The sequence below is a fragment of the Aethalodelphis obliquidens genome, unplaced genomic scaffold (assembly GCF_003676395.1).
Source record: "Aethalodelphis obliquidens isolate GAN/ISIS:26980383/991018 unplaced genomic scaffold, ASM367639v1 scaffold7, whole genome shotgun sequence".
In the NCBI taxonomy this organism is placed as follows: domain Eukaryota; kingdom Metazoa; phylum Chordata; class Mammalia; order Artiodactyla; family Delphinidae; genus Aethalodelphis; species Aethalodelphis obliquidens.
The window spans coordinates 1585348-1646565 of record NW_020837951.1 but is presented as its reverse complement, the minus strand read 5'-3'; the positions used below and the strand labels follow the sequence as shown (position 1 = coordinate 1646565).

Here is a 61218-nt window from a genome sequence, read left to right as displayed (position 1 = left end):
AAAAAAAAAAAAAAAAAAAAAAAAAAAAAAAAAAAAAAAAAGAAGCTTGTCTGCAATGGAGGTTAGTATTTCAGTTTAAAAATTAAAAAGCAAAAATGCCATCACAGCACTGAGTTCTGTCTTCATTTTAACGTACTTGAGGTCAAAGGTGCAGTTTTGTTGGGGCTTCCCTGGCGGTCCAGTGGTTAAGGCTCAGTGCTTCCATTGCAGGGACATGGGTTCGATCCCTGGTCGGGGAACTAGGGTCCCACAAGCCGTGCATTGCTGCCAAAAAAAAAAAAAAAGGTGCACTTTTGCTTGTTTCCTGACCCCCAAAACCAGGGTGGACCCCCAAGTTCATTCCCGGGCACTTGGACTTTCTTCGTGGTGACACAAACTTCTCTTATTGTTGCTGCTTCGCTGTCTTTTTCTTGGGGGGGGGGGGGGGGGGGCATGCTCGCAGTTGGGGGCAAGTCCGACCCACTTGGCCCTGCTGCCTGCCCAGCCCTTGAACGATCTGGGCAAAAGCAGCGTGCCATCCGTCAGCCCGGTGCACGTGCCACTTCTGAGTGTACGTTTTACTTCAATAAGAGGGAAAAAAAGGAACGGAATTTCAAATATCCTTCATTGTTAAATTTAAATATCCTTCATTGATATTCTCGGCACAAAGCTGAAACATGAAACAAAAATGAGAAAATTAACGACGCCTAGAGCCCAGATGGTCTGCGGAGCGGCCGGGGAGCCCTGCGTGAAGGGCAGCAGTGGACTGGGCCATGGAGCGCAGGGCTGGTCCAGGCTGGTGTTCAGGCTGCTGGTTCCAAAGTGGCAGAATTTGGACTTCGGAGCTGCTGTCGAGGACATCCTGTCTCATCAGGCATCTCATCTAGCCCATCCGCCTAGAATCCTCCGGGGCAGCAGCAGCCAGTGTGCCTGGTCCTATCGTCTAAACGTGATTTTGGTGCAATGAGAGCTGACTGACAGGGAGGAAAACTGCAGATCAAGTCACTTGTCCAGCTGTAGTTGGTCCTCACAGCCGGCTGGGACACTCGGGCCTGAGGAAATGCTGCCCCCTGAGCCAGGCGCTGTCGCAGGGGCAGCCAGGGCCATCAGAGGCCCCTCCGGCCATCTGTGGAAGAATGTCAGATGTAATTAAATATCGAAACCACATTCCCACTCCGATGCCGAGGTGTGGTGACAGGTGCAAGGAGGTCTGGCCGGTGCAGGCAGGATGCATCTGGGTCATCCTCAGCTGGACACAGAGGGGCCTCCCAGGGGGAACCCCCTGTTGGCCCATATGAGAGACACCACCTGCACCGGGGCCCCTCTGACAGAGAGACCTGAGCCCCCCAACGCCTCCTCCCTGGACCGGAGGGCTCCGCGGGTGGTGCCGGGTGTGTGTGTGGACCGTGTTCAGGGCTTCCTGGGCGGCCGGGGACCAGAGGTGCCAGGAGAGGTCGGGAGGAGAGGACGGGGTGCTCCCTATGAGATCGGGTTCCCCTGGATCTCAGGAGACCCCATGAGGACTGACACACACCCCGCATCACACGGATACAGTGAGGACAGGGTCCCGAGCCTGGATGTGGCCCCAGCAGCGCTCCAGGGGGAGGAGACCGGGCATCAGCTGGGAAGGGGGCCAGAGCCTGGGGGGCAGAGACCCCCCCCCGGAGCTCCCAAACCAGGACGCTGAGGGCAGGGTAGCTTGGAGGCGGCCCGCCCCTTCCTCACCATCAACGCCCAAAAAACCCCCCTACCCCCCGCCATCCCCACCCCGGTTAATGAAAATGGGACAGATCCAGTAATCACACTCTGAGCTATTTTCCCGAAGGAGCTGAGGACTTCTGTCCACACAAAACGCACACACGGATGTTCACGGCAGTTTTATTCATAATGGACAAGACCTGGAAGCAACCAAGACGCCCTTCAGTAGGTGAATGGGTGAACGGTGGGCCGTCCAGACGGTGGAATATTATTCAGCACTGAAAAGAAATGAGCCATCAGGCCATGAAAAGACACGCGGGAACCTTAAATGCATGTCACTAAGAAGCCAATCTGAAGAGGCTACGCTCTGTGTGATTTCCAACTACATGACATTCTGGAAAAGGCTGAACTACAGAGACAGTAAAAACATCAGTGGTTGCCAGGGACAGGGAGGGAGCGGGGGATGAACAGGTGCAGCACAGAGGGTGTTTAGAGCAGTGAAGGCATTCTGCATGATATTATAATGGTGGGTACACGTCATTACACATGTGTCCAAACCCATAGGACGTGCACCGCTGAGAGTGAACCCTAACGTAATCTGTGGGCTTTAGTTGATAATCGTGTGTCACAGGGGTTCAACTGTAACACACGCGCTGCACTGCGGCGGCCAGATGTTAGTAAGAGGGCAAACTGGTTGAGGGGAGGACTCTCTGTACTCTGTCCTCAATGTTCTGTGAACCCGAAACTGCTCTAAAAAATAAAGTCTATTAACTAAAAGAACAAAGCAAAACCGGGGCCCAGCTATGCAGCCCCAGCTTCAAGACCAGCCCCCAGCCCTGGCCAAGCCTTCAGGGGCTCCGCCACTCCCAAGAGAACCCCCCAGGCTGGAGGACCCCCGAGGCCGGGCCCTGTCAAGCCAGCTGTATCCACTCCCCACTCCTCCAGCCCCAGGGACTCAGTCCTGTCCTCCCCTCTGCTGGCCTGGAGCATGCTGTTCCCTGCCTGGACACCCTTCCGTGCATTCCTCTCGCCCCAGCCGACGGCCGAGGTCCCCACGACCACCTGCCCCAGTGCTTTACTTCCGGACCTTCCGTCTAGCGCTTGTGAGAACCTCTGGGCAGGCCTGGCAGGACGGCCTGCTCACCTTGGCTAGTGGGCAGCTGGGCACAAACCAGCATGCAGGGGGACCCCCGACGGCAGCAGGAGAGTGGGCGCAGACCCGGCGTGGGGAGGCCCGGCGATGCGGCTCCCATCCCCGTGGTTGCCGGACCCGAGGATTCCCCAGCTAACCAAGCACTAGGAGAATCCTGGGGACACTCCAGTGACACATGTGGCTCCAAATGGGTGCAAAGGGGCCAACCGGTCCTAACCCGGACCCGGCCACCCAGCAAACCCCACACGCTCCAGCACTCGGCCTGAGACGCCCGGCCTCCCAACACTTGTTTCATCACCACTCCCCCAGGGAGAAGCGCTAATTCAATTGAAACTTAAGTAATTAAATTAATTAATGAAAATTTAATTGTCCCCTTGCGAGAGAGGCAGGGAGAGTCTGTCGGGAGGGCCGGGCTGTGAAGGACCACAAAGCACGGCAAAGTGTTGCCCCCCCTCCTCCCACGGGAGAAGCCATCCGCTCGCTTGTCCTCCAGGACATCCCCGGGATCAGCCCGTCCACCCCGACTCTGCTCTCTGCTCTCTCCTTGTCCGCCTCTGGCTCCCGGGGACAGGTGAGCCCAGGACACAGCGCAGTCTCCACACGGTGCCCCGAGCTCCTCTGAGACCACCACGGGCCGCCCACAGCCTGTGCCGTCCTCACGCTGCAGAGCCTTCCCGTCCCGCACCAGCCCCGGGCTGCCGGCAACTGGGCCACGAGGCCAGTGGACGCTGCTTCCTCACCGGTCAGCAGATCGTGGGCTGCGGAGCCTCCACGCCGGCCCTGGGTCCCAGCCCTCGTGGTGGGACGGGAAGGGGCAGCAGGGACGCCTCGGAGGGGATCAAGTCTCTGTCACCCCAAGCCTGACGCTGGGGTCCCCGGTCCTGAGGCCCACAGTCAGGGCCAGCACTTCCTGCAATGCTCACCTCTGACCACGCCCTCTCCCTACGACCCCCGAAGCGGTGGGGGGGGGTGTCACACTCAGCTGCCCTCTTGATACCAAGAGACTTGGGCAGAACTGCCTGCCACGTGTCCTGAGGGACCATCTGAACTTTGGAGGCGTGACGCTCCTGAGACGGACGGTTCCCCAGGCGCACGGGGACGGTACCTGCTGACCGGAGCGGACGCTCACCTCTTCTTAGGGGCCACATGGGACCTAAACTAGCCCCTCAGTCCCCGACAGGGTAAGCAGGAGGGCCACTCTAGGGGACGGTCTGACAGCCACTGGGCCCCAAGCCCCCCTCTCTTGCTGCCACTGGGGGAGGACGGCAGGTGGCGTCGAGGAGGCCACGGGAAGCAGACCTGGCTCTGAGCAGGGCGCCAACGGGCAGCCCCGAGTTCCTGGTCCGGGCAAAGGGCAGAAAGTCTGGGGCGCAGCCTCTGCTGGGGGCTGCCCGGCTTCTGCCCAGCGTGGGCAGCACACACCTCCTCGCCAGGGCAGCTCCCAGCGGGCCCTCCACCAACCAGAGACATGGGTTCCCTCCGGGGACGTCTGCAGGGCAGTGGTCCCCTCTCTGTGTGGTGCGAGGAGACACCTGCCAGAGAAGGAGCCTCGCCCTGTCCGGGGGGCACTGAGGGGGCCGGGGTTTTGGAGCGGAGGCTCCTCCCAGCCCGGCTGCCCCAGGAAGAAGACTGGAGTGTCTGAGGCCATCGCACACTCCCCGGGACAAAGAGAGGAGGGCGGTGTCACTGTCACTGTCGGCATCCTTCAGACACCTGGGAGAGAGGTGCACTTCAGGGGCCCTTCCCCTGCCCTGGGGCGAGCCCGGGACCTCCAAACGGAGCTGGCAGGAGACCGGACGCAGCACAGAGCAGGCCACTCGGCAGACAGCCTCGCCTGAGGGAGTGAGGACGGGGCCTCAGCTGCGGGTGCCGGGTCCTGGGCGCCAGACAGAAAGAGGGACAGGCCAGCGGCAGGTGGGCCTCCCCCCACCCAGGCGTCCGCTGTGTGACTGAGGCTTTCCTGGGGGCACCGACCCCGTGAGTCCCCTTCCCCATCCACTGCCCCTTCTCTCTGCCAAGCATCACCAAGAGGACAGGGCACCGATTCCCTCCGCCCCTCCCTCAAGAGGTTTCGGGGTACAGACAGCAGCACCCCCTTTTATGGTGGTAAAATGCACATCACATAACATTCACCATCGTAACCATGTCTAAGCGCACAGCGCAGGGGCAGCCGCCACCACCTCCGTCTCCAGGACCTTCTCATCTCCCCAAACTCTGTCCCCACTAGGCACTCACTCCCCTTCCCCTCCCCCAGCCCCTGAGCCCCACCATCTACTTCCGTCTCTATGGCTGTGACTCCTCTAGGGACCTCACATACGTGGATCCTACAGGATTCGTCCTTTTGTGACTGGCCAGCTTCACTCAGCATAATGTCCTCAAGGTCCACCCACGTTGCAGCCTGTGTTGGGATTTCCTTCCTTTTTAAGGCTCGCTTGGGTCCCAGGTCCACCCCCGCAGATGGGCCGGGAGTGGGAGCTTATAAACGCCAGGGTGGGCGGGGCAGGAGGGCGGGAGGAGAGCCAGGCAGGCTGGCCAGAGACGGCGGGGCAGAGGCAGGCCTGGGCCCTTTGCCCACAGACAGCCGGCTGCCCACACAGGGTCCCTGTGGGTGGGCGCTGATCCGTTCAGCCCGCTCTGGGTGGACACACTTGCTCCCCCACTAGGCCCTGCCCCTCCTTGCGCTGGTGAGGTTGGCGGTCCTCCCTCTCTCCTTCCAGCTCCAGGTGATAGGGCCTGCAAGTCTGCTGGACGCCCCTGTTCCCCACCCCCTCCCTCCCTCCTTCGTCCACGGACCCCAGCAACCCAGTTCCTGCAGATGCCCTTCCCCTCAGCCTCCTGTCCCCGCAGCTCTATCCATGTCCTGGGCCCACGTCCCGCTGCGCAGTGCAGCCCGGATGGAAGCGCCCGTTCGCCTGTCTGTCCGGCCCTGGAGCCCCTGGGTGCCCCACCTGAGCCCTGCAGGATGCCTGTGGGCGTGGACGGGGGTGGGCAGTGAGGACGCCACCGGCCTCCGTTGGGACAGAGCCCCAGGGGACCCTGGTTCAGCCTGCGTCCCTGTGGCTGTACCTCCTCCATGACTCCGGGATGGCCGAGCGGGAAGGACCAGGCCCTTTAGAGAGGAAGGCCAAAGCTTGACCACCTCATCACAAGAAGGCAAGTCAACACGTCACCGTTTCTTCTAATAAGGTTCTAATATTTGGCGGGTGCGTTTTGCTCTGAGGTGAGCTTTTTAAATACCCGCATTAGGTCGTCAGAGATTGAACACATATATCACTCAGCAGGCGCCCCCACCCCCCCAGGCCAACTGGGGGAAGCGGGTCCCAAACGCCTGACTTGCTGAGGAACCCTGGGTCTGGTGTCACATTCTGCAGGTGCCCCGGGGACAGAGGGCTGGTCACCCGACCCCCCTCCTCCACCCCTCCTCCACATAGATGCTGCACGCCGATTCCACCATAGCCCCGAGGCAGGTCCCAGGAGCTGAGGTGGGGTCCCCGGGGTCGGGGGTGAGCTCCCACACCCCAGAAGCCCCTTCTGGCCCAGGCTCTTTACTCTACCCACGACAAACGCCCCTCAGCCTCGTGACTTCCACGTCTAAACATGCAGAGACAAAACCACGACACGCCCGCCTGACGGTATTAAAACATCGCTCTTAGAAATGTATCACCAGCTAGAAACTATTCTTCTAGGAGGAAACATGCAGATTGGGTTTAATAAACCATTCTGATTCTAACAGCATTACGGGCCCAGGGGGGAAATTGGAAAACCACAGACAAATACGAAGAAAGAGCGAGGGTAGCACCCACGGCCCGCCCCTGGGAGACTCCGGCGCGCCGGGTACCTTCTTTCCAGACTTTCTGCTCTGCCGTTTCCCACCGCGGTTGGAAGAGGCAGCTTGGGGTCCGGCCTCCTCACTGTGAGCCTGTCCCGCGTCCTTTCAGGGGCAGCGCCCGGCCCTGACCGCCTGGACGTCCTCACTGCTCCCCGAGCCTCTGCTGCAGACATGGCCGTTGCCGGCTGTCCCCAAGGAGAGGCTCCCGGACGCTGCACCCACGGCCCCTCCCTGGGCTCCGCTCTGGACTTTTTCCCCTTTGTCATTTGTTCATGAACTTCCTGAGAAATGGAATTTATTAGTTTGATGACACTGATTAGTCAGTAAAGGAGGTAAAAAATACAGGTGGAATGGGCTTAAAAATCATAAAAGTTGTAACTGGAAAGAAAGTTGGAAGCAATCTAGGCTTTTTTTGTCTTTTTTTTAAATTTGGGGATGAAACTCACATACATAAAATGAACTGCTTTCAGGCGCGCAGTTCAGCGGCATCTCACTCACCCACGGTTCCGGCAGCCACCACCTCTCTCTAGGGCCAGCACATCTGTGTCGCCCCCCAAGGAGACCCCTCCCGTCAGCGGTCACCCCCACCCCCTCCCCAGCCCCCAAAAACCACTGACCCGCTTGCCAGCTGTGGACCTGCCTGTTCTGGACGTTTCGTGTAAGTGGACTCACAGGCTGTGCGGCCCTTTGTACCTGGCTTCTTCCATCTGCCATCCAAGGTCCATCCGCCTGCAGCCCGTCCGGAGAAACCGTGGGCCTTGGGAGCTGCGGGACCACGGTTTCCCCTGCCCCAAGGGTGGCCCAAGGGTGGGTCACACTCGAGGCGTCCCCTGCAGCCTGGCAGGGTCAGCGCAGCAGCTCGGGCACTGGACATCGCCGCCCAGAACAGGGCCCCCGCTCCCCAGACACGATGCCGGCAGAGAGGCTGCCCCTTGGGTCACCTCCAGAGGCCGCCGCATCCCTGACAACCCGCAGAAGCCACGGGTCGGGGTTCGGAAGCTGCTGGGCTTCCAGCGCTGCCCCCACCAGGCGCGCGGAGAAAGGATGAGCAGATCCCAGCCCGGAGACCACGGGCGTGAACTCGGCGCGGAGGCCCTGTAGACACATCTTGAAATAATCACGCTGAGAGCAGCCGATTCTCGGATTCTGGGCAGGCAGCCCGCACCTCGCTGCGCCCGCCCGCGTGACAGGATGCAGCTGGGGGGTGGGGGCCCTGCCTGGAGCGGGGAGGGGCTCTCACAGGGGCACCGGGAGCCGCGATGAGCGCGTGAATACCTCCTGGAGGAGGTAAGGGTTTCGCGTCAAACACGCGAGTTGACCGTGTGTCAGGCATCCCCCGGGGGCTGTTCTCCTGAAGGCTGGCTGGGCACCTACACCTATACTCGGCGGCGGCAAGATGTGCAGAAGAAGAGATAGAGCAAGCAGGGTGCCTGGACCCCAGAGAGAGGGCGTCTGCCGTCAGCAACGACGGGCAGCGCTGCTGGTCGGGGCTGGGGTGCCAGGGCCCTTTCCTGGGGTCTCGGGGCTGAAGGGGGTCGCTCTCCAGGAAGAGGATGTGGCCGAGAACAGCCGCCCCCGGGGCCTCTGCAGGCACATCCAGCCCGCCACCTTCTTGGCTGGAAGGCCCACCTGGGGGGAGAAAGCCCAGCCTGGCTTTCAACAGCCCAGGGCAGGAGGACACAGCCCCCAGCCTCACGCCGCGTTAAGGGGGTGGACGGAAGCGCCTGTCCCTGTGGTTACAGGGGTCCCCTGCAGAGAAGTTGCTGCGTGACCCAGACATTCAGGTCTACCCAGAACATGTGCTCGTGACCTCATTTGGAAAAAGCGTCTTTGCAGATGGGACTGAGGGTCTCGAGACAGGATCACTGGGCATCGGAACGGGGCCAAGAGCCGGGGCCCAGGTTCGGTTCAGCTGAGCATCCCTGAGGGGCTGGGTCTACGCAGAGACACGTGGGCAGGACGCCAGCCCAAGTGGGCACTGTGGGGTCAGTGCCTGCTGTGGGGCACAGGCAGGCCACACGATCAAGGGCCACCCTTGGGGGTGAGCGACAGAACCCTTGCCCCCCATCACCAAGTAATAGCCTCTGACAGGTTTCTGTGCTCTTTGGAAGAAGCTAAAGATTTCGGAGAGTCCCAGCCTACGATTTCACGTGTTGAGGCGTCTCTGCTCCGCCCTCCAACCTGTCCAGTCCCCAGTCCCACTGCGCCTGCCCTGGAGCCCTCAGGCCCTGCCCAGACCTGCTGGCCCGGGCTGGCTGCGGCCCCTCCCTGGGCTGTAAACAGGGGCTGAGCACCCACGCCACCCTGTGTCTGCTGGCTAGGCCTCCGAGCCCATCCCCAGGGCGGGAGGGCTGCCTGGGCAGAGAGCAGCCTGAGGGGCACGCGGGTGGGGGGGTGGCCTGCAGAATCAGTCTCTCCCGTGGGGGGCCCCGGCCTTCTCTGAAAGCTGCCGCTTCCATCCTGGGACCAATCTGAGGAGCCTCGGTGCGAGAGCCGCCACTTGGAGAACGAGGTGCAGCGGCGTCACGACGCGGGGTGCGAGTGCTGCCGGGAGCAGCTCAGAAGGCTCAGAGCTGGGGGCGGAAGGGAGGGCACCTCCTCTCCTTCACAGGAGGCGGGACGGGCTCTCACGAGCAAGGACCGCAGGCCCCTCTCCTTGGGCAGCCTTGTGGGTCCGGGTGGGCGAGGGTGGGAGGGAAGCCGGCGGGGCCCATGCTCACCCCAGCCCTGCCCCCAGGGCGCAGCCAGCAGTGCAGGCGGCTCCAGGTCCCCAGCCCCCATCCCGGGCTCCCGGGGCAGCAGATGGCAGGCCAGCCTCAAGGCCAGGCCCAAAGTTCCGTCCTGAAGGCCGGCGAGTGCGCGCTGGGCTGCAGCGACTGCCCCGCAAACAGCCTCCGGGTGCAGCTCCCTCAGCCTCTCAGCGTGCTGGCCGCCAGGGGTCAGGACAGGCCGGCCCTGCTCCAGAGCCGGGGTCCTGGCGGGAAGAGCAGCTGGGGTGCAGATGCTGGGGCCGGAATCACGCCCAGCGTGGTGGGGGACTCTGGCCGTCCCCTAAGTGCCCCGCATGGTCCCGGTGCGTGGCCTGGGCATTCTCACGGCCTGCCTTCCGCGGGGCAGTGGGGCTCCTTCCGTGGCCCTCAGGACAAGAGCAAGTCCTGGCAAGAGGGTGGCCCCTGTGACCGGCCTGGGGGGCCGGCGGTCACCTTGCTGACCCCACACCTCACACATGAGCCTCAGGTGGGTGTCAGAGACCCTGCTCCACAGGAGGCGGTCCCACAAATCTGTGGCCATGGGTCCCCCAGGATCCGGAGGGTTGGAGTCACAGTTTGAAGGGAGGAGGGGCTGACTCCAGGCCTCAGAGCCTGGGGGCAGAGCTGGCCGGGACCCCCACTCTTCCTGGCCCAGCCTGCCCTTGCTGGCTCCAGCGTCCCCGCCCTGAAGTGACTCATGGGCTTTCTGAGACCCTGAAACAGACCCCACAGGGCTCTTCTCTGGAAGGAGACCAAGCGGAGAAAAGCAGCTCTGTCCTGGCCTGTCTAGGGGGCATCCGATGCCCAGCTTCCTGTCCACTCACCAGGGGCTCTGCCCACTTGGCCTGCCCCGTCTCAGCCCCCAGCTTCCTTCCCAGTGACACCAAATCCCCGGCCCAGGGCCCCTGGTCGCACGTGTGACCTCAGCAGGGCTGGCACCGCCCACACCTAGGGTGCAGAGCTGCTCGGAGGCCCTGGATCACCGGGGGCTGGGGTGGGGCGTGGGGGAGCCCACAGGTTGGGAACATGCCTGGCACTCAGCCCTGACGCTCCCCCTGGACAGCACACACACACATATGTGCACATGGCCTGGGCGAGTCCACTTCGGAGCTCACTTCGGCCAGACTAGGGAGAAAGAAGCTTCTGGTGACACAGAGCCATGCTCTGGACAGGTCGGTTTTGTCAAGCGTCGTCATCGGGAAGGAGGTGCCCGGGCTGGGGTGTGGCAGCCGGCAGCGGGCAGGGCTGAGCACACAGGCTCCTGCCCAGCACGCTGCTCTCGATTCTGAGACCGGCCCCAGGCTGGACTCTTCAGTGGGACAGGGCAGTCACTGTGCAGTGCGGGTGAGGAAGCAGAGGTCATAGAGGCGACACCACGTCACCCAGCCGGTAGAGCTGCGGTCCCAGTACAGCAGCCGGGCCGCACGCCTCTCCGCCCGCCCTCGCCTGCGGGAGCACCTGCTTGCCTACACGTGGCGAGAGATGGGATGCGGCCAGGCGACGGGGCCTGGGTTGTGCTGCCCAGGGTCCCTGGGTGAAGCAGGAAGATGCTGGATTCCAGTTCTCAGCGGGAGAGCCATCGGTGGGTGCGCTGAGCCCAGCGCCATCCTACCTCCCCCCAGGTGCAAGCAGCCGCCACACCGAACCCAGCCCCCGACCCCAGGAAAGCCTGGGATGGGTGGGGCACCCCGGTCACCCCACAGCCTGGGAGGCACCCTCTGAATAGTGAGGAGGCCTGGGCCGCTCAGGATCACCTACGGGGGTCCTGCTTGCAAACACGGTTTCTTTCAAACCTGCAACCTCCCAGACACCGGCTGCTGGGGCTACGAAGCTACGAGTCCTTCCCCCAGCCCAGGCCCTGCCCAAGAAGACACACTGACGCATGCGCAGGTTGTCAGGGGGCCCGCGCAGTGTGGCGGGGAGACGGAGCAGCCAGCACAGGGCGCCGCAGGGCGCAGGGTCCAGGAGCAGAGCCCACAGCTGGGGCCTGAGGCCCAGCGGCCTCCACACCCACCGGGCTGGACTGCAGCCCGGCAACAGGCCAACTCCAGGGCTCCCCCAGTCTACGCACGGCCTCCACGGGCTGCCTGGCCAGACGTCCCATCAAACGTTTCCTGAGTGCCACCAGGGCCCGCTGGTCCTAGAATGGGGACACGAGAGGCCAGCCCTGCTGGACACTCCCCACGCACTTGCTGAGAGTGAGCCGGGCCCCTTCTGCCCTCAGACTGCTGTGGCCAGGAGCCATGCTGCAGGGGCGGGGCCACCTCTCCACATGCCACAGGACAGGCTCGAGTGCCCCTGAGGGGCGGGTGCAGGAGCAGAACTGCGGCACGGGGCCTGCCGCCCGCCGCCTCTCGGGCTCTGGGTTGGAGGAGGACTTTCTCTGTGGAGGGTTGAGTCAGGGGACCGACAGGGCGAGGGACAGTCCTTGCAGAGCAGAAGCCGTTTATTCCCCGCTGCAGCTCCTCCCACGACTCCCCAGCCCGTTCAAACCATGCAGGTGAAAACCGGACCTACCTCGCGAGGACAGGCCTGGGGGGCGGGGGAGCCTGGCGAGCGAGGAGGGGTGTGGCCTGGGGTGTGGCCCGCAGGGGGCGAGGCCTTGATGGGCGTGGCCAGGAGGGGCGCGGCAGAACGCAGGCCTACGGAGGAAGAGCCCACTGGGAGTGGCAAACTGATTCTCTCCCACGAAGGGCCCGCAAGTGCGCTGAGCTTCCCACGTCACCAAAGCAGGGTGGGAGTGTTCAGCCGCTCAACAAGCTCGGGGCATCCAGGTCACAGGGACGGCAGCAGACAGCGCCAGCCGGGGCCTGGGCACGGGGAGCAGTCCCCGCAGGAACGCTCTCCAAGGACTCACCTGTCCGGAGCCCGGACGGTTCCCTGACTCAGCCCTCCACAGAGAAAGTCCTCGGCCCACCCAGAGCCCGAGAGGGGGCGGGCGGCAGGCCCCGTGCCCTGGTCCTGGAGCGGCAGGTGGCCTCAGGCCGGGCGGGGCCGCGGTTGTGCGCTCTGAGCGGCGCTGCACAGGACGGCGTCTGCAGGCTGACCACTGGGGAGGTGTCCACGAGCCGCCTTGCCTTCTCCCCGCTCCTAACACCAAGCACCCAGCGTTTGGATTGGGAACGACACTGGGTCCCCACGTCGGCCACGCGGCCGCGAAAGCACTGCCACCGGGTTGATGTAAGCCTGATGCTCTAAGGAACCGTCAGGGGAGCGCGTCACTAGTAACTGTCAAGCTTCATGACCTGGAAAACTGGAGCATGCACCTGACGTCCCCGCAGAGCAGTCACAGCCACCTCCGCCCGGCAAGGCTGTGCCGCGTGGGGCGAACGGAAGGGACCCTTCGGGAGGCGCGTTAGGCGTGCAGGACGTTGAAGGTGAACCCACTACCCTCGTCCGCTCCTGTTTCTTCTATCACTGGACCCTCCACACACCTGGCCCTGCCCTCGGGTCGCAAACCCTGAGCAGCTTCCTTGACCTGCGCGGCTTTTTCCTTGGGCCGCCGGGCACCACGCAGCTGAGGCCTCGCATGACGTCATCTGGGCCTGGAAACTAATTCTGCTTCAAACTCATTGTTTGTGTGGACGGAAATAATCGATAAACAATCTGTAACAGGAATGGAAAGGAGTTTTACTCAAGTCGAGCTGAGGACCATAGCCTGGGAGACAGATTCAAGAAGCACGTGAATTGCGTCCTCCGGACTATAAGAGGGGGGAGGCCCGTAAAGGGAAACCCCGCAGAATCGCATCAGGTGTTTGTCACGTTAGGGCTGGAGCGGGCAGAAAGGAAGGGCGCTCGGGTCGGCTGGGGTTCGGAATGCACAGTGACCAGGGGAGACCTTGAGACCGTGAGGGCGCAGGTGGCGGCGACTAGCAAACGGTTTTGAGGACAGCTGGTGATGGCCCTGGGTCTCACACAGGTCAGAAAATTCAAGTTCTCGGGGCTTCCCTGGTGGCACAGTAGTTAAGACTCCACGCTCCCAATGCAGGGGGCCCAGGTTCGATCCCCAGTCAGGGAACTAGATCCCACATGCATGCCACAACTAAGAGTTCGCATGCCGCGACTAAGGAGCCTGCCTGCCGCAACTAAGACCTGGTGCAACCAAATAAATGAATAAATACATACATATTTTTTTAAAAAAATGAAAGAAAGAAAATTCAAGTTCTCAAGACTTCCCCGGTGGTCCAGTGGTTGAGAATCCTCCTTCCAAGGCAGGAGACTCGGGTAGCATCCCTGATTGGGGAACTAAGATCCCACATGCCGCAGGGCAACTAAGGCTGCACACTGCAACTACTGAGCCCACGCGCTCTAGAGCCAGTGCGCTACAACTAGACAGAAGCCCACGGGCCGCAACTACTGAGCCTGTGCGCCACAGTGAAGATCCTGCGTGCCACAACAAGACCCAACACAGCCAAATGGATAAGTAAATGTTTTTTAGAAAAGAAAGAAAATTCAAGTTCTCGGTGAAGCAGGGACTGTCTGAAACCACATCCACAACGGCCCCCAGCTCCATCCTCGAAGCCTGAACCACAGAGACTCCATTTTGATTGTCAAATGCATCCTTTTCTTCAATGCTTAAAGCAGAAGCGCGTGTTTGAGAGGCCATCAGTTCAAGCCAAATCACGTATGAGCCAAAATGGCCTCCCCACACCTCAACGTGTGACCACTTCGTCAGTCACACACACTCTTTAATTCTAGGAATTTTCTAGGAATGCCACTGCTGCGTAAACCACGGGGAAAATGTACTTTGCAGCGTTGGTGACTTTGTCAAGCCCCGAGGCCCCTCCTGAGTCAGTCACCAGGGGCAAATCCTCCCCAGTATTTGAGTCAGAATTCCACGTTTGTCTTGGCCTGAATGTGTTAACCACCAAGAGCAGAGGGACTGCTCTGTAAGGAATGGACAACTTCATCTTCTCCTTCTGCAACAGCCGTACCTGAGGATCTCATGTTCCTGTTATGGCATTAAAGTGACTTTTTAAACTAGGCATGTAATTAGGTTACAGTTTCTGGGAATTTCACCACAGACAGTAAAGGAGGCATTCAAGGGTATTTGCTATAAAGGGAGTGTGAGTCCTAAGGGCTGCAAAGCCCGGTCGCCCCACCATCACCACGCCCCCAGGCTCCCGCCCGCCCCTGGCCACCCGTGGGCAGTACCCCACCCCCCAACCGGGACACAAGCCTCCAACCCCAGGCTCCCTGGACTGCATGCAGGCCTCGGCTGCAGAGGCCTCCCCTTGGGCATCTTTCCCACACCGCAGGGGCCACCTGAGACCCACGTGAGGCGCACAGGAAGAAAAGGTCTTCCAGGAACCATGGTGAAGGGTATCAGACCGCAGGGCCATGGGCTGGCTCATCACAGGTGTCCCCCCTGCAGGCGGGTGCGGTGGGCCCAGGGCGGCCGCAGCGAGCGGCCCCACACGGGGAAGGAAACGTCGTAGGAGGAAGAGCCCAGGCGGGCTGCCAGCCGCCCGGCAGACGCCTAGCTACCACGGTCCCCTCCCTGCAACCTGGAAGAAGCAACGTGGAACTGTGTCTGCAGGAGGCTGGCCGTCCAGGGGAGTCAAAGGGACAGGATTTCTTTGACCAAAATGAGTGGCCAGTGCACGGGCGTCTGAGAAGGGGGATCTGACCTGCGCACTGATCTTTTCTAACCAAGGGACCCCCTTAAACATCTGCCAGGAAAGAAGGTGCCCTCGGTGAGTCTGAGGCCCATCCGCACCCACACATGTCCGCACTGGCGCGCACCAGGCCAGCCCCCCGGATGGCGCGGCTGGTCAGTTTCTCATTTAAAAACACAGATAATGTTTAAAAAAAACGGCGGCCAGAGACAGGCAGGGCAAGTCCCTGTGGCGCTCAGCTTCCACCGTCGGAGACTCGGGAACGCAGGCCGGCTAGGTGACCGCACGGTCCCTCGACTCCAAGTAAGACATGCGAGTCCGCCAAGAACGCGTCAGCGGGGCGGCAAGCATCCCGGGTGAGGAGGCGCGTGTGCTCTGTGTCGAGAGTGCGAACGCCACCAGGACGCACGCAGCTTCCTCTGTGGCACTGAAATAAGCCCGAGACACAAAATTGGAAAAGGGGAATTTATTTATTAAAGAAAAGTCGTCTGCGAGTTCTTCTACTTAAGTTAGTACCCTTGACGTTAACACTTTGGATTGAAACATGCCATCTTTCAAATAACAAGTGGACTCTACAAGCAGCGCCTACAGGTCAATTCAAGTAGCGTTTCAAGAGCCCAGAGGGACACTGGAGGGAGGTGACCCCTTCCCGGGGTGACGACCTTGTCTGTAAACACTGTCAGAGGTTAGAGGCACGGCCGAGCGCGCTGCCGCCACAGAGGTTTTTCAGCAGGAAGATCCAAGCACGAGTGTGGCCTGGGTGCCCAACACCCAGGGTGGGGCCCCCTCCGGCCCGCCCTTCTCCCCTCCCCAGCCCAGGGGCACCCCGGGGTCTGCCCGCTCTTCCCAGCCCTCGGCTGGGAAGTAAGAGGCCGCCTTCCTGGGCCCGGCGGCTGGAGCACGCAGCCTACGTGCGGTTCAGGGTCTGGAAGATGCGGGAGATCTGCAGCATGACTGGGCCCGTCTCGGGGTCGTTCATCCACTGGGTGCTGTTCAGCGGGCTCTCGAGCATGTCTTCAAATGCTGCGGGGACACGACGGGGCTGCCTGAGGGACCGCACCCCACAGACCCGGACATGGGGCTGCCGGAACTAAAGGGGACGTCCTCTATAGCCAGGGGCCCAGAAACCCCTTCTAGCCGCCATCCGACAGTGTCTGGTCTGCTGGTTGAGGGAGCTGACACAGGGCACTGCTGCTGGCAGGGCGGGGCGGCATGCCCGCGCGCTCACGGGCACAGTGACTCTGGAAAGCGGTTTGGCATCAGCTACCGGGAATCTTAAAATAGTGACAGCCTGTGACTCAGTAACTCCACTTCCAGTCCTACCCTGACAAAACAGTCAGACGCAGAAAAGACTTACGTAAGGATACTGTTGCCGATTTAATAATACCTGATTGGAAAAATCAGAACGTTCAATGTTAAGGAATGACAAAAAAAAAAACAACCAGCACATTAAAAATGAGCAGTTCTTTGTAATGAAAGCTTTGAATTTCTAAGCACTTCCATAAAATGTCCGCCCACAAACAGAGGCGCCCCCAGCAGACAGCTCTGCAGCCCAGACACTCGCCGGCCGGCTTGACGGAGACTCACCAGCGACCGCAGGGCGGACGGTGGCCCTCACGTCTGGGAAGCACGGCTCTATGCCAGACCTTGTCACGTCGGCCCACGTCGAACCATGTCAGTGAAAGTGGTCCCAAGTTTATGGGCTTCACGGGAAGCATCTATTCAAGGTGCTCACAGCTGCTCAGGGCCACAGGGCCTCACCGCAGGGCTCAGCATGAAAGTCTGATTTCATTACATTTATGACCCGACGCCCACCCACCCCCACCAAGCCCTCCTGATTAAAATCCTCTGCAAACCAGTTAAAAATATCAGAAAGAGAATCCAGAAAGATGACGTGACATCTGAGAGAACGAAATATAGGAGGTTTAGCAAAAATAATTCCAGAAGGAGGAGAGAGCTGCACAAAACGATGAAAAAGGCATTAAGTATGAAAATCCAGAGATGAAGATGTATCCGAGGAAGGACTTTCTTCTGCACGTCTCGTGCATTAAAAATGAAAAGGATGCTCCTAACGTATAAAGAGCCGTTAACAAAGCCCTAAGGTCAACAGGCAGCTGAAACAGGACGGATGGACGGTGCAGAGGGGACAGGTGAACGAACACCAACGGCCGGAGGAAAAACAAAGGAACAGGCGGAGCCTCTGGGTCCCTGTGCGAGGGGTGGGGGTGAGCGCGGGCACCTCAGCCGGACACAGGCCCCGTCAGCTGTCAAGACGTCACCAAGAGCTTAACCGTCTGTATTCTTTGACCGGGTCATCTGACTTAGAGCTACCTGTCCTTAGGGAATGGGAGCTGCACCCAAAGAGTAGGTGGAGTAGGTTCAAAAGCAACAAAACGAGAAACCATCTAAATGACTAGAAGCAGGGGAACAGCATTTGTTAATAACGCGGCAGATCACAGAACGAAACACCTGTGCCGCTAAAACCTCGTTTTTAAAGGAGTAAAAAGTGCACCAAGAGAAAAGGCATCAAACGGGATGAGAAAATAAGCACGATAAAGGTGCCCCGCAGCGTGGCTGCACCTGTCCCAGACCCCGCGGGACCCCCAGAAGGAAACCCGCCGATGAGGGAGGGGGGACTTCCACTTCTTCACGCTTTTCTGCGCTTCTCCAAATGTTCTATAATGACTATTGTACTTCATCTAAAGAGATAAAGGTCATTAAAAATCCTACCGGAAATGTCTTGAGAGAAGCGTGCAGCTGCAGGGGTGCCCACAGGCCGGTGACCTCACAGGCAGGTCATTCTCTCCAGGCCGGGACTTGGCGACTGCAGGAGGCCTGGGGCCTGAGGGGGAGGACCCAGGGCAGTGTGTGTCCTGTCCAGGTCACCGACTCAGAGCCTGCAGACTGGGTGGCACTCACTCCGTGTGGTTTGTTTTAGAAATGGGAGAAACACTCAATTTAGCAGATGTAAAGCCACACGGTCATCTCAATAGGCACGGAGAACGCATCCAGTGAAACTGACCACCTCTCCATGATCGAGAACGCTTAGCATCTAAACTGGACGGAAAGGGGAACTTCCTTAATCTGACCAATTATATCTTCAGAAATTAAAAAAAAAAAGCCTACAGAAATCACACACTCAGTGGTCAGGTACTAAAAGAATCACTTTAGAAAAGGCTTTGGACAGACCCCAGGCAGCATGTGTGAATCTCCCGAGGTGGCCGAGGAGCCGGAGGGCGGGAAGATATGCTCTCGGTGTGGAAAGGACTGCCGCGCGCCTGGTACCAAGAACGAAAATAAACTCACGATAAGACACATCACTGAAGTACAGAATTTGGGTACAAAGAGAAAAATTCCCTACTTTATGCCACACACACCTCCAGGTAGATCACAGACTTCAATAAGAAACTTTAAAACTACTAGAAAAAGATAAAGGTGAAGGTCTTCCTAACCTTGGGATCAGCGGGCTTTCTTTAAAGATTGACATCATCAATGAAACCGACACGTTCAGCTGCATTAAAATACAGGACAGCTGTTCATCAAAGTGATAAAGAAGCCAGAAACCGATGAATGATCTTTGAGATCTAAACGTCTGTTAAAGGATCAGTGCATGGCAGGCGTGAAGAAGTTTCTGAGTGATAAGAAGACGACCCAACAGGGAAAGCAGCCGCACGTCAGGCAGAAGGCCTCTCCCAGCGGAGGCCCTAGAAGAGGCTGGAACTTCTGGAAGGCGCTGGGCCTTAGAGACCAGGGAAATAGCCAAGCACGCAGAAGCGCCTGTGCCTCCTGGACGGCTGCTCTGGGAGGGTGGCGGCAGGGGCTGAGCTGCTGCGGACGGGGACGGGGGTGGGGGGGTGGGGGGGTGCCCTTTCTGGACAGCAGGCTCAACACACACACACGCCTGGGCCCCGCCAGCCCGGCCCGGGGCACAAGGCCTGCGGAAACCGTCCTGCAACGGGAGCGGCCACGGGAGCGCGCAGAGCAGCCCGCAGGCCAGGAAGCCACGCGGGCACCGCCGGGCAGCAGCGCAGCGCAGGTAGCCACGGTACTGATGTCACCCACGCAATGAAGTACTTTACGGCCCTGCGGAAGGTTGGTCCCAGCAGCTGGCCCAGAACACAAGAGGCGGCAACTGAATGGTCTGAGCACACAGACACCCGCGGCAACGCGGCCGAGGAAGCAGAGGAGTGGCAAACGCTCGCGTGGTCACCGCAGCAGGGGGCGGCGGGCGCCCCAGGGACCCTAGGCTAAAGTTGAGTGGCAGGAACACGGTTATTAGTTTTATTATTACTCTTCAAAGTTACAAAAATTATGTACACTTTTGAATGTGTATTATATCTCACAGTCAAAACAAATGCCAAAGAAACCCTTACAAAGAGTAAGAGCTACAATCAACCAGCAGCCCCTCACACACGGCCCTATAACCTGCTGGGCGCTGGCTACACTCTCCCAAACTAGATAATCCACTTTAACTGGTTTTTCACACCTTGAATGGAGTCACCGCACAAGAGGCTGTCACACCACGAGCACGACCTGATTTCCGGGCCCTACAGTGACTCAGGCTGCAGCCGCCCGGGACCCTGCAGGGGCAGCTGCTGGGGCGTGGTGGCTGTGGTATCGTCCGGCAACATCTGTGTGGCAGGCAGGTCCCGCCCTTGCACAAGCAGAAAGAAGGCACACACCTAGTAAGATTTTAGGGTTGGTCAGGCCCAGCTGCACCACGGGGTTATCCAGGATGGCCTGAAACAGAGGGCTGTCGGGGTCGATGCCCTTGTCCAGCTCCTCAGGAGAGGGCCTGCGGTCTCCCAGCAGCCACTCGCACTGCGAACACAAGAGCAACAGCTGTTAGCGCCCTCCGGACCCCATCAACCCAAACACTGCAGCCAGGGCTCCTGGTCAGCTCCCAGGGCTGCCCTGACCGGCAGGGGCCTTGACAGAAAAGCCAGCCCAGCCCGGACTCAGCTGCTACACACGCCAGGACGGGCCGCACACAGGAAGCACCAGCCTGGCTTTGCTGGCAGATCCTGGCACCGCAGCAACGTAACGGCTGCAGCTTCTCCAGGCCCTGAACCGGGCGCCAGCTTCACCCGCCCGAGCGTTGGGAGAAGAGGTTGACACACACTGCACACCTGGGCTCTGTCGCGGGAAGCGGCCCCGGGCGTGAGCGAGCGCCTCTCGGCTCATCAGTGAGTGAGGAACGGCTAAAGCACAGGCCCACCTCGCCTCCCTGGTTCCTGTGGGCCAGGCTGGCTCTATTCCCGCAAGTGCACCAAGCTGTCGCCCCAGCCCCTCCCCAGGCAGCTCTCCATCGGCCGCGGGCCGTGTGCACAGGGTGTCACATAGTCACCCACAGGACATGTACGTTTTTCTGAAAGGCAAAGCCCAGAATTTTCTCAATATTTAAAAACTTGCATACTGTTTGAACCATCTACCCATTGTTTCACTTCAGAAGCAAAGTAACGGACCTCACGGGAAGGTAACCCAACACACAGCGCTCAGGACACACGTGGCGTCCCTGGGGCGCGGCCTGGTACTCACGGCGGCGTTCTGCTGGTTGTTGTTCACTCTGAGGGCGTCTATCACTTCCTTTTCATCGAATCCCATCTCCATCAGGGAAACGACGGCCTAGAGGAGAAGCCACAGGCCTCAGTGCCGTGCTCACGGGGGCCCCGGCAGCAAGGCTGTGGGGCTGAGCCGCGTCTCACGAGCAGCACCTTGGCAGGGGATGTCTTAAAGCAACGCCGTGGGGTTTTCTCTCTCAAAACGCCGTTTCCCTACAGCTCTACTGAAACACTTCTTGGTTTTCTGAACGACGGAGGGACGGAGCAGGAGGTGGAAGGCGCACCTGCTCTTGGCCAGAGGCTCGCCTTCCCACCCCAGGTCCTTCTAGGGGTGTCCCCGTGACTGTCTGGGTAGACCTGTCCTCACAACCTCACCAGCCTATTCCAGAGGGCTCGTCATCCAGGACGAGCGTGTCAGAGAAAGGTCACATCAGCAGTTCCCATTTGAGCGGAGACAAGAATGTCAGTGATTTGTGACACACTTTATCTTTAAAAAAAAATGAAACTAAAATTAATTCTGAACGTGTTTAACAAAATTTAAGCTGCAAGTTCAACACATGCTGCTTTCTGGAGGGAACACCTTTCGGACAGAAGTCACATAACGACACATTTCTTCATTTTATCCTTGACTTTTACTCTACAACCTTTGAAAGGCTCAACTCTGCCCAAAAAGGTACAGGCTCCATCCAAGTTTCAAAGGATTCTCTTAATTCCCGGAAGGTCGGACCGTGCCCTTTAAGGGCCTGACGTCATCTTCCCCCAGCTGTCGCACGGATGTCGGCTGGCCTCACGCCGCCGGCCCCTCGGGCCACCATGTGATGCTCGCGCGGCCCCGGCACTCTCTGGCCTCGTGGACACCACCGTGCACTGTGCAGTCAGTCTGGACTGTTTCAAAGCGAGCCCAACAGGAGCAGCAGCAGCTGCGGGCGGATCAGGAAGGGCGTTCAGCTGGAGCGAACGGCGTGCAGTGAGCTCTTCACAGTCAGCACTTTCTGCTTAGGATCCACTTCCTCTGCCTTCCGGGGCCACTTCCTGTCTCCAGGGCCCCGTGAGCAATCGCTGGGCGCAGAGCCCTCCAGGCGGTAGTATTTTGATATCAAGGTCACATAAAATCGCCCGGAACCTACTCTGAAACCCAAGGATAGGACGGCCTTTGCCACTGGTTTCAATAAAAACCATCCTCTCTCCAGACTACTGTCTCAGCCCAGGAAATGATGCCCCAGGACATCTGGGGGTGATTCCAGATGCTCCGCCCGCCTGTCTTCCCAGCACTGGGAGAGGGAACCTGCGCCCACAGGCCCTGCACGGTCACTGTCCTGCCTACAGCTGGGGGGGTCCTGGGGGTGGGTGTTAGGAGCAGGGGGTGCAAGGCAGCAAAACGTCTGTTTGGGTCTCAAGTCCAAGCCCTGCTGTCCGATCCAGTCTCCCCAGGATCTAAACTAACGTCTGGATCCTTACCGGCCCCTCCCCCTGACTGGGACAGGATCAAAGGCCCTACAGCCCCTCAAGCCTCGACACCCTTTTGGGAAAATGAGCATGTTAAGACGGTCAAGCACGACACCCGGAGGGGAAAGGCCTTTAAGTCGGTGACCAAGACCGTGAACTACCCGGCAGCAGCCCCGACGAGGCCCACGCAGGACCTCCACGGGAGAAAGCATGGAGCCCGACAGCCCAAGGACCTACCCACGAAGAGGCTGCCCTTCCTGAACAGGGGCCCAAGCGCCAGACCTGGGCTGGGTTCCCCAAAAGACTAAGCCAACGAGATACACTTCCTTCAGGACCGGGAAACTCGGGACTAAAGTAACACAGGTACTTCTGAACACACAGCAGAACTCAAAAAGGGAAAATCCCGAAGAACCAGGAAAAAGGAACAACAAACTAGCCTCCCAGAGGGTGTGCCCTGGGGGGATGGCGAGCACAGGCCTCATCAGGGCCGGGCTGGGGCCTAACATCACACACAGGACACCGACCTTGGGTCCATGCAAGGCAGGGGGCTGGAGCTTCAAACCAGGACCCTGAGCAGGGTCTGCATCCCCAGAGAGAGGGGCAGGGGAAGACCCACACCCCAGCGCCGTGGGTCACACTCCGCATGGCCCAGGAGCCCTGCCGGATGCTTAGCACGAAAGCTGGCCCCTGGCTCGGGGTCCCGCTCAACCCCGCAGAAGCAAACTCTGAATCAACCACACAGGGCACCCCACGGCCCGGCCACTGGGGAGTCCCATGGAAACACAAGCCCACAGGTGAGCCCACGATGAGGCATCGCACCCTGAGAAAACCAGGCCACAGGCAGAGTCAGGAGGAACAAAGAACCGGAGCCCTAACGCCTGGAGCAGACAGAGCTGTGATCTGAAAAAAACAGAACAGCCTCGAAATACGAGAAACAGCCAAGAAGGTTCAATTAAAGTTGAACCTAATGACAGAAGAGACAGTGACAAAGAACAGGGCGACGCGAAAGCATCAAACACGAGGTGACGGTGAAGAGGAGGCCGTACAGATGCACTACGGGCAGCTGGCCAAGGACAGCCAGAGGCACCGGGACCCCGGGCCCCTGAACCCCACAGACGCCGGGTTACCTGGTGGCCGGCAGCCTGACCAGCCTCCCCGCTCACAAGACGGTCCCCGAGGTGGGCGGGTGACCCTCCAGTCTCTGGGCAGCACCCCCGACCAACCCTTCAGCTCGAGGTCACTTATAATACGGACAGGACCCGATCGCGAGTTCTTCAGAAGATGCCAGGTGTGTGGACTAACTGTTCAGAGGAAAACACAGCCACCTGGATGCCAGTGAGGAAAACTTCAAGCTGAACCCGGGGACTCAAGGGGCCCCAGGCCTGTCTGCAGACTCCTCCCCCCGCCTCGCTTCCTACAGGGCCGGCGGCTCAGCCTGCGGTTGCCAACGTGGCGGCAGCTTCCTCTGCACGACGCGGCCTCGGGAGCCCGACCAGCACCTCTGCCTGCCCGACCCAGGCCCGTCAACACGTACCCGGGCATCTGCGCGGAACTCCCTTTTCCTCCGGATCTTCTTGAAGATCTCCGTCAGCTCGTCTCTGTCCTCCTCACCTTCTGCGCTGGTCCCGGCGGCAGCGGCGGGGGCGGCCTCGGCGCCCGCCTCTCCCTGCAAGGCCGGGCCTGGAAGCGGCGTGTCTATGGTGGGGTCTTCCGCGTGCTCGATTAGCCACTCCATGGCCTGGGGCACCGACATGCTGCAAGGTAAGACGGGCTCTGTGCAGCACCCCCAGGCCAGGGAACCAGGGCCTTTGTTTCCCCAAGAAAAGCCTCTCAGACTTCATGGCTTCCCTACCACGAGCTGCCGACCCCTGTAATGAGAATCTGGCATGTCTGGAGCCCTGGCCCTGCCCCAAACTGCCCTGAGGCCCCGGCCAGAACACGGAAACCCACGGGCAAAGTAAAGGGAACCAAACCCGGGAGGTACACCCGAGAGTTTGGGTCCAAAGCAAAGAACACAGCCCACTGACCATCCGTCAGTTACAGATGATTTATTTCAGATCTGAACATAAACGAAGGGCAAGTAACTAGGACAGGAAACGACAGGGGACTGTTGAGGACACCGCCACATAAACTTCAGGAGTCGACCACGGCCCTGCTGCGAGCAGGCTTCGACTTGAGTTCCCATAAAACAACAGCCCAGTGAAATGCACAGAACCATCATCATACGTCACGTTCCCAGTACGTGAGTCGATTTCCAACTGCCCTGAAACACCTGGAGATGCCCAGTCACGTTACTTCCGGGACATGCATTTCAGGTCCTCTTTAAACACTCACACGTATTGGAAACAATTCAATCAAAGGGTTTGGGTCCCACGGGGGACCCCACAAGACCAAGCCTGCCGCGTGTGGCGAGGGAGCACGTACTGGTTCAGCCGCAGGGCCTTCACGGCTCTGCTCTCGGGAAAGCCCATCTCTGTGAGCTGCCGCAGGGCCGCCTCGTCCACACGGCCGTCCTCGTCCTCGTCCAGCATGGCTGCGGGCAAGACACGGCACTGTGAGGGCCTCAGGCAGTGCCCGGCCGCGCGAGGGGTGCTCGCCCGAGCCCCCTGGGGGGCCGCCGCAGTGTCTGAGCACCAGGCGTTTGCAGCAAGTCTCTCACAGCTCAGAAAAGCCGCGAGGGGACCATCGGCTGTCACCTGCGTCAACACGGGACGGCGGGGAGAGCGGTTCACCAAGCCTCCACCCACTGGCCCTTTCCAGGTGCAGGGAACGGCCGAGGGTGAGCGTCCACCCTGGGGCTCGCTCCTACCGTTTGCCTTCTTAAATAATTCCACCGCGTCCGGGTTCAGCGCCAGCAACTTCTGTGCCACCTCGATGAGAGACACCAAGATCTTCCGGAGCTCCGTCTGGAACTGCAGAGAGAGGAAAAGATGCCCAACACAGCTACTTGGATCTGAGATGACATGCCCTGTCCTAAAATTCCAGATCTGTGAGTCACACGATGCCCAGATAACTGAGGAGAACAGTGAACGAAGTGTCTCAGGAGGGCGGGAAGGAGAGGCTCTGGCTGGCACAGAGTGACACGGCCTCCCGCCGGTGACACAGACACACCAACACCTGGTGTGGTCACTCAGCCCTCCAGCCCACGAGGAAGGCGTCTGGCCCACTGGTCACTAAGTGAGCTGAGAGCCCTCCTTTGGCTTCACTGAAGAAAAGTGACTGATTCCACGGGCTCCACAGACGCAGGTCTCTAATTTTCACCTGCAGCCGATTCATCTTCTCAAAAAGCGGGGCTGCTGGGACTGTCATTAGAACCCCCCCCGCCAGCTCCCTCCCCCAACCCCCATAAGTGTCGGCCATCGCGAGAGACACACACACACACAGGCTGGGAAGAGACAGGTGTGCCCGGGTTCCAATGCCCTGATCAACGAGGAACTCTCTGGAAGAGACCCCGGAGAGGGGTGTTCCTGAAGCGAACCAGCGTGAGGCAGAGATGCCCGACTGGCCCTCGGTCCCGGGGGCGGCCGCCCCGCTCCTGCCCGGCCCTCCCTCCGGAGCACTGGAAACACCCAGCCTTGCTAACACAGAACTTTCCGACCCAAGATAAACAAGAGTCAGATTTCCCTCTGGAAGCTTTTTACCAAACTCAGGACGAAACTAACGTTTTTCCCATAGTACCTATCCTTCCAGTCCTGCCTTTCAACGTCTTTTCAAACTTTATATTTTGAATTAACTTGTTTACAAGAAGCTCCAAAACAGTGCACAGAGCTCCTGTGTCCCCTTCCCCAGCTCCCCAGGGGCTTCCGGGAACTCCCGCAGCCCCACGCGGCGGGTGGCCACAGGCCCTGCGGGCACTCACGTCTCTCGCGCTGGTCTGCACCACGGCCCGGTCCATGTCACAGGAGGGCAGGTTGGCGGTGGCTCGGAGGATAGCATCTCTATCCGGGGCTCTCTGCGCTTGTTTTTTCTAACACAGAAAAGTAATTGGAAAGTCGGAAATGAGTAAAGAGCAGCAAAAGGCCAGACCATGTCTGCTGAGTAAAGAGCTCTAGCCAGGGGAAGCACGAGCGTCCTTGGGAGCTGGAGCCATATACCCCCTGATGAGCAGGGAGGCTTCTGGAGAGTTCTGTGCACGGCCTCAGGGACACACAGGGGACACAGTCGCGGCCCGCTGGCGCTGGAGCGTGGCCGTGCGCGACACAGGGAAGACAGACAGTGTCTCCTGTGGCACAGAATGCCCACCACATGGGAGTGGCGGCCGCGCGGGCGACTGCAGAGGACCACGCAGGCTGGCCGGAAACACGCCCTCACCTCTGCTCCTTCGGGAAGCCCCGCATGCGACGGCAGAAACAAGAAGAACAAAGGAAATACAACTGGGAGAGACAGCACCGAATGCTCAGAGGACGGCACACAGCTGGAAGGACAGCTGGAAGGATGAGGCCGAGTGCGGGGAGGGGGCGGGGCAGGGAGGGGAGCGAGCCGCTGGAGCCGAGAAGCCCGAGCCGAGGAGCCGAGGAGCAGGGCCGCTGTCCTGGCCCCACGCCCTTGGCTCCCGGGACGCTGGGCACGAGGGGCGGCCACGACCCGCCAGGCACAGAGCAGCCTCCCAGGGCCGCTGACGGGGACGTGAGGAAAGCCTGCGACGTGAACGACAGAGACCGAAACAGAAGCCGGAAAAGTAAGAGAGGGTGAAGGAAGGAGAGGAGCTTGAAAAGAGAGAGCCCTGTAACACGGCCCTCGGAGGGCCAGGAGCACAACAGGACGCCGCGACGGGTAACCTGAGAACAGGCGTCTAGCTGGGAAATTTAAACATCTCTCAGAAAGCAGGTCCGACAGCCAACAGGAGGTGCAGAAAGAGAAAAGACAAAACGCGGGGGGGAAATCGACCAAAACAATCCAGAAAACTTCCAGAAACTCCAGCTTCCACGTGCCAGGCACAGCGAATGGGGAAAGACGTGCATCAAAGCGAGCCGTGAAATTCCAGATGGAATCAGGGAGGAGGAAACAGACCACGCAGAGGAAGGAAGAGTAGAGCTGACCGGCTCCCACCCGCCACACAGACACCCTGGAGACGGGGCCAAGACCTCCATCGCGCACGCGGCTGGCGCTCGCTCAGCAGCCACCGAACGCTGGACGCAGGGCCTCCAGACCTCCTGCCCTTCCTTGAGGCTGGAGGGGGTCTGGTCCCAGCGAACCAAGAATAAGTCAAGAGCAAGATGCTCAGCCCCACGGCAGGCACGAGGTGGAGACGACGCTCAGCCCCACGGCAGGCACGAGGCGGAGACGACGCTCAGCCCCACGGCAGGCACGAGGCGGAGACGGCTCCAAGACACCCCACGGCCCTGCCCCTGGCAATCACGGTTGCACGACCCTGGGCCTGTGGCGGGTGGATTTCACTCTGGGGTTAGGTCACATCACACAGTACGGCGACCTGAAGGACGTGACCCTCGGTGGGCCTGACCTAATCAGGCGAGCCCTGAATCAGGACGGGGCTAACTCTGGCCATCAAGTTTCAAAGCAAGAGGGATCCAACGCGTGAGACCGCCCGCGGCTGGCTCTGAAGACGCCCTCCAGGAGCCGAGGGTGGCGCCGGCTCACAGCCAGCAGGAAAACAGGGCCCCAGCCCTCCAAACCACAGGAACTGGATTCCGCCAAACCCCTGAAAGAGCTGGAAGCAGAGCCTCCACAGAGCCTCCAGAGAGGGAAGCAGACCTGACAGCAACTCCCAAGCTCAGGGCCCAGCTGAGCCCACTCGCCGTGGACCCAGTGAGCAGTGCACCACCCGGGGCTGCTCCGAGCTGGCAGGCCTGCGGTCAGGGAACACGCAGACACGGGGGATGCAGGAGGACCCGCACAGAGGGAGGCAGGCCAGCCCGGGCTGCACAACTGATGCAGGTGGACGGACGGAAGGATCTGAGGGGCATCTTCCAGGAAGTGGGAGCGGCAGATGGCCTCACACTTATGACCCTGTTTTCAGAGGGGTTTATCAATTTTGGTGCAGAATCTGAAATACCAGCGATAAGCCTACAGAGAACAAACAAAACAAGGAAACAATTACTGACTCCAGGAAAAACAAAATTCTACGTAAAGAAAGGACAGCTAACCTTAGCAAACTGCTCACTGCAGAAGGCAACACTTACATGATAGTAACAACAACGGGGACTCTGAATCTTTGACCAACGTTATGATCTGACACTCGTGGCAAGAGCTAGGGGGGAGGCTGGGGGAGGGGCTACCCAGACCACCAAGAAGCAGCCAATAGCGTCTAAAGTTGAGAATCCAAGAAATAACAATAAGACGTGTTATTTAGAAATCAGAAAGAGAATCACAGTGGAAAGAATTACAAGTGGTTGCCTTTCGAGTGCGTGACTCAGGACGGATAGGAGGCTACTGACTTTTATTAGAACATCTGTAGTATTATTTGACGTTCTAAATACACGTGCTACTTTGACTTTAAAAATTAATAAATCACAAAAACGGACGTTAACATTTTACAATATTACATTTTACAAACACGCACAGAAAAAAAGGTGAGGGCCACGCCCTGCAAGTTACCCAGAGCCGTGGGGGTGATGGGAACCCGCTGTTCACGGTCACCAAGGTTCACATTGTTGCCAACGACCAAAATGGTAACCCGAGAACCGGATCCACCCAGCAGTTCTGGGAAACAGGGCTGACTCAGGGGCAGGCCCCAACGGAGTGGGCAGCCGTGCCCGCAGCCTGCCATGCCGAGGCAGGTGTGGCTGCAGATAAGAAGGGCCTCCTCCCGGCCGCCTGTCCCAAAGGAGACCCAAAATAGCTCGTTCCGCCACCAGGCCCGGGGCCCGGCCCAGAGTCTGGCCTGCCTTCTCTGGGGTGAATGCTCCCGGGCGTTCTGAAGCGTAAGTAAGAAACTCTACCCCTGGAGCCAAGGAAAGATGGGCGTTCACGTGGCTGCCCCCCAGCACGGCACTGCTCTGTCCCGGGCATCTGGCCTCAGAGCAGAAAGAGGCCTGTTGACAGAGTAAATCTTCCACGTACACATGAGCCTCCCAAACCAGGCTTTCTGCGGAGCGAGCTTCCGGGGCGGCCACTACACAGGCCACGAGCGGCACAGTCTCCCCAGGGCGCCTGCGTCAGAGGGAAGACTCAGCCACGTGGCAGCTCCAAGGACTGACTCCGCGACGGCCGCTGCTCCCAGAGCCTTCGCTGCCGCCCCTGCACCTGCATTCCTTGCTTTGTGGGTGGTCTTTAGCGACTTCCTAACTTTCTTCTGTCAGGACTTGCTTGAAGAGAGGAGGGACGGGAGCTCAAGATTAAACCCGACCCCGAGAACGTGCCGCGATCTCCTCTCTGCAGCCCCCAAAGCAGAGCCGGTCATCAGACCAGCCACCAGGAAAGGCGTCGGTCAACTGGCCAACCGGCCACAACAGAAAACCCCGTGACCGTGCCTCCTGTGACCACGGGACCGGCAGGGTCCACAGACAACCCGCGTACAGATGTTTCTGTTCACATCTTCAGTGTGGGAGACCTCCCCTCACAGCGACATCCGCTTCCCAGCTCTGACACTCACCTTCTCTTCTGCGGAGACGTCAGCCATCTTGGGGAGCGGGGCTGGAGCACGTTTCTTGATCAGCAGTAAGACATCTGGGAAAAAAGCGCGCCACGCTGGTTATTACCTCATATCCACAAAAGCGGCATAAAGGGCACCAGGTGACCCAAGGACCGAAAAGCAGGGGTCCCCTCTGGGCCCCTCCTCCACGGAGCGTCCACACAAGCCGCAGCCTCCCTTCGGCTCCCACGTCCGCCGGCCCTGCTCACCTCCAGGCTCAGGCCTGGCGAGAACCTGGCTGAGGGTCACCAGAGGGGCCCGGCATTCTCGTTTTAAGGGCTTTTCTGTTTTGAAAGTCTGTGAGGTCGGAGCATCTGGTCTCACCCTCAGAGCTAAGCACCTGGGGTGCGGTGAGGCCACAGTCCACATGTGGTCAGCGCCCAGCTGGCTCTGGGCTTGCCAACCAGACGCTAGGGAGGTCTGCAAACGATATTCCAGTATTTCCAGAACAGATTACTTAAGGGAATCCCACAATTAAAATCATGCTTGCCTCCACACACAAACCTCTGAGTGAATAAATGGATGTGTGTACGTTAGAGCATCTTCCTAGATGTCTGAAACGACCGCCACAGCTGTACTTTCCAGCCCCCAAAATAAAGCCTGCAGCAGCTCTGGGGACCTTGGTTTTGCTTGGAAACAGAATTAATAACAAAGTTCAATTTGGTTTCTCAGACGCGCGCTGCTCGTGCAGCCTCAGGGTCTGCTGTTTTCTTCCAGGGCGCACACTTGTCTCCATAAAGAAAATGAAGCCGTGTCACCGACGCGTCTCCCTGCTCAGCCCCACTCGGGACGTCCTCGCTGCGGGTGCCACGCCCTTGCCCACTCCTGGCCCGCGAGGCGCCCTTACCTTCGTCCTGGACGTTCTCCTCCAGGAGGGTCTTGGTGTCACTCAGCACCCTCTCCGAAGCGGCGTGGATTAATTTGTGGTGGGTCACACTCTTGGGGTCCTCTAAGCTCCCATGAGCGCACTGAAGAAAAAAACATAGACGCTGTTTCAAGACAGCAGGTCAATTAATCACGATAGTAATAACACAGGACCTGACACCCAAAGCCGCACCAGGAATTTACCGGTTTTCTTACTAGCTGAGAAATTAAAGCAGAGGTGACATCAGAGAATCCCTGGCAACGGTGGAAGCCAAAGGAAACGCCACAGCCCCTGGTCCCCGAGGCCAGCACTCGGCCCCCGACCCGCCAAGTGCTCGCCAACAGGCTCACAGCTCTGACGCAGAATGCCCTGTCGGCCATTAGTGGCTACCCGAATTGCTTCCTTAGCCTAGAAATATCTGGAGAGTGATTTAAAAGTGAAGATAGCAGCGCCGTCGTCTCCCAAGAACCTAAAGATTTAAGCATGATTTGTGCGCTTGTTTCCCTCCTTCCAAGGTAAGCGAGAGAGAGCTGAGAGAGACACAGCAGAGAGAGGAGGCCGGTCCCCGGGGGCAAGAATAGGGGCCTGGACACTTACACACCCACAAAACCCCGAGGAGACACGACCAGCCTCGGCGCGGCCCCCAGCTCACCAAGCGACGGCCAGAGACCTGAAGCAAGCTACAGACGTGGCTGGGGGCCCCTCCTGGGAGCCCGAAGGGGCTCACCTGGCACGTGGCTGTGTCCCACTGGTCAGCGGCCCACAAACCCCAGAACACACACTGAGGGGGCGATGCTGACGCCCATGCTGGAGGGAGGCTGCTGCGACACTGGGGACACGCCCACCCCAGGGCCCCGGTGCCAGGGTCCTCACAGCCCTCCTCAGCTAAGCGGGGCTGCCTTAGCACCTCTGTCACCAAAGGTACCCTGCACACGTCACTGCTCACCCAGAGAGGAGCTAAGCCTGTACTTCACCTCTCAACAATGGCGTTTTAAGAGCAACTGGAGTTTTCAGCAATCTAACACTGAAAACAGGAAAAGCGGATCGTAAGGGCTGAGGGCAGTCACAGATGCACACAAAACTGGGGCTGGGGACAAAAGTGGAATCCAGCCAATAGTAGGACACACTCTGACCATTTATGACAGAGAACACCCCCCGCCCTGGAATCTCACAATGGCTCTGCTCCCAGAAGTACTGCGTGTGCTGCTTCTAATTCTAAAATTTGCAGGCTGGCTGATCTGCCAAGTTCATAATACAGTCTATGAAACACAATTTTCCGAAATAATCCTCATGCTGGTTCCTGAAAAAAACTGTGCTCTGCAGCGCGTCAACAGGCGCCAGGAACAGAGCACAAGCATGAGTCATCCATACGACGCGTGATGACTTCATTCTTTGTTCTCAGCAGAAGCAATGGAGCGAGCGGGGCTGTGACAGCAGAAGAGCCCCAGCAGAGCCCATCGCTGGGGGGGAGGCTCTGACACCCACCCAGTGAAGCGCTTCCTCCCCAGAAGAGCGGAGACTAGTTTCTCTTACCCTTGATGTCACGTGTCATTTGAAGATACACCTTCATGTGATCTAAGAAACGTTAACAGCCGTGCTAGCAGGTTATGTACTGGCCATTTCATGCAGGTTTGCCACACAGAAAACACCTACCACCTCGCAGATGTAACTCTCTTAAAATCATGAACCTCCTGTTACACGAGATGGTTTACTTTGCCCCTTTCTCCAAGCTTGGGCTGGAGACCACCATGGTGGTCCCAATCTATATGATACCAAGAAGGGGAAGGCTACAATAGCAATCCATTTCTGTAAGAGTTATGATAATAAACCTTCAATAATAAAGCAACTTTATTAATTAAAAATATATACATAATAAAAAAGTATAAAAAATAATAAAACTCCCAGGAGTACTGTGGGGGGAAGAAACGCACAGTGTCCTCTCAAGGTAGAGGGGACTGAGGAAGGAAGAAAGGCGGCAGCAGGGGAAAACCGGGAAGGAGGGACAGAAGCGAAGCAGCAACACCACTCAGGGACTGGTTTCCAGGGTGACATTCAAGTCCACAACTTGAGAACTCTCTTTTCTAACTGAAGCCTGCTGATTGGCTCACGGGGCAGCGAACGCTGCCCGCAGAATGGGATGGGCACGGAGGTGGGAGTACTTTCTGACAGCTCGGCTCTGAGTCCCATAATTTATGTCGGCTCTTTGGTTGTGAAACTCCCCTGCTGCTCAGGTCTCTGTACCTGGAGAGATCGCACAGTGGATAAAATTTCAGGTCAAAGCAGGGTAATGCCAGAAAACATCCCAAATGATACATCCCAACAGCAACGGGAATAACCAGTATCGGGAACATAATAATTAGCACCACGTGGAGACTGGCTGTCTCATTAACCCTGAGTGTGCTCCTGAAACCCCTCGGCAAGTGTCCGTGAATCAGAGTTCTCCCTTCGTGCCCCTCCATAAATCAACGTCAGGACAGTTACGCCAATCCTTTACCATCAGTGAGTTTAACTCGGCGCCACACTGATTTACCCACTCGCTTCTCCTGGCCTGATTCGGCAAGTGACACGCCACAGCCACGCGCTTCTGGACTGGCAACCTACTTCCGTTCACAGGCGTGCCTCGTGTTATCGTGCCTTGCGTTACGTCGCTTCACAGATACTGTGTTTTCTACAAACTAAAGGTTTGTGGCAACCTTGTGTTGAACAAGTCTACTGGTGCCATTTTTCCCAAGGCATTATTTTTTAGTTAAGGTATGTGCATTGCTTTTTTAGTCATAATGCTATTGCACACATAATGGTCTATAGTGTAAACATAACTTTTATATGCACTGGGAAAGCAAAAAATGCGTGCAATTCGCTTTATCGTGCTAGTCGCTTTGTTGTGGTGGTCTGGAGCTGAACCCGCAGTACCTCAGCAGTGTGCTGGTATTAATCCACACGTTTGTTATGGGCCCACCAAGAGCCTGGTCCTGGGCGTGTGAATACAAATCCAGCCCTCAAGGAGCTTCCGTCCTGAGTGGGTGAGACGCAGCGTCTCAGGGAGGTTTTTGAAAAACGTACTGGACAAGCAAGGAGCCTGGCCCTAAGCACCTGCGTGCTCGTGGGGCTCCCAGCCTTGCAGCTCACTGCTGTCGCGGTGGTTTTCTAGACGGTGCAATCACCTGACTGGCTCAGAAGTCAAAGAAGAAAGCAGCCAAGTGTGCGAGCCTGGATCCCCCTCCCCCCTGATGTGAGACTGAGACCGTTATTCACGTCCAGCGTGTTCCAGAAGGGGACTGCCAACCAGAACGCTCCCTGGCCTGTCGTCTGACAGTTACAGAACACCTCCACAGAACCATACTCCCAAGAGGGACCCAACAGTATTTTATAGGCAGTCACTAGAGCAGTAACTGTACGTTTATTCTTGGAGACCACACTGATAGATACATCACTTCTCGCATGGAATGTACACTAAGAGGCTGTGGCCTCTTTGTCCTAAATTCCGACATGGAGACACTAGACGGTGCAAAGGATCGAGTTTCCTTAGGCAGCCAGTTAGATAGATGTCTTGGCCTGCCATGCGGAGTCGAGAAGCTTACAGAGGCGAAGCCAAGAACTAGTTCCAAAAACTAGCAACCTAAGGAACTGGACAAGGAATACCTCGTGGGAACAAACTTTAGAAAGTGGCCCTCTCGGCGAGAAGCCCCTTCTCCCGGACCTACCCACGCAATCGCTGTAAAGGCCGCCGGGAAGCAGGGGCGCAGGGACGAGTCCCGCGGCCTCACTGTTTTAAGTGATTCCAGCTACGGGGCACCAGTGGCCAGGGCCAGGCCCCGGCCCCCATGCCAGCCCCGGGAAACAGCTCCAAGCAGCCGGCTCCGCAGGTCAGGAGAAGGCGCCTCTCCCGTGCGTCCCTACTTCCTCGGGCACTAATTCCCAGCTCCGGGAACCGCACCGCGGCAGCAAGCGCGGATGCTGGAAACGCTAGAGGCCTCGCTCCGGCGGCGACTTCGCCTCTCCCAGCCTGCGCTCCCGACGCGCCCCGCCGCCCGGGCTGTCGTCGGAGTTAAACCAGAGGAGAGAGGGTAAAACGTCCAGCCTGGGACCCGGCTCGCGGAGGCGCGTGCAGAGGGTGTCGGGGGCGGCCGGGAAAAGGGGCGGAGGGAGGGGGAGGCCTGGAGCCGCGGTCGGCCTTACGTGCTTAAGGCAGCGCTCCTTGAGCTTCTCCACCGAGGTGTCCTCAGTCGCCTCCTCCAGCCACTCGGCGCCGTCGGACGCGCAGACGTGCAGCCGCAAAACCTTGCCCGCGAAGATCTTCTCCTCCTGCACGAACATCGCGCCGCCGTCGCCGCCGCCGGGGCCTGCGCCCGCCGCCCGGACCCTGAAGGTCACCGGGGCGGGCCGGGGGCGGGGCCAGGCCGCCCGCGCGCTCCCTCGCTGGCCGCCGCCGCCGCCCCGCCCCGGCTCCCGTCGGCCGGCCGCCCGCCACTCGCCGCGACCCGAACCGTCGCTGCGCCCCGCCGCCTAGCCGCCGGGGGCGCGCTGTCGCCGCCGCGCAGGAAGTGCGTCACAGGGTGCGTTCGGAGCACGCCGGGAAGTGTGGTTTTCCGGCGGCCTCTTCGGCGTCGCCGCCGCGCAGGAAGTGCGTCACAGGACGCGCCCGGAGCGTGCCGGGAGGTGTAGTTCTCGGGCCGCTTCCTTCGTCCCGCACCTGCGTGCGATTTGCGGTGCTGGGCGGCAGCCACGCGGGAGCCGGGAGCTTGCGAGTCCGTTTTGAGATGGGATCTTAGTGTAAAATACACACCGGATCTTGAACAGTTGGGAGGAAAAGAACATGAAAAATACCTCAACAATGTTTATCTATTGGCTACATGTGGAAATAATAGAATGTATAGGGTTAAATAAAGTATATTGAAATCAATTTCACCTGTTTCTTTTCCCTTTTTAAAGCTCTGGCTACCAGAAGATTTTAGATTGTCTATGGCTGCTGTTGTGTTTCTTTTGGACTGTATTGCCCTAAAGCAGAGTCTACCTTGAGTGTGGCCCCCAGACCAGCAGCACCTGGGAGCTTGTTAGAAATGCGGGGTCTCCCGTCCCACCCCTATTCCCGCTATCAGGGACTCCAGGGTGCTGCCCAGCGCTCAGGCTGCAGAACTGCAGAGGCACACTCAGACGGGCTCGCGAGCACCCACATGGAAGGAAGCTGACCTGTGCACTCAGTACACTCATTTCTGTGGGGTGACAAATATGAACGCTGCAGTTTGGGCCAGACCTAGACCAGGTGACTGACCTGCACTCTCCCATCTCACTCATGCAAGAACGTTTGCTGAGCAGAGATGGATACAGCACAGTTCCTGTTCTCGGAGGCTGGTGGTCCCAGCATCTCATGCCTTCAGCATTTTAGACACACCTCATTTCCCCTATGACCATTGCGACCCCGTCCAAATTCCTTCTGTCCAGTTTAGCCTCCAAGAGCCAGACCCTCTGCTGCTCACCGAAAACATAGTCGTGATTAAGGCTAGAGACCAGGATATAGCCTGGGAATGGGCATTCTCACGCAGCAGATACAAGTGCTGGCTGTGGTGCCAACACGGTCTCAAAAGACAGGAGACCATGGGGGCAAGCAGGGCCTGGTGGGGTAGCACCAGGGGAGCTTATGGGACACAATGGCGTGTGAGGGCTGAGGAGGAGGAGAGGAGAATAACAGGATGGGCAGAGCCCGCGGAGCGTGCTGGAACGGAAGGGAATGGGCTGAGGGGAGGAGACGGGAGGACGGGAAGGATGGGGCAGGGGGCAAGTGGAGCCGGGTCAGCAGAAGCTCTGCGGAAGCATCTGGCTTTGGTCGTGGGGCTGTGGGGAGCGGCAGTGTGGATGGTGGTGACCGAGCGAGGTGGGGTCGGAGGAGGACAGGAGGGGGCCTGGAGGCAGGAGGCAGTCAGGAAGCTCCCACGTGCTTGCAGAGGAGTGATGCGGCGTGGGGGTGGGGTCTGAACGGCGCAGGGAAGACAGTGGCAGGAGGACGCGAGGTGAGCCTTGACGGGGCGGGGGCAGCTGTAAACAAGAACAGGGTGAAGAACGACAGGAATGCTTCCAGCTTGGGTGACAGGGTGCAGCCGTGCCACCTCCTGGAGGAGGGGGCGCCGCTGAGAAGGGGGTCGAGCACAGCCTTGCACCTGCTGACCTGGGAGCGCAGGGGGACTTCCAGGTGGAGGTGGCCAGGGGCAGCTGAGTGTGCAGGGCTGGAGTCAAGGGCAGCTGTCAGCTCGAGGGCAGTGGCTGAGACTGTGGTCCCCCCGGCCCTGCCTCCACTTTACACAGAGTAGTCTGCGGAGAAAACTGAGGGATAAGGACAACTTAAAGCTCTGGTTGTGGCCCCATGGACTCCAAAGGGGGGATTTCCAGGAGAAAATGAAAGCCTGTGGGAGAACTGGCGATGCCACCCATGGACTCAGAGAGACTGTCTTGGGGGCCAGGTTTAGCTCCGACTGCTGGGGCGATGGGGGCTCCTCGACAGTGGGGTGTCCCAGCTCTTGTTGGCATCAGTGGCCTCTTTTGTTCCAAAGTCATCTTTTTGCGTGTGTGGGATGAAGGCCTGGGGAGCCCACTTCCTTTCACTATGTCAGTAATAAACGGCCCGGATCCATCAGCAGCTCACGGGGCCTTTATCAGCTGAATCGGCCGGGATTTGCGTGCCCAGCACCCTTCATCCGATGAGTCTCCACCGACTTACCGATTCCTGACCTTGCAGCCTGTGCAAACCCAGCCCTTTCCCTAGAATGCAGGACCTCCTCCCTCAGGAAGACCGCCCCGGTTGCACCTCCTCTGGGGCACCACCTAGCATGCTGTGAGTTGCCCACCCATCTAATGGCTGACCCCGTTGCCAGGGCAGACCCCTGTAGGCTGGACGTCCTTAGTGATGTGTGGACAAAATATTCCTGAGGAGCCTGGATGTAAATAAGTGGTCTCCCATCAGTGGCACCTCCTCCCCAGAGGAGAGGCCGGTCAGTGATGATTCTCCCCTTGGGGGTGCAGCGGCGGGCCTGGGGCAGGGCTCCCCTCCCAGCTGCACACTCCCCAACCGCATCCGCTGGGAGCAGTGATGGGTGATGTCCTAGGACTCCCTGGACATCCTCGGTGGGTTCCTCCCCTTCTGAGCCTCCATCTCCTCTGGTACATAAGGATCAGGCTTCCATGTGTACACGGAGAGGGCCCCCTTCAAGGAAGGCCCAGCTGCCCAGCTTCGGGGAGCGGTCAGCAGACGCCGGGCCTTGTGAGGTCACGGCCCCCCCGGGTGGCTGGCCTAAGCGGCGTGTAGAGACCCAGACTCTTCCCGTGAAGGGGAGGAGCCGGCCCAGAGCTGGCCTAACCCTGCAGCCTCCCCGCCCCATCCAACAGGTGCTGGTCCCTAAAGCACCTCGTGCACCTGAACTCAGCCTTGCTTCCCAAGACCCCACCTGGCGCACTCACCTGGCTGCCCAGCATGTGTTTATGTAGCACCCACTGTGTGCTGGGTGCCGCTTCAGGGACTGGGGGTGCAGCAGGAATAAGGCAGAGAGAGAGAGAGAGCCCACACCTTCGCCCCTTCTGGGAGGTTCTCAAGATCACTATCGCTCTCAGAAACAAGAAAGGCCGAGTGGTCTGAGCGTGTCCGGCCCAGGCCCAGCCAGGAGTCAGCGAGCGCCAAGGGTTTCCCTGAGTGGGGCAGAGCCAGCCCTGGCTGCCGGGCCCGGTTTGAGCTGGCAGGGCCCAGCCCGCTGTCCCAGCCCGGCCCTGGGTCCCGCCCCAGCACTGACAGTCCCCGGGAGTGGCCCGAGCTGCCCTGGCTGGAGGCAGCCAAGCGGATGACCGCATCCCTCCCTGGTCTTCCTACCCCTGCCAACTCCTGCCTGGACTCAGCCCCTGGACCCCGAGCAGGCGTGCCTGGGCCACAAAGCCTGGGGAGGGTCTCCCAGCAAAGAGGGCTCCAAGTCTGGCCGAGAGGGGCGTGCACCCTGGCGTTCTGCTCACCCCAGGGCTGCCCACCCCTGTGAGGCCCAAACCTACAGCCTGGGCTGCCCGGCGCTACCTCGAGGCGGCCACTAGAGGGCGGGGTGAGCCGTGGTCTCGCGAGCAGGTGGACGGCCGGTTCCTGGGGGTCCCCCAAGGCCCCTGCAGAGAGCCTGTGGCGGGGGAGTGACTTCTGAGGACACAGCCGCTTGGTCACCATCCTCTTCCCCCAGCCCCGGGAGGGTTATAGAACGGGGCCGTGAGGGAGGACTAAAAGCTCTCCAGGCAGCAAAAGGGAGGAAGCAGGGGTGGGGGAAGGAAACTGAGGTGCTCCTACAAGAAGAAACAGCCCCCACTGCCCCTGTGGGTGCACGGGGAACCCAGTTTGAAAAGCACAGCTCTGGCCCAGCCCCCTGCAGCAGGAGACCCCAGGCCCAGAGAGAGGAGGGGCCCTGCCATGACCAGCTGCAAAGGCCACCTCCAGCACCTCCCAACCGGATGCAGGTGGGTCAGAGCGGGGCAGGGGAGTCTCAGACAACAACAGGAATTCAGGAATTTACCGGCTCCCAGCTCCGGAAGCCACAAGTGCGAGCTCCAGGTGCCAGCAGGGCTGGTTCCCTCCGAGGCCCTTTGGGAGGACGTTCCAGGCCTCTCTCCAGCTTCTGGCCTCGCCAGAAATCCTCGTGGTTCCTTGGCTGGGAAGCACCTCCCTCCAGTTGCTGCCCCTGCCTGCATGGGGGCCCCTCGTTCCAAATCTCCCTCTTGTCTTTGTGTCGCTGCGTCTCTCCTCTTCTCAGAGGACACGAGTCCTAAACCCCGGACTGAGGATCCACCCTAAATCCAGGATGACCCTTGACTGGTTACGTCTGCAAAGACCTGATTTCCAGATAAAGTCATTCTGAGCTTCCAGGTGGATGTGAGTTTGGGGGGGACTCAACCCCCAACTGAGAAGTTGTGGGCATTTACTAGTGGGGGGCAGGTCCCTAGCCTAGAGCTGCCCACCAGCCTCACCAGCTTCGGCTCCACCGGGAGGTCGGTTCTGTCTGGCTGCACCCGCCCTCGAGGCGCGGAGGCCTCAGCCTCCTGGGAAATGTAAGTGGTCCCAAGGTTAATTAATTAGTACATTAAAAATGCGCCTGTGGGGCTTCCCTGGTGGCGCAGTGGTTGGGAGTCCGCCTGCCGATGCAGGGGACACGGGTTCGTGCCCCGGTCCGGGAAGATCCCACGTGCCACGGAGCGGCTGGGCCCGTGAGCCATGGCCGCTGAGCCTGCGCGTCCGGAGCCTGTGCTCCGCGACGGGAGAGGCCACAACAGTGAGAGGCCCGCATACTGCGAAAAAAAAAAAAAAGCGCCTGTTAAGGGTCCGCGCAGACAGGAACGCATTCATCACCCATTTCCTCCGAGTGACAAGTGCATCTCCCTAAATTCCTCAGCTGCTGACTTAACCAAACGATCACCCCCGGCTCTGCCGTCTCCCATGATGTCACAGCTCATGAATATTCTGGCGTCGCAATTTGCTTCCTGAAAGGACAGACTTATTATTTCATCTTTAAGTTTACTGTCATGAATAGTAATTTTCTGGGCCCTAAAATAATGAAATGGTGGTGACAGTTCTGGTTAGCCAGACAGTTCCCGGGGGCCGGTCCCTGCCCCGTAGGGGTGGGGGGGCGGGCGTCAGGCCTTCCTGCCAGTGGCTGCAGATGTGCAGTCAGCCCAGGGGACCATCGCTGAATGATGTTAATGGGCTGCACCCTCCGCTCCTCTGCTTGGCAGTTCACAGTCTCTAAGCAGGCCCACCCTTCTGCTCCATGTCTCTGCAGCCACTCCGTGTGCTGGGCCGCAGGTGCGTCACTGTCTGTGAGCCAGGTAAGAGGGTGGGAAGCTTAGCTGTGGAGTCGGAGTCAGACACATGCCAGTTCAAATCCTGATGCTGTGCGGTCTTAGGCGAGTTACTTCACCTCTCTGGGCCTCAATTTCCTCATCTGTGAAATGGGAGTCTTGAGCTGGGATTTGGCCCCAGGCTAATGGCAGAGCCTGTGTTCTCCTGCCCCTCTCTGCCTCCTCAGGTCTGGAGAGACGGTGACCAGGGAGGGCTGGTCTGAAGTCTGGATCTTCTCTGCACGTAGCAGAGACAGTGACAACCCAGAGATGAACGGGGGGCAGTGCCGCCCAGCAGCTTCCCCGGGAGCGTCCTCCCAGTGCGATTTCTGTCGCTTGATGCAATTATAGGCCATTCCAAGCGCCCAATAAACCGTAGCAATTCACCAAGCACATGTTTAAGTGGAAGATCGGATGTCCTGACTCCCTTCCCTAACTTTTCTGTAGAAGGAGCGCCTCTTCAGAGCTGGGGTGACAGCCGGCGGGTAGGCTCTCTTCAGAGCCGGCTCCTCTCCATCGCCAGCCTCCCTGCCCCCGGCCTGTCATCAGACGGACCCCCAGAGGCCCCCACCACAGCTGACCCTGCCGATTGAGGGGTGCCTCCTCCAGGCTGGCCACCAAGGAGGCCCAGCCCTGCACCCCAGGCCCATCTCCTCACCACCCTGGGCTTTCTCACCCTCTGCCCCGCAGAGCCCCCTCCCCAGCTTCTCCGGCCCCTAAGACTCAACTCCAGCATCCTGGCTGGCCCCCACCAGGCTGGGGCTCGGGCCCTGTGGGTGTCCCCCCAGCTCATGTCCTCTAGGATCAGAGCTCAGGTCTCCTGTGTCCCCACACTTACTTCTGCCCCTGTCCCCTGAGGACAGGTCATCTTGCTTCCTGGACCCCAGCCCCTTAATCAGTACTCCTGTGAGATCAGGTGCTCGCCAAGTTTCTGTTTGTTTTGAATGAAAGAAAGAAAGAATGAATGAATGAATGAATGAACTCATATCTGAGGGTTCACCCTGACAGAGGTAAATACTGTGGTTTACAAGTGTGGTCCACTAATAGAACGCCTGCCTCATGGAGAATTGTGTCGTAATCGCTATGCAGAACAGTGATACAGACAACGGGTAAGGAAGTGGGATTTGACCTCCAGGGACCCATGGTGCCTTCTGCCGGCCACCAAGGTGTTGCCACGCAGGCCCGGGGGCGGGGCTAACGCATCAGGTCAACACCCTGTGGGTTGGCCGCTTCTACGGGGCTCAGACGGTGGTGCTCTCACCCTCCCTGTACGAAGCACAGCCCGCTGTGGGCAAGCACGAGCCGACGGGTGGACAGCTGCGCACACATGTGGCAGCAATGACGCCCCCGCGAAAACCGCTGAATCAGGACCGGAGGCGTTTTACTGTAACCGGACGTCTTTAACTGTCCCTGGGAATCTTGTCGCAGAGGATCTGAGTGGCTGAGTCCGCCACACGCCCCGCCCCCGAGGCTCAGTTTCCGGAAGGCTGGGTGCTCTTTGCTGAAACGGCATTTGTGAGACTTGCAGCTGAATTTTCACACGGGCACCGTCAGCCCTGTAGGGGAGGGGCTGTCCTTCAGGGGGCAGAGCTGGCTCACACGTGTGGTCAGTAGCGTACCCCTCGTCCCCTTGTGACAAGAGCAGTGAGCTCCCAGGGGGCCTGGGGGCCACACCATCCCCGGCGAGAATGTTGGTGTAAGGACGTCTCGGGCCAGGCGCACACAAGAAAAGAGACCCGACCTCCCCTCCCCCCTGTCCTGCCCTCGTCACGGGCGGACCCCCGGTCCCAAGAAGCCCCGGTGGCCGAGGGTGGAGTCAGTCAGGAGGGGCAGAGGGGGGCCGGAGGCTTCCCAAGGTCACCGCGGTCGGCGCTGAGCGATGGAACCCGGCCCCCTGAGGGCTTCTCCAGCACCCCTTTCCCCACGAGGAGTTGGAGCCGCCCCCCCCGAGCGCAGCCTCAGGAAGAGACACCTCCCCACCCCTTCCCAGGGGAGCCCTGTGGAGCCAGAGGCGTCTCATTCTGCCTATTTCCACCAGAGCAAGGAGCAGGCTGCCTGCAGAAGGGGCCCAGCACCTTCTGCTCCTGGACCCAGTCCAGAGGTTCCCTCCCGGCAGTCCAGGTGCGGGGTCTCTCTCCGAGGTGCTGAAACACTCGCATGGCGCCGGCCGCCCTCCTGGCCGCCGTTGTCCCTTTGACCACAGGCTGCCTGTCTCACCATCACTCCTTGGACTTCAGCCACACTCTTCACCATCTTTATCTTCTTTTCATTTATTTTTTAAATTGTGGTAAAATACACATAACATAAAATTTACCGTCGTAACCATTTTCTAGGGCACAGTTAAGTGGCATTAAGTTCGTTCACCGTCCACCTCCAGTCTCCCCAGACTGACACTGTGTCCTCATTAAACGCTCACCCTCCCTCCCCTCACCCGGCCTCTGGGCCCCATCATCTACTTTCTGTCTCTATGGGTTTGACTCCTTTAGGGCCCTCACATGAGTGGAATCACACAGTATTTGTCCTCCTGTGTTGGGCTCATTTCACTGAGCATAAGGTCCTCAAGGTTCATCCATGTTGTAGCCTGTGTCAGGGTTTCCTTCCTTTTCAAGGCTGAATAATTTCCCTTGTACGGATGGACCACATTTTGCTTATCTATTCCTCCTTCAGTGGACACTTGGGTGTTTCCACTTTTGGCTATGGTGAATAACGCTGCTCTGGACATCAGTGTACAAATATCTCTCCAAGCCCTGCTTTCAAGTCTCTTGGGTACCTACCCAGAGGTGGGATTGCTGGGTCATATGGTAACTCTTTGTGAGATTTTTTTTTTTTTTTTTTTTTTTTGCGGTACGCGGGCCTCTCACTGTTGTGGCCTCTCCCGTTGCGGAGCACAGGCTCCAGACGCGCAGGCTCAGCGGCCATGGCTCACGGGCCCAGCCACTCTGCGACATGTGGGATCTTCCTGGACCGGGGCACGAACCCGCGTCCCCTGCATCGGCAGGCAGACTCTCAACCACGGCGCCACCAGGGAAGCCCTCTTTGTGCAATTTTTTGAGGACCTTCCATACTGTTTGCCACAGCGGCTGCACCCTTTTCCATTCCCAGCGGCAGCGCACAAGGTTGCCAGCTTCTCCACATCTGTTTTCTGTCTGTTTGACAGAAGCCATCCCAACGGGCACATCCTCATCTTCTCCCCCACCTGGTGTTTTTTGTTTTGCTTCGTCTTGTGTTTTCGCAGCAGGAACTGCTCCGAGGCAGGCAGGAAGACGGCTGAGAGCACAGTTTTGGAACCAGAAAGGTCTGGATCCAAATCCTCACCTCGATGCTCAGCAGCTACGGGGTCTGAGATGGCGGCCAGGGTGAAACGAGAGATTGTCGCCTGTAAGGAGCCCGGCAAAGTGCGAGTGTGAGAGCTGTCGGCATTAGTACTGGGCGGCTCGCACAGGTGGCCAGGAGCCGGGAAGGCGTGGGGCGGCCAGCCCACCGGAGGCCGGCAGTGCTCAAGGCTCTACCAGCCACCCGTGTCCTCTGAAGACAAACACGGGGGCCCAGGGGTTGGTCCCTCCATGGGAGCCGGGATCACGGGGGCGGCTGGTGGGAGGCCCGGGAGCCAGAGAGCACGCGGCTACGTGGAGGGGGCCGTGGCCGCTGCCCCGGGAGCGCCTCATTTCCCTCTCCCGGCACCCACCCCACACTAGGCGATGATCTAACACTTCCCAGTCCTGAGATAATAGCCTCCGAAGACACACAAAAGCGCTGACGCTTGGGCGCCCCTGATGCAGGAAGCATCCAGCACCGTTTCTGGGAACACGAGACATTTAAGCGACTTCCTTGCTGAATATTTCATGATTTATATTAATGGCTTTCTGGTGTTTTTCATAACAAAACTGTCCACAGGTTGATGGGTTAAAATGTGGTTATTCCGGTCACTCTCTCTCCGGACGCCCTTCTGAGCGCCAGCCCACTCTGCCCTCCGTCTGCCTGACTCTTCTCCCTGAAGGCCCGAAAACGCCACGTGTCCTAAATGAGGTTGCCCTCCACCGTGATGGACGCCACCCACTCGTTCACGGTCCCGCACGCCACAGAGCCTCAGACACGCAGATGGAGGTGTGCGTGACAGCCCTGGGCCACAGGGAGGATGGTGGGTGGGGAGGCTGCCCTGCCCCCCACCTGCGCAGTGTCCTGGGGTCTGGGGCTGGAGGGACCTGCACAGGCCCTGGTCCAGGCGTCCAGCCTTTGAGGCCACGACTCGCCCAAGGTCACATCTTACCCGAGAGCTGCCTGGCACTCCCCAGGAATACATTTTTTTAAATGAACTGAAGTCCATCCTCTATCAGGTTTCCTCAGTTTTCCCCTAAGTCCCTGTCCTGTCCCAGGACCCACGTGGCAGTTGGTCCTCATGTCTCCTGGGGCTCCTCTGGGCTGTGACAGTTTCTCAGGCTTCACCAGCGTTTGATGACCTTGACTGGCGGAGGACTGGACAGAGATCCCGTAGACTGTCTCTCCGTCAGGCTTTGTCTGATGTTTTGACCGGACTGGGGTGGTGGTGACTGGGGAGACCTCGGAGGTGAGGTGCCCTTCTCACGCCATGGAACCAGGGGTGCAGGCCATCACCATGCCCTGTCACTGCCGAGGTGACCCTGGTCACCGGCTGAGCTGTAGTCAGGTTTCTCCCCGTACATCGCTCCTTCCCTCCCCCTGCATGTTTTATCCTCTGGAAGGAGTCTGCGCACAGCCCACTCCTGGGGGGGTATCCTGCCCCCCAGCGTGTCTGCACGTATTACCTGGGGCTCTGCACGGAGGGCTGCCCCTGGTCTCCCCTTTCTGTGTCTGTTCAGCCATTTCTCTACGGCCGTGTGCTCACGCGGACGCTGGTTTTGCACTTTGGAGTACACACTGCATTACTTTTCACTTTACTGTCCCAGCTTTGGCCCCGGGGGGTGGGGTGTGGCTTTCAGGGCTCCTGTGTCCTTTACCATACTCCACCGACGTGGGTCCTTTTCTCTCCCCTGGGAATTTTTTAAATATATATTTAAAAAATGTGGTAAAATACACATAACAAGATTTACCATGTTTAAGGGTCCAGTTCTCCTGCGTTAAGCACATTTCTCACTGTTGTGCTGTCATCCCCACATCCGTCTCCGGAACTTTCTCATCTTCCAAAACGGACACTCTGTCCCCCCTAGACGCTCACTCCCCATCAGCCCCCGCACCGAGCCCCGGCCCCGCCCCCTCCTTTCTGTCTCTGTGGATGCGACTCCCCTAGGGCTTCCTGTGAGCGGATCCTACAGGACCTGGCCTGCTGTGCTGGGCTCACTTCACTCGCACGACATCCTCCAGGTCCATCCATGCTCCACGGCATCAGGATTCCCTCCCTTCTAATGTGGAGTTGTTTGTCTGCACCCTCACTGACCACCACGGGATCTGTCACTTCCCAGGAAGGCACCCTACCCTTGGGGGAGGGGGGCAAGCCTGAGATGCAGGCGGAGGGGGCCGTCCCGGACCCTCTGATCCCCCAGGAGAGCCTGGGCTGACCTGCTCCGCACACAGCTGTCATCAGCTCAGCACAGGTGTCGCTGAGGGGGGCTGGGCCTGGGGATGGGGCCACTGAGGAGACTCCTGCACCCTCATCCGGGGCTGTCAGGGCGGGTGGTAGTGGCCAGGCCCCAGCTCTCAGGCTCCAGGGACCCCATACCAGACTTGGCCCCGTGCCCCCCGGAGCAGCCCCTAGCCCCCATGGTGCCTTAGCGTGTCTGGAAAGTTTCCAAACCCCTATCGTAACATCCCACAAACCAGAGCTGTTGAGAGCCCCTGAGAGGCACCATGCAGATACACCGCCGGCAGGCATGATTTGAACGAAACAAAATTAATTTCTTTCCGGGAATGAACGACCTCTTCCAGAGGCGTCTCCCCACAGGGGCTCGCCTGCCCGAGAGGTGCCCTGGGTCGCCCCCCGCCTCCGCGGCTGAGACCCCAGAGACCCCAGCCTGGCTCTGCAGCGCCATCGCCACGCACCCCTTGGGAGAAACTCAGGCTTGAAGGTCTGGCCCGAGGACACGCTGAGGGGGACCAGGGCGAGCCAGCATGCTGCCTCCGCCACCTCAGCTGACACACAGGCGGCCTCAGGCCAAGCTGGGCGTCCCCAGGGGCTCTCGGCCACCAGGTGAGGGACTCGAGCACAGTCCTCGCGCTGGTTGTCCCCCCTCCCCACCCCCCGGGGCCAACGCACACTCAGGGTGGCCCTCCAGGGGTCTGCCCTCCACAGAGGGCTCACCTCTGACAGAGGCGCCTGGACCGGAGGCCGCAGGGGCCGAGCCCCGCCAGCCGATGCCTCTCTCCGCCCAGACTTTTGTCTCCCCACCTTTTAACTAGAGATGAGCCTGGCCCCGCCTCCCCAGCAGGCTGTGGGTGGGGGCGGATCCCGGGAGAAGGATGCGGGTCCGCCTTGTGAAGGGCAGAACGTCCCACAACGTGAAATCAAAACTGAGCGAAGGCCCAGGCCACCAGCCCTTGTCCCGCACCAGAGCCTTTGGGGCGAGCCGGCGCTCAGGCTGGGTGGGGTTTGAAGTGAGGCCGTCCCTGCACGCGGGGACCCCCTGTGACGTGGGGTGCGAGAGTGGAGCAAGTCTGTGCAAGACCAGGGCGCCCCCCTGCCACGTCTGTCCGGGCGGGCAGTGAGCTGGAAACTGGGGGCAGGGCGGGCAGAGTGCCGTGACCTCGTGACCTCGGTCCCACACGCGCAGCTGCACCCGCAAATCCCTGCCACTCACGCGGCACCACTCCTGCCTCGGGGGCCAGGCCACTAAGAGGAGGGGAAACTGAAGCACAGAGACGGGGGCTCCTTGAGATGAACTGGCTAACCTCCCACCCCTACTCGCCCCCGGTTCCTCCAGCAACACCAGAACTTTCAGGGAGGGGCGGGTTTCTGAGAGGCTCCACCTCAGTCAGATGATTCTGCCATGAGGGGCACCCCTGCCCCTCGGAACAGTCACGAACGAGCCCACAGCCAACCCCATTCTCCCTCCCCTCCCCCGCCCCGGCATCCCTGGAGTCCGGCCACTGCGGACCACACGCGCTGCATTGAGAAGGGTCCCCGCCGAGGAGGCACTGGGAACACGGCGTCCCTTGGTGCCCGGCCAGGCAGCCCGCCTGCCCTCCCTCTCCGCAGCCCCCGGGAGGGCCCTTGCAGCAGGAGCCGCTGAGTTCTCGGGCACTGCCCACCTCCAGACATGCTCTGTTCTCGGGCACTGCCCACCTCCAGACGCGCTCCGTGCGTGGCGCAGGCCCCGAGGACGCCCGGCCTGCCTGTGAGCCGAGGAGGTGATGGAGGTGGCTCCCACCTGCCCTGGACAGCGGGGCGCCAGGAGCCCACCCACCCGCCTGGGCTGCACTGGGCGGTGGTTCCAGGTCACCCCTCCTTCCTCTGGGTCTGGCCAGCTCGGGTCTCAGGGCTGACCCCGGTCTGGTGCTGGCTCTGCCCCCTTCTGCACGTCTCAGGTTCTCGCGGGGACACTGGTCATTTTGAATGTCCAGTGCTGGGCACCTGCATGTAACCATCCGCAGGCCGTGCTTGGTAAGCGCTGTGGGGTTGTTCCTCCCGCACGGGGCCCCTCAGGCAGCTGCGGGCCCAGCACAACCCCGCGTGCCGAGGTCTCTTCCATCTGCCCCTCCCAGGGCTCCTCTCCATCTTGCTCCCAACCCCCCAGTCCTTGCATCCCCCCTGCAGGCTTGTTCCTTCCCCGGTCCTGGCTCATGGGCACAGAGCCTTCTCCACAGCACCTCCTCCATGAAGCCTCCCCAGATTGCTCCTCCAGCATCACCTGGCCGAGGTGGACCTGGCTTGTCCTTCCAGGGCTTAGAGGACAGGGCTGCCTCCCAGAAGCTCACCCTACCTGTACTCACCACGACCCGCAGCAGCACTGCCAGGACAGAAGGTGCGTGTGGAGGTTGTGGTGTGGGCTTGTCTGAGGTCACCAGACCCTGGCTGGCAGAATTGGGACCTGACCCAAGCCTTACTCAGGCCCTGAATGTGGGGTCAGTCGGCCTGACCTCTGTAGGGAGGATTCAGGGCCGGAGACTGGAGGGCCCCCGGCTGCAGCCAGCCAGGGGACCCGCAGGCGAGGGCCACCAGGCCTCCTCGTACTTGGGGTGGGCTGGGAGGCGAGGGTGCGGTGGCTGGACAGGAAGGGCCCAGGCGTTGGGGAGAGCGGCTGCGGCTCCGTCGTGGCCCGCGAGCAGCAGGCAGCGTCGCGGTCTCGGCCCGAGTCCCCTCGGCATCCCGCCCGGGCCGTGCAGCAGATGCCTCCCGACGCCCCCAGAGACATTTGAACTCCCTTCCAGCCTGGGAGACCCTTGGAGTCCCCTCAGGCCCCGGCCCAGCCACCACCCCTCACAGACGCCAGCCTGAGCTGGGACGGACCAAGATCTGCACCCCATCCAAGAGCAGGCAGCCCGCAGGCCCCCTAGGAAAGGTCCCTACCCTTGTGCTCTTGTCAAAGCCTGAGCCGCCAGAAGCACAGCTGACCACCCCCCGGGGAGTGAGCGAGGCTTGGGGGGTGGACGGAGGACACGTGGGTCGGGGCCGAGGGACCACCGCCTCCTACAGCTTCCCAGCAAGGTGACCCTCCCGGCTCCGGCTGGGTGCACAGCAGAGGCTGGAAAAAAACTTTCCAGCGAGAAATTGCCTGTGCGGGTGACCCCAGCCAGTCCACTCTCACCCAGGCCCCTCACCACGGTGGGAGGACAGGCAAGCCCAGCCCAGGCCAACCAGGAAGGGGGATCGGGCTGGAGCTGGAGGGGCCCCACCCTGGCTGTCCCCAGCCCTGGGACCAGGGTCCCCCGCTGCAGCTGACCCTTGGCCTGTCTTCCACCTCACGCCCAGGTGGCCTCCGTGGTCTCTTGGGCCCCAAACACCTGCTGGGAGCTGCCCGGGCCGACGCCTCTCCCGGACCCCCCGAGACCCCCCCACCCCAGCTTCCTGTCAGCCCTCAGCATGGGCCGAAAGGGCCCTCCTGCCCCAGCTGACGCCTGCAAGTGACACCGGAGTAGTAATTCCCGGTTAAATAGGCACAAAACTGAGGACTGCGGAGCGATTACCCAAACGGACTGGGTATTGAAAACAAACACCCGGTTAGCGCCACTTCTGCTGGGTGCACGTGGCCATACACGGGGACAGGGCGGCCACTGGGCCATGAACGTGGAAACCTGCTTCCTTGGGGTTGCGGGCTCTTCAACGAGGCTGCGTCTCAGAGCCAGCAGAGGGGAGAGGACGGCTCCATGCCTGATTTATCGGCAGGAAGGCTTTGCAGTCCTTCAGATTAATAAAAATATTTAATAAAGAATCAGGATGGTTTATCTGTAATGCAAAGAGAATCACATTGCCTATATTTTTATTACTGCAAACTTGGAAGCGGGAAGAACTGATGATATAACCTACTGTATAAATGACAAAAATACCCATTCTGGTTATGGGCTCCGCTCCACAGTCTCCCTCTGCCCTATAGACATAACGTATTCGCTTGCCTCTTCCGGCTGATTTCCGCGTTGTAGCGTTTAATATCACCCTGCTCTCAGCAGCACAGGGAAGTGATTAAATAAGAAATAAATTTGGCTGTCATTGCATTTAAAATCAAATCAAGGATCATTTGTTACCCCAAATGAACCAGTTCTCCTTCCCTGCCCATAAGTAGGCTGCTGTTTGCCGAACCATTTAGAAAAGTATATATAGTCAACTCGGCGCGTAACGGCTTGTACTATAATATGATCTTCACGGGGCCGCCTCGCTGAGCTGCTGGGAGAACACATAAACAGCACGTGGCTTTTTTAATTTAAAGTTATAGGCCTGAGACTTTGCAGGCTCACCTCAGATCCATCTGAGTCTCGCTGGGAGAAGCCCATGGCAAATCCTGGGGGCCCCTGGGACCCCCTCTCCACTCGTAACACCTGCCCTGGGAGGGAGGAGGGGCCGAAGCAGGTCCTGGGTGTGCACAGCCTCACCCGAAGCCACCCTAGTGGGGAGGAGGGGCCTGGGTGCTGCTTTGGGAAGCAGGGCCTGGACAGGGGAGCTTGCCTCAGGGCTCCCGACGGGGAGTGCGGGAGATGTGAGGTGAAGGGCTGGCCCACACCCGGGACACTTTCTCGGGCTGAGTTAGGTCTCTGGCTTGGGCGCCCACCCATGGCTGAGGAACAGAGGGGGCTGCAGGACACAGACGGAGGGGCCGAGGGGCTGGAACTTGGGCCTGCCCCATGGTGACCTGTCCATGGTGCTCAGTGGGCCCTCCTGCGCAGGCAGGGCACCAGGAGGCGGCTTTTAGAAGGGCTTCCAACATAAACAGTTTCCCAGGGTCTAGTGTTTAGAGGGACCAAGTTTCAGGAAATGCACTAACCCCTAATGCTGCGCCTCCAACCCGACGATGGCAGATAAGAACCGCGTGAGGGTGACTGCAGCGCGCACCTCGGGTGGTGGGCGTCCCTCCCACCTAGGCCCAGAGAACTTGTCCAAAGGCCAGGAAACCCGGCCAGGAGCAGGCCTGTCCCCCAGCCCAGACCACGATACCCGGGCTGCCCTCTTGGTTAAACTGTGTCTGATCTCAAGTCGAGGCCGTCTGCTGCTCAGGCATCAGAGGGTCTGAGACACCATCACCTGTGCGGCCGTGAGACGCTCACTCACACCCCTTTTCCCGGCACCCCGGCCCCTCCGAGGGAAAGCCGGGCACAGAGCCAGCGGAGGGAGCATCGGGTGTACCTGAGGGGCAGCGAGGCTAGGGAAGGTCCCATGCGGCCCCCACCTTGGCCCCCGGGGCCCCCTGAGCTGTAGTGGGAGTAGCGTCCCTGCCTCGGCCGATGACAGCAGCAGGTAAAGGTGGGAGAGGACCCCCAGTGGGGGGGACCGAGGCCCAGAGATAGGCAGGAGTGCTGGCCCTGCCGCGTGACCTTGAGCCCAGCACAGCATGGGGAAGGCGGGGCGATGGGAGGAGGCATTCCAAGATGGGAGGAGGCTCCCCCTCCCTCCCGCACCAGGACGTTAGCTGTGTGGGTCCCGGGGCCTGGGCAGTGTCCCAGCGGGCCAGGGCACTGCAGCTCCGGGCAACAGGTCAGCGACAGGACCCTGGCAGGGGCCTGCCAGCCCACCTCTGACCTCCGACCTGACCTCTGACCCCTCCCCAGACTGAGCCCTGCATCCCACTGGACCCTCGCCTGTGTCTATCGAGCTGCCGGACATGCAGTGACAGGAAGGTCTGGGCAGCCCACCCAACCCCGTCCTCTGCCTCCCGGGGCTCGGGGACCCACCGGCCAGGCCGGGCGCCGGGTGGAGTCTGGTGCTGGGCCCGTCTGGAGAGTGTCCGCGGCTCTTTGCCAAGTACAGGGAGGTTAATGCCTGCACCTCGTTAATGGCTCGCTGTGCTATAATGTTCAGCATAAACTTAAAAATTAATTGCCTCACCTTCCGAGGCATCTTTAACTGCTCCTGAAAGGAGATATGGCTAACAACCATCGCTTTAAAGTCAATTCTCGTTAGAAGATGATGAGGACCAAATTTCTTTTGCTGGCTCATTATTTCACACTTTCCCCTCCCTTGCAAAAACCTCTGTACGCGCGTTTTGGCCTAATTTTTTAAATGCTCAAAGGAAAACAGCCAAGCCCTGGGCCTGGGGCTGGATCTGCGGGTGTGGGACGGGCCGTGGGCTCAGACCCCTGCCGGCCTCGGCCCGGGCGAGAGTGTCGGGGGCAGACTGACTAATGTCAGCCCCCAGGGACCCTCCTCCTTTCCAGGGCCCCGTGGAGTCTGTGAGGGTGTTGAGGCATGACCCCTAGGTCGTGGGACCGGCAGCCGCCTCCTATGGCTTTGGCGCCCAGGCAGGGTCCGCCTGTCTCCCCCAGGACCTGAGCGCCACGTCCAGCTCCTCTGGGCCTCACTGTCCGACACTTGCAAAAACTAACGGGCACATCCTGTCCTGGCTGGGAGCGGGGGGGCTCTGCAATCGTCCTGTGCTGGACACACAGGAGACGTGGGCCTCAGTGGACCCTGCGGGGTGGCTCCCCAGTGACCTGGCTCACAAACCAGGGGCCCCAGGAGGCGGGCGCCCAGACACACTCAGGGAGGGACTGCAGGACCAGGCAAGGTGGCCCTGGCCCCGAGTGCCTGGCCAGTGGCTGGAAGTGCTACAAGGTCCACTGTGCGGGGGCGGGGCACATCACTGGCTCCTCCCGCCATTGGGCAGAACCCCCTCCGTCCCTCCCACCTAGGAGACGGGCTAGGGTGATGTCACCCCATTTCTGATGGTGGAGGAACTGAGGCCCAAGTGGGGCTCCTGATGGAAGAGCCAAGACTAACAGGCCCAGGACCCCCGTCTGCACCTCACCTGCAGCACCTCCCCCAGCCCCCAAAGCCACCCCCCCTTTTTTTTTTTTTTTAAACTTTTAAAATTATTTTTTGCGCCGCGCGGCGTGTAGGATCTTAGCTCCCCGACCAGGGATTGAACCCGTGCCCCCAGCAGTGGAAGCGTGCAGTCCTAACCACTGGACCGCCAGGGAAGTCCCTGCCTTTCCGTCCTAATATGACCTGTTCCCACATATGTGCACAGTCGGGGGCACACCTGGAGCCACCCACACTCTCTCGTTGAACCCTGAGCCCCTGCAGTTCCCCACCCCCTGCTCCTCGCTCTGCCTGTCAGCCCCCAAATGTCACCTCGGAGCCAAGGCCGAGGGTCCCCCGGCCAGAGAGGTGGGCACCGGCCCCTCCTCTGGGCTCCTGGCTGCAGCTGGGGGCGAGGGTACCAGCTGCCCCAGGCTCCTGACTAAAGCAGGTTGATTTTTATTACCCAGAGAGCAACAAATCACTCTCTGACAATAATCGGGATGAACAGACACTTAATTATGAGGCCACGAGACAGCACGATTATTAATTTTAAATTGTGCAACTCATTTCTGAAGACTGAGCCTGAGAGCTGCCACGGGGCTCCTGGGGGCCTGGGAGCAGCTCGGAGGCTGGGGGGCTCCAGTGGGGCCCCAAAGCTCCTGCCAGCAGAGGGTCTGAGGAGACGGGGTCTGCAGGACCAGGTGTGGTCTGGGCACCGGGGGAGCCAGTGGGGCCTGGGCTCTGGGCCCCCAGAGGCTGCCCTGCCAGCAAGTACCTGGGTCCAACTGGGGCGTGGAGGCTGCACCTTTCCCAAAAGGATGGGGAAAGCCCCTTCAGCACAGGAGTGGTCGGCCTGAGCTCCCGATGAGAAGGGCCCCGGGACTGCACCCCTTCCTCTGGCCAAAGTGGGTCCTGGTATCAGTGTCTGCACAGGGAAAGGGACACCCCAGAGAACCCCAGGTGCTTGTGACCCTGATTGGCCACCAGGGGCCAGTGGAGGGGACCCGAGAGCAGACCAGGGCTGCCGGAGGGCCCGGGGCCCTGGCGCAGGGCTGACCTCAAGAGGCAGCCTGTCCCCAAGGCTGGGTGACACCTGCCCCTCAGCGCTTCCCAGATTTACCGTCTCCCCAGAGCTCTGGAATTCCCCCTACGGTCCCGGCGAGGGGGTGGTCCCAGATTCCTCCTGGGCCTGTGGGGCCTTAAGGACTGCAGAGGCCCCTGGGGGGACACGGGGGTGCTGGAGCTCCGTCACGAGGCTGCAGGGCCCCGAGTGCTGTGGGGACAGCCCCCCCCAGCCAGCTCCCCAGGGAGCCCGGCGGGAGCCCGGTGCCAGGCCGGGCAGCTTGCGTGAGCCGGCTGTGAGCCAAGCTGGCGGCTGGCAGCGCTTGGCAGGCGGCACGGAGGAGCGGGAAGGGTTGTTTGCAGACTGCGGACGACAGTTTCCCAGCTGAAACCTCGCTGGTTAAACAGAAGAAGGGAGCAGTGCCCACAGCAGATCCCCGCAGGCAGAGACAGAGGGCGGGGCCAGCCTGGGCTGCGGGGCCGGGCATCACCGTGGGAACCTGGGAGAGATCTGGGGGCCTTGGAGCCCTGTGACGGGGTTCCCCCAGGTGGACTCCCTGGCGGGGGTGGGCTGACCACCCCGTCCTGGGAAGAAATTAGAGCAGGAATTAGACCCCTTTCCTTCTGGGTCCCAGGAGCGGCCCTCACTGCTCTCCACCAAGGCCCCCATGGCGCTGCACCGTGGGTGGGTGGGTGCCCGTTGACCTCCCCACCCTACGCAGGGGAGGGGGGTGCCTGGGGGCCTCAGTCTCCCTGAGTGTTCCAGCCCCTGTGTGTGTGTGTGTGTGTGTGTCCAGGTGTGGAGTGGCTCTGCCGCACTCAGACTGCCTGGGATCCCGTCCGAGCACTAACCTCCTTGGCAATGTTGGGGGGATGGGGGACCCCCTGAAGCTCCCTGGGGAGCCCAGAGGGTGTGGGACTCCAATGTGGGGTGGGGGGTGGAGTGTGGAGCAGAGGAGGAGGGAGAGAAAGACAGAAGGGGAGGCTGGGAGGCCAGACCACAGGGAGTGAAGGGTTAGCAGCACAGACGGGCGTTCCTGCCCAGGAGGAGCCAGATAAAATACAGAAGACCCAGTTAAATCCGAATTTCAAATAAGCAATGATTTTTTAAAGTATAAAGTATAGATACGTCCCAAAACTGCGTAGGACATACTTATGCTAAAACAATTATTTCCTGTGAGTGTGAAATTCAGTTTTAACAAGGTGTTATGTATTTTCACTTGATAAATCTGGCCACCCTAGCCAAGGGAGACAGACGCTCGGGGCGCCCACCTTGCTGCAGGGCAGACCCCCAGCCCACAGCTTGCCCCTGCTCAGGGGTCCTGCTTGGTAGACACCGAGGGCAGCTGCCCCCCTCCTGACTCTCCGGTTCCTTCACCCCATGGTCCTTTCTTGGAGGGACCAAGGACGAGAGGCCAGCGTTGAGCCAATCAGCCCCTTTCACAGAGGAAACGCTGGACCTAACTCTGTCCCTGGAAGCCCCGCTGCAGGCCTCAGGTAGGTCCCGCAACCCCAGCCTCCCCTCCGGGCCACCCACAGAGGCCGCTCCTGTCCTCCTGAGGCAGGTGATAAATGTTCGCTTTTAGGGCCAACTGATAGATTATTAGAGATTATTAACAGCGTGGCTGCCAGTTACAGGAAGCGCGGTGCGGGGCGTTAGCCTGGTGGAGGTCAGAGAGCTAGTTTCCTCCAGTGTGGAGCCCGGAGCGCCCTCCCCTCTGTCTCAGGAGGGACGAAGTGACCAGATTTATTGCGGCCACAAGAGTTCATCAGGCACTTAGCGGCTTCCAGCCCCTGGTGTGAGGGGCAGTGGGGGGCTCTGGGGGCTGAGGTGGGAGAGTACTCCCGGAATTGCCCCTGCCTCTCCCACGGGGTGGGAGGGGGAGGGAGAGCCGGGGGAGGTAGGTGCTGGGGGTGTCCTGCTCCCCCCAGTGGCCCGTGCTCAGCAAAGCTTTGCTCACCAGGCTCCGTGTCCACCCAGCCAACCCCCCACAGGTCCCCTCCCAGGCCCATCTCCTCCTGGCCACTGCGTATCCCTCCCCGCCCCCTGCCCCCCCAACCCCGCAGCCAGCCAGCCACGAAGAGGGGCCTGAACCGAGTCCCTTTCCCTCTCTGAGCCTCGGTCTCCTTTCCTGCAGAACGAACTAAGTGAGAGCTGCTTCTGGAGGATTCCATGGCTTCCGCCAGGCCCGCCCAAGGGTGGTAACTGCCGCACGTGGGGCTCAAGCACGGGAGCTGTGCTCAGCTCTGGAGCGAGGACGGGGGGACAAGGGCTTCGGAAACCGAGGATGGGAAAGCCGCCCCCCGTCCCTACACGCCCTCCTGAGCGTCCCTGCAATTAAAGTGGTGATTGGACGTGGTACGGCCGCACCTCCATACTCTGAGGATAATCAATGGGTCTTTAATTTCCAGACAATAACGCTCTTATCAAATCTAAATTTCATGTGCTTCTGGAATCCTGAGAGTGTTGCTGCCCCACCGTCCGCTCCACTCTCAGTACAAACGCGGGAGCACGGGACTCAGAACAGCGACGTGCACCGAGGTGCTGGGGTTGACGGCACAGCTGCCCCTCCTGGGGGCGGCCCCTCCTCCCGCCCAGGCTGGCCCGCGGATGGCCCGGCCCCAGAGCCAGCTGAGGAGTCTGACGGGAGAGACGGGTGTCGCAGGCCCAGCCTCAAGGCCACAGCAGCGTCCCGTCTCTCCAGGGCTGAGGCTCACTCGGCCACCGACCCAGAGCGGCTGGATCTGGGCCCCATCTTTGTTCAGGCCGTGCCTTTGCCCTCACCTCCTTCGGAGCTGCTCTGGGGCACTGCCGGCAGGAAACTTGTCCCGACCCACTGGCCACTGCCCAGGTCGCCCCCCGACCCTCTGCCCCTCCTCACAGGTGCCAGGGTGTCTCTGGGACTCGTTATGGGTGTCCGTGGGCGCTGGACTCAGAGCCCTGGGTCGGGTCTTGGCTTCTCCTCCAAACATCCATGTAGCTTAGACCCCTCCATAAAGGGGACAAGACGCTCACGTCCCGGGTGGCTGAGGGGCTTGGGGGGGTGGGGGCAGCTTCCTCTCGCAGTCTGGGGGGCTGTGGTTCAGGGGTGGACGTGGGCTTGGGGGTGGGCCCACTGCGGGCTCTGCAGTCCCTCCTCCCCTTCCCCTGCTACCTGGCCGCCTTGCCTCCACTTCGGTGGCCTGGCCTGCCCCTCAGGTTTCTAGAAGTTGCCCTGGAAACCCCCCCACTGCGTCCCGGTCACCCCTGGTCTGGAAGGGGGTCAGGTAGTCCCTCCTGGGATCAGAGCGCCCTGGGCCAGCCCCGGACGGCAGCACACTTCCCCTTCCTGGCTCCTCCCATGATAACAGTGTCCCCTGCGTGGGCCAGTCACCTCCAGCCCTTTGTTTTGACCCCAAAGCTCTGGCAGAGCAGATCTCTCATCAGACACGAGCTCAATTAGTGCAGAAGCACATCCCACCTCCACTGGGCTGCCCACCTGGGAAGCAAAGTAACCCACTGTCCCCCTGGGGTCGACAGGACCCCCACCTGCACTCGTGAGGCACCCCACCTGCGAGGTGGGCCCCTGTTCCGGGGAGTGTTGGGTGGAGGGTGATGCCCGGGCCAGCCTGACTCAGCTTCCCACCTCAGCTCCGTCACTCACTGGCCGTGAGGATTTTTTTTTTAATTGTGATAACTAAAATACACAAAACATAAAATTTACCATTTTTAACCATAGTAACCTGAACGATTCAGTGGCATTAAGTACATTCCCTATGATGTTGTGCGGTCAACACCACTATCTAGTTTCAGGACTTTTCCCCCAGAATGAGACCCTGTACCATCAAGTAGTCACTCGCGTCCTTCCCTCCCTCCCTCGGCCCCCGGCAACCGCGGATCTGCTTCGCCTCTCCTGGGCATTTCACACAAACGGAGTCATGCAATAGCGGGTCCGATTTCCTTGACTCATCCTGTGTTCAAGGACATCCACGGGGTAGCGTGAATCAGCCCTTCGTTCTTTTTTATGGTTGAATAATATTCCATCGTGTGGAGGGACCACATTTTGTTTACCCTTCATCTGTTGATGGACAGGCGGCTTGTTTCTACTTTTGGTTACTGTGAACACGCTGCAGTGAACAACGGTGTGCGATTTTGTTTAAACATCTGTCTTCAAGTCTCCGCGGTGTAAGCCTTGGAGTGCAATTCCTGGGTCCCATTGTGATTCTATGTTTGGCGCTTTGAGGAACTGCCAGGCTGTTTTCCACTTTGGCTGCACTACTTCAGTGTCACCAGCCGTGAGACTGGAGCCAGGCTCTGGCAGCCTTGGATTTTCCCATCTGTTAAACGGAAACCATCACCTCTCTCTCTCGGGCGTGTGAGGAAGAGTGAGGTGGGGGTGGTGTCCGCCACGTGGAAGGCCCTCCGCACGGGGCCCTGACGCGGGGGCCACAGTCCCTGTGCGCCTGCAGAGCGCTAGCCTCCTGTTCTTGAACGTGCCGGGCTGGTGCCCCCAGTGGACCCTGCGTCCCCCTTGGCCAGCGAAACCGTGAACACCGGAGCTCCTGTCTGCGGGCAACTGCCACGCACCAGCCACTGAGTTTGGTGCACCGAGTAGATGCTCTATAAATACTGAGTGGAGGGGTGATTTCTCCTTTCCATGACACCGCAGCAAAATAGAAACTGTTCTGTCTATTTTACAAAACCTCACACAAGTGACTTAGAAAGTCCCCAGCCAGAGGATGGACCTGGGAGCCTGTCACAGGCCCGTCTGGCTCCTGAGTGCAGGGCCGGACATCAGGTTGTTCACTGCACGAGGACATCCGGCAGGGGGGATGGACGGAGCAAGTCTCCTGTCCCCATTCTGTCCCCTCCATTAGGCACCCGGAGATCCGCACAGAGGCACTGCAAGGTCTGGTGGAGGCCTGGGCAGGTCCTGGGGGGGCCCACACCTTGCCGGGCCTACCCGGGAAGCTCCGGGCCATCCCCTGCCGGGCCACCCCCTGACACAGGCACAGCTCATCTCTGACGCAGGAGTAAGCGGAGGCCAGACACAGGCCCGAGAGGGCCTGGACCCCAGAATAGCCCAGACCCAGCCTCTGTGGGAGGCCGGCTTTCCCTGGATTCTTGGTACAGAATCACCAGCTGAAATCCCCCAGGGCTCTGAGTGTGTGCGTGTGCTGGGAGCTGAATTTCTGCTTTGCCCTCACAGAACCCCCCGGGCCAGCATTCCCTGCACATACACCGTGCACCAGGCACCAGCGTGCGCCCTGTGAGCGCGGCCCTTTGAGGCCCCCAAACCCTGAGAGGCGGCGTCAGCACAATCCCATTTTATGGAGGAGAAACCCGGGCGCTTACCGAGGCCAAGCAGGGAATGAGCTCGGGACCCCTCCACCCCTCCCAACCTGGGGTGTGGGCGGGGCTGGGGTGCCCCCCAGGAGGCCAGCCCTGCCCCCACCCCGCCCCTCCCTCCTGGAGCCCCCCCTGCCCCGTGGGCATTTCCCCGGAGAGTTTCCCATGTTTTGCAGAGCTGGATGGCAGCCTCCTCCTCACGGTAATTGACTGCTCTCTAATCAAATTGATTTCCATTCCAGGGAGGCCTGCCGGGCCCCTCCATTCCAGGAACAGTATTTTGAGCACCGATGTATAATCAAATAGCAAAAAAGCAGAGGGCACCGCGGGCCTCGATGCCAATCGTATAAAAGCTAAATGGCCTGAGCTTTTAGGCCTAATCACTTCTGTGTTCCCACTCAGAGTGGGTCTGCAGCAACGCCCCGGCCTCTCCGGGTGGGGTCCGAGTGATCCACTTTCCCCGCCCCTCAGCCAGGCCGCCTTGCGGAGGCCAGCCTCCCCTCTGCTCTGCCCACTGCTCTGACTCCCTTCCCCTCCGGAGGGGCTCTGCCACTCGGTCTTGGAGGAACCTCTGGGGCCCAGCACTGGGGAGGCCGCAGAGCCGGGCGCGGAGTCAGCTCCAGCTCAGACTGCCTCTGGGTCTGCAGGAGGGGCAGGTGGAGGTCCTGACTCGAGTGAGTGCCCAGGGCCCGGGTGGAGACAGAGCCCAGCGCCGAGCTCCACGGCCCGCTGTAGCTCCCGGGAGCCCCGCAGCCAGTCCCTGAGCCCAGAGGGGCCCTTACCAGCCCCGACCTCTCCATGCTTCTCCCTCACCCCGCCCCTCAGGGGGCTTCATCTCTCCCCAGCTGGGGTGGGCCAGTCCAAGGCCCGTGTGTCCCTCGTCAGGGATGGGGTGCCTTCTGGCACAGGTGCCCTGAGGCAGCGCCTTCGCTCGCCCCCCCTGCTATCAGACCTCGGGGTTGGATGCCTGGTGTGGCCGGCAGGGGCTCTGTGGGCTTCCATGGGGCGGGGCAGGGGTCAAGGGCATGGGCCTCCTTCCCACACCGCTGGCCAGCTGTGTGCTATGGCCACACCCCTCTGCAGGCCTCGGGCTCGTCTGCTAGGTGTAACGGGGAGTGTGAGCATAGGTGATGGTTTCCTTGTCAGGGACGGGGTGACATGGATTTGGGGACCTCCTGGAACTGATGGGGGCCCTGGGGGCTGAGCGGCAGTCCTCAGGCCCCCACCAGAGGGACTGCTCAGGGTCAGAGCTCTGTAACAGATGCAGTGTTGCCCTCAAAGCATCCCTGCTGACCCTCGGCTGAAGCCCCAGCCTCCCTTCCGGCACTTCAGCTCTGATCCCAGAAACTGAAAGCAGAATGGGTGCAGGCGTCTGTGCAGGGTCCCAGCTGAGACGGAGCTGCCCCACACCCTGGGGCAGAGGGGCGCCCCGTCCCTCTGAGTCAAGGTCCAGACGCCCTCCCTGGCCCTCGGCCCTGACCCTGTGGTCTCGTCGGGCCTGTCCTGCAGGAGGAGACGGCTCATGCCTCCCGAGGTCCCTGCAAAGCCCCCACTGGTGGATCAGCCTGTGGTGACACTAAGGTGGGTCTGGGGCAGCCCCTCCCCAGGACCAGCCAGCCCTCCACCCGCCTCCGGCAGGCAGCTCCGGGTCTACGGAACCAGCTCCAGTGCAGCCACGTAAGTAAGGTGGTGGGGCCCCGGCCCTGCAGTAAATCCTGCTGCCGTAGTTGGCAGCCCAGTGGGGAGACTCTTCCCCGGAGGATGGGCCTTGGCAGGCCGGGTCCTCCCTCCCACCTGAAGGGCCCCCAGCTCAGCAGACTGGGATGGCCGGAATCTGAGTCTGGGAGGAAGCCGCCCGGCACGTTTCTGCCGTCCTGGGTGGGGGAGGACCGCAAGGCAAGTGGATATAATAGTTCAGAGCCTCTGTTTGGCCATCACCCACCCCCCACCCCCAAGAGAACACCGCCAGCTGGGGGCAGGCCAGTAGGCCTTTACACGAGAGCTCCTCGGATGCACGAGGACAAGGTAACCCCCCCTTCAGAAAACGGGCAGAGGGGTGGGAGACACCTCACCAAAGTCAGGGGTCGGTCGGTCGGTGGCCAGCAGACGTGAACGGGGCCGACACCCCGAGATTTTTAG

The 61218-nt window shown here is 60.1% G+C and overlaps 1 protein-coding gene and 2 long non-coding RNA genes across 5 annotated transcripts; all 3 read right to left on the bottom strand.

Moving 5' to 3' along the window:
* Positions 1-6492: 6492 nt before the first annotated feature.
* Positions 6493-12821, bottom strand: LOC113619500 (uncharacterized). 2 transcript variants are annotated; one of them, XR_003432405.1, is made up of 2 exons: positions 7332-12821; positions 6493-6940 (listed from the first exon to the last, which is right to left on the bottom strand). It is a non-coding gene; the product is annotated as an uncharacterized LOC113619500 (long non-coding RNA). The 2 variants fall into 2 exon arrangements; XR_003432406.1 differs by having other exon boundaries at positions 7353-12821.
* A 2655-nt stretch (positions 12822-15476) lies between these two features.
* On the bottom strand, positions 15477-35013 carry UBAC1 (UBA domain containing 1). 2 transcript variants are annotated; one of them, XM_027104307.1, is made up of 11 exons: positions 34667-34959; positions 30473-30593; positions 29587-29660; positions 25894-26001; positions 24844-24946; positions 24459-24567; positions 23569-23788; positions 20566-20652; positions 19710-19848; positions 16385-16414; positions 15477-16050 (listed from the first exon to the last, which is right to left on the bottom strand). In XM_027104307.1, exons 1-11 carry the CDS (start codon positions 34802-34804, stop codon positions 15935-15937), a joined length of 1245 nt encoding a protein of 414 aa, XP_026960108.1. In that variant the 5' UTR covers positions 34805-34959; the 3' UTR covers positions 15477-15934. The 2 variants fall into 2 exon arrangements, with proteins under 2 accessions (XP_026960108.1, XP_026960109.1); XM_027104308.1 differs by lacking the exon at positions 16385-16414 and having other exon boundaries at positions 34667-35013.
* On the bottom strand, positions 26129-29576 carry LOC113619499 (uncharacterized). The gene is made up of 2 exons (XR_003432404.1): positions 28175-29576; positions 26129-28058 (listed from the first exon to the last, which is right to left on the bottom strand). It is a non-coding gene; the product is annotated as an uncharacterized LOC113619499 (long non-coding RNA).
* Positions 35014-61218: the final 26205 nt, after the last annotated feature.

Bases quoted from the DNA above. Each gene is read 5' to 3' on its own strand.
- UBAC1 (XM_027104307.1), bottom strand. From the start codon at position 34,804: ATGTTCGTGCAGGAGGAGAAGATCTTCGCGGGCAAGGTTTTGCGGCTG. The intron at 26,002-29,586 runs GTGAGTGTCAGA...TTTCTGTGTTAG, and splicing joins ACGTCTCCGCAGAAGAGAAG to AAAAAACAAGCGCAGAGAGC. The intron at 24,568-24,843 runs GTAGGAGCGAGC...TCTTGCCCGCAG, and splicing joins ATTATTTAAGAAGGCAAACG to CCATGCTGGACGAGGACGAG.